This window comes from Arachis hypogaea, chromosome 12, assembly GCF_003086295.3.
Source record: "Arachis hypogaea cultivar Tifrunner chromosome 12, arahy.Tifrunner.gnm2.J5K5, whole genome shotgun sequence".
Classification (NCBI taxonomy): domain Eukaryota; kingdom Viridiplantae; phylum Streptophyta; class Magnoliopsida; order Fabales; family Fabaceae; genus Arachis; species Arachis hypogaea.
The window spans coordinates 107,338,649-107,398,527 of record NC_092047.1 but is presented as its reverse complement, the minus strand read 5'-3'; the positions used below and the strand labels follow the sequence as shown (position 1 = coordinate 107,398,527).

Here is a 59,879-nt window from a genome sequence, read left to right as displayed (position 1 = left end):
ATTTGTCAATAGGATATTCTCAAAATGAACATAGTAATAGAGTTCCTTTGATTTGCGACTATCATAGTAATTGACAATGTATTTATTATACTTTGATTCCGGACACCTAATACTCTAGGGTGCTAGTTGAATGGACATTGGGTATGATTTAAATACTTGTAGAATTAACGATTAGTCAATAAAAAATCCGTCAACTCTCGGTAAAGAGTTTGAGCTCTATGATTATAATGACTGAGATGAATAAAATCTTGGCCAAGGGGATTGAATGAATGAAGAAATGAGTTTCTTAAGTCATTCACAGTTCATTATAATAATGGTAACAAGTTAGAGTTTGACAATTAAACCATACTCTAAAGGTTAACCAAGAGTTAGAAAGATGAAAGGAATTATACTCTGTTCTTCTGTTTCAAATTGAGTTATGATATGATTCATAAATTTGAAAGATTCAGGTTTAAAATAATACTATATGATTTAAATTTAAATTGAGATTCAAATTTAAAATCAGTAACAAATCTCATACTACATATATATATATATATATATATATATATATATATATATATATATGCCAAGAGTAGAGAAATTATAGATGAGAATAAAACACAAGAGTTTTATTCCTTTACCTCTACACACATAAACGTATGTGAGCCTAATTCTTGAAGAAGAATTTTATGGCGTGCAAAGAGTTGCAAGAGGTTTTTCAATTTAGATCAGATGTCCATCGGTCAAAGAGTTGACAGCAAAGGTTGGTCTCGGTGTGGATACGCATAGCGCCTTCGTACCATCGAAGGAGAAAGTGATTTTTACTAGCATACACAAGTATTTAGATCTGATCTATATATTACATTATTGGAATAAAATTTAAGCACAAAATAGATCTTTAGAATTACTTTCTTTTCTTCCGCTGCGTGTTATGAATACATGGTAATCCTTCATCTAGTAATCTGAAGCAAGAGAGAGTGTATATTGGAATTGTTTCTCTAATAGTCTTTAGTAAAATATTTCTGCCTGCATTTGATATCAGATTCTTCTGCCATCCTTAAATTTTTTTCTGAACCTTTTTTTCTTAGTTAAGCTAAAAGTGACCTTTTTCGATTTATTAACTAAGAAAGAAAGGCCCAAGTACTTGTCTTGCACTTCGATGTGCCCAATATAGGTCGGTTGTCAGCTGGGTTCGGACATGATTTGAGGTGTTGTTACCGAAAAAAATTAAAAATTTATTGAGGTTTTTTTTTTTTTCATTAACCCTCTCATAGTCATCTAGAATGTTTAGGATATACTCACAAGAATCTTTTTGTAGCCTTGAAAATATAATTGAGTCATTAGCAAAAAAAAAGTAATTAATAGTAAGGTTTTTTTTTTGTTCACTTGGATCCCATAAATTCTAGTGTTTAATTTCGTCTTGTATAACAAGAAGAAAAATCTTTTTGCACAAAATAAAAAAAAAATAGAAAGATAGAAGATCACTTTAACGGATATTTCTGTTTGATTTGTTAACCAAAGAATTAGGGCAAAACACTAAAATAAGCCAAGGAGAAAAATTTTTTACGCAAATCCGCCAAACTAAAATCTGGTTCATGAATCAACCAATGCATATTTATATGTAGTTCGAATCAACTAGATTCGAATTTGATCTACACATAATTCGAATCATGTTGCTTCGAATTATACACAAAACTTACACACACTAATTCGAATCAACTTGATTCGAATTACACACATACAATAATTCGAATCAAGGTGATTCGAATTACACCCTGATTTATTAAAAAAATTAATAATTTATTAAAAATTTTATTAAAAAAATAATAATTTAAAATTAAAAAAATATATATTTTATTTCATGCATTAAAAAAAATCTAACAAAATATTTAATTACGAGACTTCTTTAAAATATTAATGAGCTATCAATTCGAATTCCATATAATACTCTTTTGTCCATTTTTAATAGCTCATGAATATTTTTTAATAAATTTTTTTAAATTATATGGTGAGATATTACATTATTCGAATTACGCACGGGAAGTTCAATCACTCTAATTCGAATTATATGGTGAGCAATTCAAATTCTATACAATACTCTTCTGTCCATTCTTGATAGCTCATGAATATTTTTTTAATAAACTTATTTTAATTATACCACAAAAAAATATTTTATTATATGCAAAATAATTTAAAAAAGGCTTAAAAGATGTTAGGAGTATTATAAAAATTTGTAATGACTTAGGACATTAAAAAAATACTCTACATAGCCAATAATAATTTATAAATTAAAGAAAATATATTTTTATCATGTATTTACCTAAATCACTAGAATATTACAAACTTTTATAGTACTCATAATATTTTTAAGCCATTTTTTAAAAATTATTTTGTATAGAATAAAATATATTTTTTAATTATTTTGAATGGAATAAAATATTTTCTTTAATTTTTAAATTATTATTAACTATATAGAGTATTTTATTTAAAATTTGTGTACATGCATGTATTTACCTAAGTCATTAGAACATTACAAATTTTTATACTACTCCTAACATTTTTTAATCAATTTTTTAAATTATTTTGTATAGAATAAAATATTTTTTGTGGTATAGTTAAAATAAATTTATTAAAAAATATTCATGAGCTATCAAGAATGGGCAGAAGGGTATTGTATAGAATTCGAATTACTCACCATATAATTGGAATCAGAGTGATTGAACTTCCCCATGCGTAATTCGAATCATGTAATATCTCACCATATAATTTAAAAAAAATTATTAAAAAATATTCATGAACTATTAAAAATGGACAAAAGAGTATTATATGGAATTCGAATTGATAGCTCATTAATATTTTAAAGAAGTCTCGTAATTAAATATTTTGTTAGCTTTTTTTTAATATATGAAATAAAATATATATTTTTTAATTTTAAATTATTATTTTTATTAATTTTTTAAATAAATCAGGGTGTAATTCGAATCAACCTGATTCGAATTATTGTATGTGTGTAATTCGAATCAGGTTAATTCGAATTAGTGGGTGTGTGAGTTTTGTGTATAATTTGAAGCAATATGATTCGAATTATGTGTAGATCGAGTTCGAATCTAGTTGATTCGAACTACATATAAATATGTATTGATTGATTAATGAACCAGATTATAGTTTGGCGGATTTACGTAAAAATTTCCTCCCCTTGGCTTACTTTATAGTTTTGCCCAAAGAATTATTCTTCCATAATGATAAAATAAAACACAGTAGTCACTAACTCACAAATCCAACTTATCCACCTCTCATTAAACCACATATATATAGACTATTATGTAAATTTCAGTAACACATAGTTTCTACTATACAGTTAAACCTGCTATATATATATATATATATATATATATATATATATATATATATATATATATATATATATATATATATAAGTGAAAAACAATGAAGAACAAAGTAAAAGTAGTCAAATTCACTAAATCAAATAGAATACAAGGGTTAGGGTAAGTTAATTATATATACTACAATAATGAAAAGTTGAGTAGTAGTTGAGCACTAGCTTATTAATTAGAAGGCCACTACTATGCTTGAAAATTTCCAACTCAATTCACTAAAAATATGTTCAATTTTTGTCATTATTATTGTTCCACCAACTATATATGAAAATGAAATTTGATACTGTGCATGCTATAGGGAACTAAAGATAACACTTTTGTATGGTATCTACAGTGATTTTACCATGTTTCCTAAATAGGATTTGTCAATCAATTGTATATAGTGAAAATTGGATTTGTTATCAATCAATTTATGAAAGCATTTTTGTCTTTCCCAAGGTGAATTTTCTTTTTGTCAATCAAAAACAAACAAAAAATCGCTTCCATTCTTTGAATTCAACAATTCAAATGATCCATACCACAATAGTGAGTCTATAGAACAATTAGCAAACAACTACGTGTTTGTAGCTTTCTCTTACTTTTCTTTATTGCATATATGATTCTTTTTCCATTTCTTATTCTTGTTGAGAAGGGATTGATGTGGATGGGGTAATTAAGGTCTTAAGTCTTTCTTTTTGAATTATTTACTCTCTCTCTCTCTCCCTCTCTCATTATTTATTTATTTATTTAATTTCTTACAAGACCCACTTCTGCCAAATTGTTGAATACCATGTCTCTTTCCATGTCCACTCTTCTTATGAAGACCATATAATTTTTTTTCTTTCAATTTTCATGCTTTACTACTAGTAACAAACTAACAATACATAAAAAGAATAGTGTAGAAAGGATCGGAAAAGGGAAATCTTTGTTTTTCTCATTTGTTGATCTCGTTTCTTAAGACAAAACTCTCTTAAGATGATTATGTTTATAATCTCATACATGATTTTAAATTGTGATATATGTAACGATAATTGTTGACCCAACCAATACATTAACATCATAGTAGTTATACATAAATTAAAATAAAGGTTAAATTATTTTGTTAATCTATATAATTTCATCAAATTTGTAATTGAGTTCTTATACTTTAAAAATTTTTAATTGATGAGTCCCTATACCACTTTTAAATTTATAATTATATCTTTATCATTTTAAAAATGGTTAACTTAACAAAATATGGATAAATATATATATTCGCTAGTAGTGTGAGATTATTATGAAATCACTTCTCTCAAATAAAATACAATGCAGAAAATAAAATACGAAAAATAAAAATATTTCTTTAAAAAATTTAAGTTGATAGAAAAAAACACATAAACAGTTATATATCTACCAGGGATGGATGAAAATATTTTTACAATATTTATTTTAAAAGATCTAATTATAAATTTAAAATTGATGTCGGGACTCAATTAGAAATTTTTAAAATAATATAAAAATTTAATTACAAATATAAAAAAAAAACTATATGGACTAATAGAGTAATTTAACCTAAAATAAATTATACAACGTGTAAATATAAAATAAATAAATTTAAAAATGCATATTTCGGTTATTTTATTATTATATGTATAAGATATAATCATTTATATTTTTTAATAATTTAAATTTAAATAATAAATAATTTATGATATAATATCAGAAATTTTATAACTTATAAATTTAGAATTTAATTTTTGTAGATCTAAATAAACTTACAAAGCAAGTAAAAAGAAAAAATTAATGTAAAATTTACCCAAATCTAAGATACTTATACATTCTAAGACGTTATTAAAAAAAAAGGGTAAAATATATTTTTTGTTTCTGAAGTTTGACAAAAGTTTTTAAAATATTCCTAAGTTTTATTTTGTTTCAATTTTGTCCTAAAAATTTTCGATTTGCATCAAATATACCCTCGGAGGCTAAATTTTCAAAAATTTAAGACCAATATAACAATAATGTATGAAAATTATGTTTGATTTGCTTGTGTTGAGGGGTTGTTCTTATGAAATTGTTGTTGAATCGATCTTAAATTTTTTAAAAAATTAGCCGTCAGGGATATATTTGATGCAAATCGAAAATTTTTGGGACAAAATTGAAACAAAATAAAATTTAGAGATATTTTTAAAACTTTTGTTAAACTTTAAGGATAAAAAATATACTTTACTAAAAAAAAAAAAAAAAGGGTCTCTAGCTCCTCCATTTCATTAACATTTAAGGCCAATCATTGTTGTTCAAAATTTAAACCCACATACCCTAAGTAGTAAGTAGAAACCTAAGTCCCCATAGCAAAGGTGATGAAGATGAACAGGGTCCTTAAAACAAAAATATAGCCATATATGGCCTCCAATCATACTTGGATATAGGTCACATATGCTATTAGGAACACTATATAGTAGGTATTCATATGCTACATTAGGAGGGTCAAAGGAGTTCTACTACTATACACATAAAAAAGCAGCCACAACAATGCACATAATTAGAGCATCAATAATGTAATCACAATGTTTTCTTTGTTTTTTTGGATTTATATGCTTGTCTTCAATTAAATTCAATAGGAAAAAACTTTTTATTTGATTTACAAAAAGTTAACAAGTACAATACATATACAACACATGTAGACGTTATTATAAGAATGAATAAGATAGATGGTGGCATTCTCTTTTGCCTGAGGAAAGGGTAATCAATCATTCAAATGATGCTAAAGGTTAAAGGCATTTTGGTGGGGCGTGTTTTAATTTTAGCCCATCAAGATCTTAGAGGATATGCTATGATATGTGATCATATGAATTAGTGGGAGCGTGAAAATTAATTCATTTGGGTCCTTCACACAAGTCTTAGTTCAGACATGTTTGAAACATTTGGCATATTAGAAAATGAAAGCCAACCAAAGAGAATGGACACACATCTTTACTGAAAATTACTTTAATTCTTCTATGAACTCGGTGCACCTAAGCTATAAAGGGGACAAATTAAAGTTGAATAAAGTTTGAAAACTTTGTTATATAAATATATCTTTCTATTATAAAGAAGATATTCAAAAAGTTTGGCACACAATTTTTTTGTTATTTCAAAAGTTTGAACTCAAAACATTTTAGTCAGAATATAGATTAGATATTTATCAATTTAACAATCTCATATTTGTTATTATTTATGTATTTTAATTTACAAAAAGATGAATTAATAGTCCTATTAATACACTAGTATTAAAATAAAAAAGAATGTGTCAGTAACAATTATTGTATTTATCATGTTTAGGGTTTTCTACCAATGCTTGATGTATAATGATTAAAACTTAAGATTGAAGGTGTATAGAATATTTTACGTCATAATATTTTTTTTTTTTAATTTTAGTTGATAAGAGAAGATACATTTTATATCTTTTAACACATCTCTTATGTAAAAGTCTCTTTTAGATTTGCTTAAAACTTATATAGGTTTTTCTTTTTTTTTTTTATTTGTCTTATACTCATTTTTTTTTTCTTTTTGGAATTCAATAAAGATATAATCATGATATTATATTTCTCCTAAAAGTTTAAACTAATAGGAAAAGGTACATAAATAATTTTATTTCTAATACGTCTCCTTGCACAAGAGTATTTTTTTGGATTTGTATAAATTTTTGTATAGACATTCTTTCTCTTTTTATTAACCTTACAATGAAATTCTTTCTTTTGGAGTTAATAAGGATCAAATTCTAAACTTTTAGATCATAGAATATCTAATAACATGTCATGATATCACTTCTCTCAAAAGTTTAAGCTAATGGGTGAGGCACATGAAAAATTATATCTCTAACACATCTCTTCATACAAAGCCTCTTTTAAGTTTGCATGAAGTTTGCATAGATTTTTTTTTTTTAATTTGTCTTATGCTAAATTTTTTTTCTTTTTTTTGGGGGGTTTAATATGAATTAAACTCTAAATTTTTCGGTTATAGAAATTCTGATACTAAATCATAATACCACTTTTGAAAAGTTTAAGCTAATAGAAAAAACTAAAAAAATAAATAAATGATTATATTTTTAACATTTTAAATATATAAAATAGATTGATAATTTAGTATTTTATTTTCTGCAATTAAAGGTTTCTACTTTGCAAGTTTTAGCAAATGCTCTTGTCAGGGCATTATGTATTTCTCTTATAAAACAAAATATATCTAAGAATTATTATCAAGGATCATATACTATATAAGACGCGACAGATTGCAGCGATTTAAAAAAAAAAGATTTTGCAGTGGTTTCAATTCGCTAAACAGTTTAGCAGCATTTAGTGGAATGTTGTCTTTGAGTACCGGAAAATGGTTTATTTTATTCCAACAATTGTTGAAAATCGCTACTAAATGAGTCTAATTATTTGTAGCAGTTTACAACCGTCGCTATTTTCTATTTAAAAAAATTAATTTGAAAAATTACTGAAAAATTAATTTGATGCAATTTAATTAAAGTATTATTATCACTATAACATAGTATTATTGGAAGTATAATTAACCTTATAGTTAATACTTAATAGTTTGATGTGGTCCAACAAATTAAGATGAGGTACATGCATACTTCTCTTATCCTTGGTGTCATGTGCTTAATGATATAATGTAATGTTGGATGCAGCATTGATCTGGCATTCCACTCTACCAAGGCCACTGAATACTGATAGTGATGTGAGTAGTACAAGACAATATTACCCAAATTTTTTATAGACGTAGTAGAAGAATGGGAATATGTGAAAATAAAGATACATTTTGGACACCTCTTTAGCTTTAATTAATTTATAATTATAATAACATAATATTATTACCTCAGACATGTCAATTTTGTAGGCTGCACTTGACATCACACTCTTAAATAGAAGGTTTATTTTTAATTAATTGTTATGCACTTAAATTGTAAAAGTGAACAGCTTTATATATTTTAATATTATCATCTAATTAATTAATTAAGCATTTGTCTTGTACAAATTTTAAATAATAAAATAATTGAATTAACAATACATACTTGTATATTTGTATAAATAAATTTAACACTAATAATGTCCACAGATAAAACCTAAAAGTAATATATAATTTAATAAACTAACAAATGAAAGTAGTGGTTTATGAGGTGTTGATCAAGAAGGGAGGAAGGAGTAGATCGACAAAGTGACAAACCAATGAAGTAGGTAAGGTGTCATTGGACACATTGCTTAATGGGAATAACACTCACAAGCACAATGTTTAATAGTGGAACAAAATAACAATAATAAAATCTAAGTTAGTTAATAACATTAAAAAATTGAAGTTAATATATGTAGTGGAGTATTAATTAATTAATTAATTTATTTAATTAAGCATTTTATGAGTGCTACACCTTCAGAAAAACAACATCATGTGCTTTCAGCATGCCTTTCAGGTAAGACAACACTGTTTAAGATTTAATTACTGGGTTTTGCCAGTGTTTTAATAATTAATATTATATTTATGATTATTATTAAATCTTAATAAGAGTCTTGTGAATTGCAACTTTGCAAGAGTGTGGCTTGCACATTTTATTGAAGTCCCATGAACTTTCATAATTTGATTAATTATTAATATATATATATATTTTTTTTTTGAATGAAAGAAATTGGTTTGGTACTTGAATTTGATTAGAACTTGACACCATGATATCGTCATGGAAGCGCAAGCAAATCATGAAATCTTGCAAATATCGCTCAAATCTGTGACTAGACACTGAGAATATGAAATTTTTATTATGCATATAGCTTTTAGGGTAGGGACAAGAGGCATTATATTTTCCGAGTGATGAAATGCATGAATGCTAATTTTGTCCAATCAAAAAGGAAGAGAAAGAAAATAAACATGATTTTAAGAATTTCCTTTTCTTCTTCTTATCGTGTCCCTAATGGGGATAATGGATACACAGTACACTCTAAAATTTTAATTGTATAGTTCATGATCTCATCATAATATATATAGGTAATTGAGTATCAACCTATAGTAATTCAAGAAGTATAATTATGAATTAAATTATAAAAAATAATTTTTAATTAGTCAATATTAATCTATTTTTTATTGTGAAGTTTTATAATCTGTATTTTTTAAAGGATTTAATATTTAAAATTAGAATTTAAAATTTAAAGTAAAAAATAATTTTATAAAACTAATATTAATTAGTTGAATTTTCTAATTGAACTCTTATTAATTTTACTATTCTTGATGAGATTAACTACTAATTATTGAGTTGTAATCGTCATGCACAGAAAATTGACACGTACGATATAAGGCAACATTAATGTGATTTAATTGAACATTTTCTTTGATTTGTTTTTGTGTTCATGAGTAAGACCAAATTTAGGGTACGGCAAGGAAACATATAATATGGCTATAGTTGACACGTTATATGATGAATAGGTTGAAAATTTGAAAATAAGTATCGCTTTCAAAAACATAGTGGACCGAAGTAAGCTCCTATGTCAATTCATGTTTTTTTTTGTAGGGCATCCATGCAAATTTATGTTGACTATTATAACAAAACATATAAAACCCATCATGGTAATACTACCCACTCTTTTTCGTCTAATAATAACTTTAATTTGGGACAAAACTACATTTCTTGAGAGGAATATAGAACAAACAAGAGAACCTTATTAGGTATATTCTTGGTTTGGGTATATGGGTGCGAGAGCTTTAAGAAGAGTAGTATTTATAATGTGAAAGACGTTTAAGTTAGTAGTAAAAATACAAAACGATTTTATTCAATAGCAACTACTTGAGGTTATCTTTGAGAGGACAGAGAAATTCAATCCGTTGCAATTTTCAAGTCGGATGGGAGTTGAGAGGACAGAGAAATTCAATCCGTTGATCAATGAATATTTAATTTCACCTAGTGTATTTATTATGAATTTGAAAAGAGTTTGTATCAGAGTCTTGTCAAATTGGGAAAGTATGAGTAACCAATGGAATATTTGTATAATGTGTATAATGGAGGTTAATGGAGTATTAGAGATATAATCATTAGTGTTATTTTTTTTCATCAGCTGAAGTTTTTGGGATGCGTGGTATCATGACATGGTATTAGAGCTCTAGATCTAAAAGGTCAAGAGTTCGATCCTAGGTGAATCCAAAAATCAGTTTAAGCTTTTGGGAAGATGTTTAAGCTTTTGGGATGATGTGTTTCGGTTGATAAAGTGTACTAGACTTCTTAATTCATTTGTTCGAGTAAATATTGAGAGTTTGAATCTCCTTATCTACGTAGCAATTTATTGACCAATAATAAATTTTTAAATAGAGTTAAATTTAAATTAATTTGGGTTGGTCGAGTGGTCAGCTCACTCGTCCGCTTAAACAAGTGTCGGGAGTTCGAATTCCGCCTTGTGCATGCAACAACCCATTGGCCAGCAGCAAACCCTTAAATGGAGCTCAGATTCGCGACGGATTAGTCCTTGACCTGTCGGGTTGAGAGATACCGTAAAAAAAAAAATAGAGTTAAATTCAGAATTGATTAGTACTTAATCAGTCGGATTAAAAAATACAATAAAAAATAAAAAAGGAATAGTTATCTATTTTGTGATTAGATCACACCCTATATTTATAGCCACGAATCGGGAAGAAATTCAAAGAAAGTCATCTAAATCTAGGATGAATTCCATGAAATAGGTGCACGGATTTTTTCCCCCTATCTTATTGTACCATTTTGTAATATATATCCAGAATTGAGTTTTTTGGGCTTTTTGGTCACTCCAAATGCCATATATTCTATCCACCTGGCGGAATTAAGAAAAAGTATTGTTGATTTATGCTTGCAAATATTTTTCTTAGTTTTCATAAATTTTGAAAATAAAATTTCTATAATGCATTTCGGATTACGATGATTTGAAAAGTAAGGACGTTTGGAAAGTTTTAAAAGTTACTTTTTTTTTAGTTTTTGTCTTATGAAAAATAGTAGTATTAATATTTGGTGTAATTTTTAAAATTAAATTGTAGCTTTTTAAAAAATTATTTAAGTGTTTATAAAGAAGTTAAAAAAATGACTTCTTTTGTAATAAATTTTTTTTTATCATATTTGTTTTAAAATAAGCACTTTTAGAATTAAAAACCAAACACAAAATAATTTATTTATAAATTACTTTTAATATAAATATTTATTGTTTAAGTTATTTTTTTAAAAAGAGTTTAATTAAGCTATTTATCCAAACTTTGCCTAAATGTAATTAGTGGTGAAACAATTTATGAGTATTTTGCACGTAACTGTTTATTGAGCTATGTAATTTGTTGACTAATGCTGAATCCACTCAAAATTATTCTTTTTACGAAGAAAAAATATTTAGTTGGCAAACTAGGTTACTTCTAACAATAGATAGATCAAGAGACATATATATTGTTACTTATTACGTAATAATGAAGCTTGAAATGTTTATAATCTATTTAGAATATCAATTTACTCTTGTGGAGCAATGGATGTTGTATCCATAAATAGAACAGTTAGATAACTAATTGGGTTTTTGTTAATAAACATCATACAAAATGATTAGGATTCTAAACTAAAATCTACAGTTCTAATCAATAAATTTACAGCTTATATGACAATTTTGCATTATACAAATTATGGTTTGATCTTTGAGCTTTATAATTATAGATTCAAAAATACCACCTCAAAATTGCTATAACTAACGGGTGTAGTAAAATTGCAATGTCTCTACAGTGTCATAATTACACTTACCAAAGCAAAAAGTTTTCAGGAATGTGATCATATTATCTTTTTTTCAACGTATGACAGGTCAAAGATTAATCCGTTGCAGATTTAATGAATTTTATTTAAAGGTTTGCTATTTGTTAATTAGTTGCTGCATACACAAGGTACAATTTAAATCCTGATACTTACTTAAATAGACTAATAAACTAACTATTAAACTAAGTCAAGTTAGTTATTGTGATCATATTACATTAGGTCAAGAAATTAAATAATGTGATATTTTTGTTAGCAAATCATGCTGGTCCATTTTCATTGGGCTAATCTTGGCTTGATTCTTGTTGTAATAAAAAAAACCTTAAGCCCCCATACCAGAAAAAAAAACTTAAGCCCCAAAAGAACAAAAATATGTGGCCACAGCCTTATTTCATTTAATTGATTTTAAATTATTTTTCAAGAGCAAATAATATACAGAGGAATAGGAATATGTGACCACAGCCTTATATGATACAACCTTATATATGTTACAAATAATTTCTCTTTTTTCTTAATTCATATTTCAAGTAATATTGAATCTTATCATCAACTTGTTAATTCTGTACATAAACAAACTGAGTACTAAATATTTTCATTTACACCAATCAATAAATTTTGGCATATGATCAAAAGGAGGGTCCACCACTCCACCGAATGCTTTTTACTTTTTTGAATAAAAGTTCAAACATATTCCCGCTTTTGCTTCAACAAGAACCGTTGCAAATTTTATATACATCACACTTTATTTTGCTTTTCCACGTTGAAATTCATGTTTCTCTCACTTCATCCACCCTTATTATTATTTCTTCTCTGAATTTTGTTGCAGCATTATTGTGGTATGTACTATGTAGAGCTTAAGGAAACTGGGTTGACACCAAATTGGTAAGTATGAGTCCCTCCACCAACCTCACTTGTATTGGATATTACCTTTTTTTTCTTTTGTTTATTTTTCAACATGTATATATATATATAGCTGCAATTTGTGTTTCTATGAACCATGTTTATTTGAAAGTTTGTTGCTTCCAATTTCTTCTTAGCAAATGTAGCTGCCTCTTGATGTAATTTTCGAAAGATGGTTAGCAGAGTTAGTAAGAAACAATATTGTATATTGTAGGTACGAGAATTTGAGTTTCATTGTTGATATGAGAATCATTTTAGGGGAGAAAGTCTTATAATCCAAGGAAAGTAGCAATCAAAGTATAAATACTTTATCCTCTCTGAACCTCAAACTTGCACAAGTAATGCTTCTTGGAATAGCATCCACTTTTTGAGGTTTCATTCAATCAGCTTTGAATCTTTTATGGACTTCTTCAATGCAGATAATCAGGTCATTATTATGACTCATGCTAGTGATTGGACAAAGCTTGCAAGAAACAACCTTGGATGAAACTCAAAACCCAAATGGTTTTCTTGAGGTTAATGATGAAAGGCTTCATCAAAAACTGAACAACAGAATGTTGAGAATTATTTCCAACATGTTCAAACCTCAGAGACTCATTTCACATTTTTTACAGGAAAATCTTATGAATCCTTTCAAGAATGCTATTTTTTCCAAGAAGAAGATTGATTGGTCATGTATTAGCACAACTTGCAAGCAATGGATCAAGAATCCTTTGAACATGGCACTTCTTCTATGGATAACTTGTGTCATCATCTCCGGCGCGATTCTCTTCCTAGTTATGACAGGAATGCTAAACAGAATCCTCACCAAGAAATCCCAAAGAGATGAATGGTTTGAAGCAAACAACCAAATCCTCAATGCTCTATTCACTCTCATGTGTCTATACCAACATCCGAAGAGATTCTACCATCTTGTTCTTCTTCTTAGGTGGAAACAAGAAGACATAACAATCCTCAGAAACTTGTATTGCAAGAATGGAAATCCCAAGCCTCATGAATTTTTCCACATGATGGTTGTTATTGTATTACTCCATGTTAATTGCTTTGCTCAATATGCATTATGCAGCCTTAATTTAGGGTTCGACCGGTCTAAAAGGCCGGCCGTTGGAGTTGGTATATGCATCTCGATCGCAATTGCTGCTCCAATTTTCGCAGGACTATACTGCTTTGTTAGCCCTCTAGGCAAGGAATATGAATCTGATGAAGTACATTGTTCAACCAGTTCAAGATTACCGTCCGAAATGAGCTTTTCTTTTGCATCAAGAAATGATCATGGCCTTGTTGTTATTGAGTATGCACCTGAATGGAGAGGAGGGCTATTTGATCTTAAGCAAAATCTTTCTGTTGCATACCAAACACTCTTCTGTGGTTTTTGCACTTTTGGAAGGAACATGAAAAGGCTTCACTTTGGTAACATTTATGTTCACATTTCAACTTTTTTTCTATTTTGTATGGCACCCTTTTGCATCTTTAATCTTGCTGCATTGCACATTGATGATGAGAATCTAAGAAGAATCATGGGGTTCATTGGTATATTGCTTTCAGTTTTTGGTTTACTCTATGGTGGATATTGGAGGATTCAAATGAGGAAAAGGTTCAATTTGCCACCAAATAATAATAGTAAACTTTGTTGTGGGAATCAAAATGTTAGAGATTGCATGCAATGGCTATTGTGTTGTTGGTGTTCTCTTGCACAAGAAGTTAGAACAGTGGAATTCTATGACATAGTTGAAGATAAATTCTCATGCAAAAATCAGAATCATGGAATGTTCAATTCTTCTTCACTTTGGAGCAGTCCTAGTTTGTCTAATAAGGTTTGCTCTGAAGAGTACTCCGATTATCATCATTATTATTCTGGAGAGAAACAGAAAAATCATGTTATGGAGGCTCCAATTGCACTGAGAATTAATGTGGAAGATAGTGTCATTAGAAGAACATGAGGAGGGAAAATTTTGTGTTATGTATACATGTCTAGTTTCAACATATCTTTGTATTTGTGTTCTGTCTTCATAACCAAATGTGATGAGGCTTTATAGCCATTATTATGACAGGTGTTTGTTTTGATTTATAATGAGATCGTTATTCAGATCATTTTGATTGACTACATTTGTAATTTTATACTAAAACAATTTATCGAAATATATAAAATCATATAAATTTCACTAAGCTAAATTATAAAGATCAACTAAAAATTTGAATAAACTTATGTAATGAACTATAAAATTTTGGGAGAACCATCACCACAAAAATTAGTTTATATGGTGGGAGATTTCAAAGTCTTAAATTTTTTTAAAATTTTTTTTAAGTATTGACTCTCGATATAGCTCTCTTTTTCAGGTATTGGTCCTTTTAAGAGTCAGCATTGTTAAGGTTTCATTAACTTACTACAATGGTCGAAAGCTCTCCACAGTGGTCCAACAAAAAAAATCAAAATCTTATATAACTCTTTTTCAAGTGTTTGTTTATTGATATAAATTTTTTTTTAAATATTAGTTTCACAAGACTTATAAAAAATTATAGTAACTTTAAGAATAGTTCAACCAAATATAAGCAATAACTTCTTAGTCAATTAGTAAAGGTAATTAGAAAAAGCAAATCCAAAAGATTAAAAATCTTACGTTTTATTTTTCAACTATGCTATATGTATATTAAAATTAACTATCAAAATTAGTCATTAGTATAAAATACATGTTAGAATATAAATATACATAAAAAATAAATTAAACTACATATATTTATATACAAATATATTAGTGACTGATTTTAATGATCAAATAGTATTTTTGTTCATTTTTAAAGGGGAAAGGGACACTCCTTGAGATCTCATAACCATTGATTTATTTTTTTTGGCTTTCCTATATTATATCAAAAGATTAAGAAAAAATAGTCCAATTATATTAAAATTCCTGCCAAAAAGAAGTCAAAAAGTTCTATTATGTTCAATTGGCCTAAATAATTGTGTCTTGCAGAAAAGTGTAGTTATGTCCTTAATTAATAGGAATTAGGAAGCTTGTTGAATCCAATGATTTCCCTTTTCAATAATTCAATTATTCGCCTTTCCTAAAGAAGCAACAAAAGTTCAGAATTATTGCTTGGTTGGCATTTTAACAAAATAATACTCTGAATATCACATACAAAAAGTAATTCACAAATTACAAAAAGACATTTTCTTTTTATTTTTATATATCCGCCAAAATTTAGGCACCATTTTCGAGACAAAATTGGCCAAATTAACTAATTTATTAAAAAATGTGGCCCCATTTTGTGACCCCTTTGGCTCATCATCAAAGTCAAATAAGGCTTCTGCATTTGCAATTTGCTTAGATTTTTTGTTCATTTCTATTACATTGATGTTACCGCCAAGTACCATTGTCATTCCAGAAGGAGGAAGAGGCAACGCAACAAATTAAATAAATTAAACAAAGCAATGACATGAAAAACACACATTTTGATTTTGGTTTAACTTAACTATTATTTTTATTAAAAAGTAATGTTATTTGTATTATTATGAGAAAAGACACAAAATTATACTTCTATTGTTTTTATTTTATAAGAAAATTGTTCAATTTTTTTTGTCCACTCAAACACTAGGAAACAATAAACATAGAGACATGAAAGTGATGTCTTATTTTTGTCTCAATATCTTTATGGTTATTTTGAATTACTTGCCAAATACAATATTAAAATTTAGTAATTTACTTTAATGTTTAATACCATTTGTTCTAAAAATTAACATTGTCCATAGTCCACAACCTAAATATATGCATGAAAATTCATTCTAGTTGGGCAAAACTACTACATTTATGTTTAACCCATGTAGACTATAGGGGCCACAATCATATGTCCTTAGATGACAAAATCAAGTACACACAAGTTGCACAACCATAACTTGTACCTAAAAAATTATGATACATTTTTCAATAATTGAGACTTCTTAGAACTATGGCTAGTTCAAAAGTTACATTTTTATAATTTTTTTTTCTCAAATTATAGTCTAAAAATTATAGACAAAAAATCTAAATACGTACTAAATGGCTAGAACCAGCCCCGGAAGTGACCTACGATACAAATCGCGAGGCTGGCTCTGCCAGAGAGTCAAGCTATTTTGCTTGATCTCCCACCTTGGAGGACTCAAATCCCTAACAACAAGCCATGTGTTGAAATACTCCCTAAATTGAGTAATCAAGCCATTCTTCAATGTCCAAACATGAACCCAATAGGCTTGTCCTTCCCACCCTTCAGTGATAACACAATCTCCTATGGATGTGAAGCTTCTAGGCTCAAACTTGAAGCCTTTGTTGAGTGCTGTTTCACCAGTGAGGACCTTCATCATGTGTTGGCATTCTGGGGGGCCATGGAACCACCATTCAAGATCACTTGCTAGCACCTTTGAAACCATTTCCATTTGGCCTTCTCCAAGAAGTGCCTTGTATAGAGACTCAACTATGGATTTGTTTTGAACACAAGAAGCTTCATCATACTTGTTTTTTGGTGCCATTTCTTGGTTTCCTATATGGAAATTAAGGGGCTAATAATATGTGCCTCTCTTTTTGGATATAGGAAGTGGCTCTAATTAGTTTCTTGTGTGCATGGAGAATATGGCTTTGGATTCATGTATATTTATAGGCCTGAGGAGGGAGATATATGTCCAATTCTTAGTACCTTAGCTTTTTGTGGAAGGAATTGAATAATAAATTATTGGGGGTATTAACTAATAAGACTGAATTTCAAATTTTAGAAGTTTTGTAACTCAATGTATTTATTTTTATACCTATATTATTTTGTATTTTTTTTCTTTAAATTATATTTAAGTCTAGACTTGACTGGTATAAAATTAGTCAAAGTGCTGGTAGAGTGCAGTACTCTCTAAAAATTAACTTATTATAAAAGGTTAAAAAATAAAATATAAAAAATAAAATATAATAAATTTTGAATTTTAAACTATAAATCATAAATCTAAAATTATTGATATAAAATATAATAAATAGAGAATTAAAATTTGTTTAATTAACAAAAATACAGTACTTTTCATTCACTACTAAGGTATATATAAAGATGAGACATAAAAGTAATAGGCCTATTAAATTATGAAAATGAAAAAAAAAATATTAAAAAACTTTAAAGTTTGATTCGTGATAGATTAATTAAATTTTTAGTAATAGAACATGAATGTTAATAATTGTATTAGAATAAAAAAATATTAATAAATAATTCACAAATAAAAAAACTTAGAAAATAAACTTGGCTATGAATTCAAGTTAATTCTGACAAAAAAAAAAAAAAAGAACTATTGTTTCAAAACTAAACTAATTTACATCTCCTGAAATATGAAATTCATATGGATAAATAAATAGATAGATTTAATTTTTTTTTCTCTTATTGAATTATATATAGTTATATACACACCGGAGATTGATGATTACTTTTATGATGTGACGATTGGACGAGGGTGTGGGATGATTAGGCCGTAGAACTAATTATTATAGCTGTGATTAATGCTGCACGTGTGAAGTGACAAATTAGAATCTGTCATCACACCCAAATTCACGTATAAACGCCAATCATATGCTATTGCAATTAAGCTCTCGAATAATGCTTTTGTATGACGTGTTGATCATAACGATGTGAAAAAAACCATGGTGTGGATATTTTCTAGAATGCCAACTCTACCCTTAGTTTGCCTCCTCATTTTTCTAAACAAAGAATATAATTCCATTTGAATCGACTGAGATTATTATTTTTGCCAAGAAATGAGGTTTAATTTTCTTTTTTTATTTTTAATGGAACTTCATATTTAAATTTAAGGAAAGCGATGTTGCAATTCCCAAATTTTTTTACATCACTTTTTTGTGTAATTCTTTCAAATTTTTGTTTTATTCTTATTATTTTAATTTTTATGATAATAAGATATATTTGATTGAGCGAGGGTGATTTGAAAATAATATATAATAAAATAGTGGTGTTATCATTTATAAAGTGATGCTATTCTATCTCTAAATTTACATTTTAAATTTTAATTTGTTACTTACACTAGCTAGCTCTTATTTTTATTTTCGTTTATGGCGAGAAAGTTAAGTTATTTTTGTGGCAGTGATAAAGGTTCCTTTTAATGGTGCCATGAAGAAGAGGAAGAGCATTGTTGAGGAGTTTGTGTAAAAATGATAATCTCACTATGAGAAGAGCTTTAATTAAACTCATTATAAATGTGATATGACATTTTCACAAAGCAAGTTATTTTCATTTGTACGTCTGGCACAACTTATGTACTAATTTTTATTAACCATTCCTTCAATTCTTTACAACAACTTAAATATTTTTATTAACCAATTTGGGTTGGTCGAGTGATCAGCTCACTTGTCCGCTTAAGTAGCGTTGGGGTTTCAAATTCTGCCTTGTGCATGCAGTAATTTATTGGCCAGCGACAAACCCTTAAATAGAGCTCTGATCCGCAACAGATTAGTCATTGACCTGTCGGGTTGGAAGATACCGTGGGTTAATGCTAGTACTCTTTAATAAACTTAGTTAATGCTAAGATATTTTTGTTGATTTTTTATAGTTGAGATAATTATATTATTAATATAATTTATATTAGTAATTCATAGATATTTATTTTAGTAGTAAAATCTAATATATCTAGTTAATAATTATCTTTTAAATGATATTTTATTACTAAATTTTGGATAAATTACCTTATAACTTTTTGGGTCTACAAGTTTTCAGCTACTCTCAGCCACATATTTTTTTTTAAAGAGTATTATTATTTGTGTTCTAATACATCTAATTTTAAGTATTATGTATTGTAATCAATCAACTGTTATGATAGGTGAAAATCACTATAAAGAAATCATATTATCAGAAAAAGAAGTATGCTTTTGAATACATTCCTATCTTTATTAGATAATATATTCACTTGAGTATTAAAATATCTTTCATAGATATTTCACTCAATGTGTTCTTTAAAGATCAAATATACTTGAAGAAGCTGAAAGAAGGAGACATTCCATTCCAAGCGAGTTATACCTAAGACTCTTCATACACAAAAATATTTATAAGTTTAAAATATATTTTATTATTTTCTATACTGAATCCATGATTTCTTATCAGAGTGTAAAACACTTATTATTGTAACTAATTTAATATTTATTATTTATATATATTGAATAAAAAATTAAATTAATAAATAAATTGTTGTCCATTAATATTGTTTATAAAATTACTTCATTCAAAAGTTTAAATTAATAAAAAAATAACATAAATGATTATATCTCTAATACTGTTTTTCAAATAAATTTTTTTTTGAATTATTTGAATTTTTATATAAATTTTTTTTATTTATCTTATGTTATTTTTTTATTCTTTTAGAGTTCATTAACAATCAAACTCTAGACTTTTTTTTTAAAAAAAAGGTCACCAAAAAACTCAATTAAACAATTCTAAATTTTTTAGACATAAAACTCTAATATCATAGAATAAAACCACTCCTCCAAAAATTTAAATTCATAAAAATAGATAATATGAATAATTATATCTCTAACAAATATATTTAACATATAATGCAAAACATTTATAGCAAAAAAATACCTTTGTGCCATCATAACATAACCGCGATCCCAAGAAATGTGGAAAGAATATCTTCCGTCATGAAATTGCAAAGTTCCAACAAGAAAAGAAGCATGGTTGGTGTTTATTAGTAGAACTTTCATTTCTTTTTTTTAACTTCACTTTTGTCCTTAATTTTTTGTAGTATCGTTCATCCAAATCCGGAAATCCCTGTCTTCTCTTGATAAAAATCGTCGTTTTCTATTGCAAATTTAGTTTTACCTAATATAAAAAAATCGAAAATAATTCATTGGCAATCACAAGACTCTATGACATTGATTCTTAGTGAAAAATGATAAAATATATGACATTTTTTTTAAGTGGCTGAAAACACGAAACGCCTGAACCAAGCTCTACGCGTATTCTACGTGTTTAGATTTTTCTTTATAGTAAATTATTATTATTATTATATTTTTACAATTTTCGCATTACTGAAAGAGAAAAATGAAAAAAAAAAAAAGTTAAATGTTAGACTCTCTATGTAACTAATGTTACATTCGAGTATTTAGCATGAAAATAAGAAATTTAACTAATTCACATATATTCGTTATAAAGGTTCGTTTGGAAAGTTTTAAAAATATTTTTTTTTATTTTGACTTATGAAAAGTAGTAGTATTAATGTATGGTACAATTTTCAAAACTAAATTGCGACTTTCTAAGAAGCTATTTAGGAAATTATAGAGAAGTTAAAAAAAAATAACTTCTCTCTTAATACTACTACTTTTTACCATATTTTTATAAAATAAGTATTTTTAAAATAAAAAATTTAAATACAAAAAAACTTATTTATAAACTACTTTTAATATAATTATTTATTGTTTAAACTATTTTTTCAAAAAGAAACTTAATTAAGTTGTTTATCCAAATTGGACATCTTAAATATTCAAATAGAATTAGCATTTAATGTAAGAATAGTTATCGTTTTTTAGTGACTAATGTAAGAATAGTTATCGTTTAGTTTTACTCAAATAAATTAAAGATTTTTTCACGATAAAATATTAAAATTTAATTACTTTTCATATCCGAAAAGAAAATCATACCTCAACACCTTGGAGGCCACCACGCGGTGATCCTCTCCTCGATCTTCCTCTATTTCAAAACTCTTTTTTTTGTGTGATAAATAAGAAGCAGAAGAAAAAAAGAAAAGAAAAAAATAAACATGGTAAATGATGAAGCATGTGATGTATATTGTAAAGCTAATTCTATTATGAGCTAATTAAAGAAAGAATTAGAAGTTAGCAAGTTAGTTAGAGAGAGTTAGCAAGTAAAATTATAACAGTTGTCACTAGCATTGTTATATATAGTACAACCAACTACTCTTGTAACTAACTTTGCAATTCACATATTCAATAACAAAGCTTCCTTCTTCTCATATTTGAAAGATTTAAGTATATATCAAAGGAAGGTTTTTATCCATGGAAAATCTTTCAAATAAAAAATGAGTTTAGATATAGGCTTAATTTCGGTAAACAACTTAATTAAATTCATTTTAAAAAAAAAAGTTCAAACAATAAATATTTATATTAAAAGTAATTTATAAATAAGTTATTTTGTATTTGATTTTTTTAATCCTAAAAATATTTATTTTACAAAAAGAGCGATAAAATTTTTATTATTAAAAAAATTATTTTTTTAACTTCTCCATAAACATTTAAATAACTTATTAAAAAGTTATAATTTAGTTTTAAAAATTACACGAAACATTAATATTGTTACTTTTCATAAATCAAAAATTTAAAAAAATAATTTTTGAAACTTCCCAAATAGACCTTTAGTTGAAGAGTAGGAAACAATATCATACAACACTTTAATATTTTCAGTGTAGATCTAAAAATTAAATTTAAGAGATTTAGATTTATCTTTGTTTTTATTTATTAAGATTTTTTATAATAAAAATGTATGCTTATCCTCATATTATAGTTAATATAGAGAACGTTTACTCTTCTTTAAAATAACATCTAATGTATTTCTGCAATTTGTAAATACTATTTAACTATTTATGATGAAACCTTACTTTTGTAAATTAAAAATAAAAAAATAAAAACGCTTTCCATAAAAGGAACTCTTTGCAATCACTAGAAAAAGTATAAAGCCCCCCTTTATTACTATTTTCAGGGGGTATATATCCGTATCTAAATTAGGGAGAAAATTAATGCAAAGCATGTGTAGGCAAAGGGGATACGATTCAATGACAAATTGGAGGCTATATTTATTGGGAAGGGGGGTATGGGCACTTTAATTTCTCACATGCATGGTGTAGGGGAACTTATCTCATGGCGACTAAATAAATAATGAAAGTAAAAATTCACACTTAATTTTTTATATAAAATTAATAATTAAAAATATTAACTAATTTAATATATTTGATAAAATTTATTATCTAATAAATTTAAGGGTTAAGTACGATTTTGGTTACTAAAGTATAGGTTGAAAATTTTTTTATTCCTAACCCTTTTTTGCTTACAAAATCGTACATAAGATTCAGCTAAATTTTAAAATCGTCCTTTAGACTAAAACACCATTTTTCTTCACCAAAATACTCAGTTTTTATTCTTCTTTTTCTTCTCAATCACAGTAGTATCTCCTTCTTTTTCTTCTTCTTCATCACAACATCAACAACAACAACAATAAAATAGAAATAATGTAATAAATATAAAAAATCAAAAATAGAAACATTTTTCGTCTCTATTCAGGATCAAATGAAACAGAAGAAACAGAAATATCAGAATAATAGAATCAGAATCAACAACAACGAAATAAGAATCAAAACCAATGTGATTAACAAAATCAACAAATCAACAATGCAAAAGAAACAGAAGCAGAAGAATCAAAAATGTAATTAACAAAATCAATAAATCAGAAGTAGAATCAGAACCCTAGGGAGGAGAAGCAACGAGCTAGTGACGAAGAGCAGTGGTGACTGGCGAGGAACAACGGTGAGCGACGAACAGCGAGAGCAACGGTTCCCCCTTCTTCCCTTCCCCGCGGTTCCCTTTCCTCGTCGCCACCTTCTTCTTCTTCCCCTCCTCCTTCTTCTTCTTATTCTTTCCTTCCCCGTGGTTCCCTTTCTTTGCCGCCCCCTTCTTCTTCTTCCCTTCCCTCTTCTTATTCTTCTCTTCTCCGTGGTTCCCTTTTTTCTTATTTTTTTTTATTTTATAATTTTTTTATTTTATAATTTTTTATTAGAGATAGTTTGGTCGAAAATTTTAAAATTTTAGTAAAAATAACAATTTTAAAATTTAGCTAAACTTTAAGGACGATTTTGTATGTAAAAAAAAAGTTGGAAACGAAAAATTTTTTTGGCCTATATCTTATGACCAAAATCGTACTTAACTCTAATTTTAACTACAAATTTTATATAAAATTAATTGGATGTGAATTGTCACGAATTTTATATATATGAGGATAAAATTAGGGTAATTTATGTTAATAAATTGATGATTGGATGATAAAATTATCCAAATGTCCTAAATAAAAATTGATTACACATCTACATAAATAAATCTATATAAATTGAATTAAAAAAAGTCGATTTAAACATATACACATAAATAGAATCAATCCAATTCAATTGATTCGATTTATGCACAAAATAAGACATTCATGTAAATCGAATTAACCTAATTCGATTGACTAAGACACGAGAGAATTTTTTCATTTTGAAAAATCTAAGTTTCTTTTTATGATAAATCGATACAAGTCAATTCGAATTATATATATAAAAAATACATCATAAATCAAAGGATAATTTACGCTACTAAAATAATATAAATGGGGATGAATATTACGCAGATGTCCTATATAAACTAAAAATTTTACAAGTTTTGTCCTGAACCACTATATATAAGTCAAATGACTTAAAAAATTTAAGCATTAAACTATAAATTCTGATTTCTAATTTAAATTTAAATTTTTAATTTATACACTAAATTCAATATCCAAATTTAGAGAATTAAAAAATAATTTTATAATTTATCAATTTTTTTTATTTATTTTATCAGTATTTTTATTTGTCAGTCTAATTCTTTTAGTCTAATAATCTAATAACATATTTTATATTCACACTTTTAATTTAAATATTACTAGCTAATTAATGACAAAAAATAATAAATTTTACTTACCTTCTAGTATTACTCAATGTATATGAACTATTAGTATTCAATTTAGTCGTGTGTTTTTTATTTAGGGTTGAACTTTCCTTCGTACTATTCATTTTAATAACAAAAAACATATTAATATATATTTATTTTATATTGTTTTATCGAATTTGGATTAATTTCGTAAAAAAAGAAATCGAAGCTTAAATAGACAACAAGAATAATTATGTCTCTAATAATTTTTAAATAATGTTTGATTTTTTTTCTTTTATTTGTTCTATGTTACTTTTTATTTTTAAAATTTACTAAGCATTAAAATTTAAACTTTTTGAATATAAAACTGAAATGATGTAAATAATTATATAATTATAATGATTATTGAAATATATTTTGATTAAACTGGCTGAAAATATATTTAAATCTTCAAAAATGAAATTATATCTAAACATCTGAAAAAAAAAATCATTTTCTATAATAGAATTCATTAGATGGGTCAATATATAATAGTGTGCATGTACTACTATATATGACAGGCTGGTACATAGTTGACAGAGTTTGACCATTGAATTCTATTTCGACGTAGACATGGCACCTACGCGCCATCGCTTTCACTTGGCCAGTCGTGGTCCTCACGCGTCATCTTATATGAATCTAACATAATATATAGTAGACAATTTCCGTTATTAATATGTAGGGTTTTATAAATCTATAAATTCATTAGTAAAATCTCAACTTGTTGATAAATGCCTTTGTGAATGTCAAAATTGTGTGTTGGAAAAACACTAATTAGGGGTGTCTGTGTATATAAAGCATTAGAGGAAAAGAAAGGAAAAGTCCTAGAAGTGTTTTAAGGTGTTTAGAATTTTTAATTTCTCATAAGAAAAATTCAAAAAAAAAAAAAACATAAAAAAAGAGGAGAGAACTAAAAGTCTTGTAACACATTAAATTTTTTATGGCTATATCCTTCAATAAAATAATTTATTATAATTATTATGATTTATATAATATTGTAGTTTATTAAAAGATATGAAATTAGAAAAAAATATTTTTAAAATTTTTAAAATGTTTCATCTCTTAGTTTTTTTCTAAAATAATTGAATAAGTAAAATGTTACGAGTCAATATACCTTTTATTAATATTAATTAATATTTTATTTTTATATTATTAAAATTTAAAATTTAAAATATAATTTAATATTTTTGTATAAAAACATATTTACTATCATATAACATTATTCTTTAAAGAAAATATGAAACGCTTGAGTTTCTATCTTATATAAACAATTGTTTTCATTTGGTTAAAGCATTGTTAATTGAATCCTGAATGTCACACGCTAAACTCGTGTACGGAATAATGATACTACCAAAATTTATTAGAGATAAAAATATAAACAAGATTAAAATGTAATTACCTCCCCCCCATTTGAGTGAACATAATTTATAAAATAAATTTTATGTGGAACTGTTTTGTCGATTTTTAACAAATCGATAGTGGTTTGATATCTAGTAGTCTAGGAGCGAAACATACTCCTCTGTGCGAGTACCAGTTTTTTAGAAGTGTATCAAAGCGTCTTCGATTAGACCAATATTAAAAATAAAAATAAAGTAAATCTGTAAATTAATAAATAAGACTTAAAAATTAAAGTTTTGAAAACTAAATAATAATAAAAAGAAAGGTTTGCAATGAAATTAAAGGAAAACAATAAAATGCCTTCGATTGGATCAAATGACTTCAACATAAAAGATTTAAATACAGAAGGATAAATTGAATAATGAAAGTAAAGAATACTAGGTAAATAAAATTAATTGAAATGTTAAGTTTACAAAAAAAAAAAAAAATTGAAAGAAAGAAGAAGATGGAAGGAACCCTACAGAAAATGTAACTCGATCGCAAACTTAGAAATTCGTTGGGATGTGAGAGTGCTAGAGTGTTTTTTCTGAGTAAAAGTTCCAACCCTTAATCCCTAACGCTTCCTAGTATTTATAAGCTGTCTTACATAACGGGTAATTAAGTTACAGTTAATTACAATTGAATGAAAAAATTACACAATCACTCTTGGTAACCGTTCCCGCTGCGTGATTGTAGATATTTCCCATGTTTTCCTCGTGTGATAGAGGCCACGAACCTTCCCGTTTCCACAACTATTCGACCAGCTTTTCGAAGGCTTCACTTAATTTCTCGAATCGAGTCTCCTATTTGATTTAACTTATTCGATCAACAAAACAATCGAAATCCAATCAGCGTTGAATACCTCCAGCTTCATACTCACGCGCGCGTCTTCTCGAGAAACTACACTTGACTCTTTTAGATTCAATTCATTTATATCGAAAATATTTTTTCGATCAACAAATTGCCCCTTGGATTAATGTGATTGTTTTCGATAATATTATCGACAAATAAAGCACTTAATCCAAAAGACGTCAGTTTTTTCAAATCAGTAATAATTGTCATTTAAACCCCATTACCATTGATTCACTCGACACGTCTCCCGAGACTTACGCTTCCTCTCTCTACCACTTTATCTTCCCCACGAAGTTACCTCTATTCGCATCCCCTTCTGCAGTAACGGCTACAGTGATACTTTAAATTGATCACTACTCTCTCCTTTATTCAAATTTCTTGAATCTTCATCATTCTCTGAGTTTCCTCTACACCGAAAAGCTCTTCACAAAATCTTTAACCTTTATTCCCTTTTTACTCTTCTTGATAATGGCTAGTTCTTCCTCACAAGCTGCCACCTAAGATAAGGGCAAAGGCCCCAGAACAACACCGCCATCTCCACCGGCCCTTCGCATTCTCAATCAAGTCAATGATGAAGTCATTGACGATCCCCATTTGCCAACTAATGACACCAGAATTCTAATACCATTCACCATTGGTGCGGATACACACTACTTCCTTGGACCGATTGAGTCTCTGGAGAGGGCAAATAAAAAACTCTCTTTCTTTCCAAGTGCTGAAGGGGAAGATTTACTGATAAACCAATCCTTTAACATCTCCCATTTTATCAACCAAAAATCCTTCAAGAACAATCCGAAGATTAATCCTCATGGATACGATTTTACAGCTTGGTACCGACGTCTTGAACCTACCAAAAGTGCTGACTGGAAAGCTTTAGGCATCCACGAACTACTAAGACTTTCCCACTTCTCACTTACCACATACCCTTGGATGATCGGGGCTGTGACCTATTTCTGGAATAGAACAACCAACAACTTCCACCTTTCATGTGGAATGATCGGAATGTCTCTTCTGGACGTGGCTGCTATTACAGGGTCCCCAATCAATTCTCTAGACTGTACTCCTGACATGCAGTCGAAGCGTCAGTACAATGTGGTTTTAACCAGTTCTTACAGTGACTTTATCGCCCATAACATGGGTGCAGAAGGTACGAAAATCACTGAAAATGAACATGTTGCCTTCCTATTTTATTGATTAAATGCCATCCTATTCTGTTCTCGAAGTGTCCAAATGTCGAAATTTTACCTTCCTTTAGCCGTTCTTCTCCACGAAGGAAAAACTCTCAATCTGGCCAAGCTTCTTCTAGGACATATTTTCGAAGAACTTGGTCAATTTGTTTGTGACCTTCGAGACAACAAGATCATCAGTACAGGGGCCCTCTATGGCTTCTTCAACTATGGCTTAATGCCGTTTTTGAAAATTTCATGACAAAGTCTGAAGGCGGTAGTACTGATAAGCAGTACATTGATGGTTTTCGATTGTCTGTATTCAAGCCCAATTTTCCAGACACCGAATCAGATGAAGATAGATTTTGGGCTGTTTTCTCTCTTTTCCATACTTGTAAAGATTTCGACAATGACTAACTCAATTTTACTCCTTTCTTGCGTCACAATCGTGGTCCTGCTTGGTTGGAATGTTTGCTCTTCCCTGATACAAATGAAGCAAATAAACTTGCAAATCGAAGTTGGGCGAACATGTTGGCTGTACAAGTAATACCAATAGGGCTACCTTTACATAAGAAAGAAAGGTTCAAAATTACCATGTATGCTCCACATTTGATAGCCAGACAATTGGGATTTTTTCAAGCCATCCCAACGCCACAACCTCGAAATGATGATCCTTTCTACCACATTACTTTGACTACTCAAGAGGAATTTAATTCTTGCCTCTTAAAGAATCAACAGCGCAGGGACCGTTTCAATTTCGTGGTGTACGATCGCAGCTTCTATATTACCAAATTCTGTTTTGAATGGTGGGCTACTTACTACTCTGGATACACCCGTACCTTGGAAAAAATTCAACAAACTGCAATTCAAACTACCCCTGTTGTTGAGAGTTCTCCAAAAAGAACTCACAAAAGGAAGGCTGAGACTGCTCGACCACCACCATCCAAAAGTAGAAGAACTCCTACCAAAACTTCTCGAAAGGTAATAATTTTACAACTTCCCTTTTTAACTTAGGATGTACCTCGATTCATATTTCCTTAACCATTCTCAATTCTGAATTTCCTATCAGTTGATACTACAATCATCAACTGAGAGTTCTGAAGAAAGTGAACCGACCAACAAGGACACTCTCGCTGCCTCCTCTCAATCGGAAGACGAAGCCGATTCCGACTCTGGTTCTCAGTCAATACGAACATCCAGACTCCCTCAGGTAATACAATTATTACTACACATACTTTACTTAATTTAAAATAAAGTTTACACTTATAACTGTGTACCTTCTGTTCTAGCCTGTCAATGTTACCCACTCGACTTCAACTGTTGGGATTCTTGATCAATCAATTCTGCCACAACAACATGGTCAAGAACAATCTACATCACATGACTCCATTCAATTCTCAGGACCCGTTCAACCAATTCCAGCCTCTTTTCCACCTATTTTTCATACAACACAGGTAATTAATTTAACAGCAAATCCCTTGCAACACTCTCCAGAAGAAACCCATAGACTTGAAACAACTTCACCAAACGGTCAAACTGTCCTAATTGAAGAGAACCAAGCGGTCCCAGACTCCGATTCTGCTTCTAAGGCTGCTAACACCACCAATTCAGATTCTTCTCGATCCAAGATTTTAGAGACCCTTCCAGAGTTGCAACATGATCCTTCACTCCAGACCCCTCCGGGACCAAAACCAGGGACATCGAATGTTCCTACCACTCCAACTAGTGCTACCTTGGATGACTTGCTTTTTGTTATGAATAAAGTTATCCAAGAAAACAAAGTGCCAGTACCTGTACCAGCAATCTCAAGGCCTGCTACATCAAGGCCTCCAATCGAATTAGAACCTGACACTCGGGAACAACTTCGATCATTCATCAAACTCTTGGATCATCCACCTACCACATGGGTTAATGACCCAATTCTCAACAAACTCTTGGAAGATTGTTTGAATTCCTCTTTTGAATTCCCAACCAACACACCATATTCTGCTTCAATCCAAGAATTTAGACAACTTCTTAATGATAGCGTTGCATCTCAGTTTCAACTCCAAGAAACTGAAAATGAAGAAGCCACAGCCAAATCTAAAATAGAAAATTGTCTTGCAACTGCTCAACCAATCCAGGCCTCTCGTGAGGAGTTTGATCTGAGGATTTCCCATGCTATTTCTGTTCAGGCTTTTCATGATCAAGAAGAAGCAAGACTCGAAGCAGAATTGGCTCAGATTCAGGAACAACTTGCTATCATACGCCAAAATCGAGCCACCATAGCCAAACCTCTGGCTGCAGCCCAACAAGAGCAACATCTCCTTATCCAGAAACTTGTCTCAATTGACATCGAGCGGAGAGAATATGAAAAACAACTTGAGAAAATCCAAGCTGACAAATTCAAGCAGATTGAAATGCTTTCAATTCTGAAAAATAAAAGGACAAAGTTGGGCTCCAATTTGGCAAAACTATTGATATCTTGAACTTCTTTTTATTTTTTATTTTATTCTTGTAATGATTTCTACCTTTTCTGAACTTATGCATGCTAAATTTCTATATTCGCCAGCAATAGAAATGTTTCAGATAGTTCCCATTAATCGAATTAATGATTTTCCCTGATTCGATATCTTTAACTTGATAGGCATTTTCAGAATATATCCCTATCACTTGAAAGGGACCTTCCTAACTATGGGACCACTTACCCAAGAATCTTGATTTCTTTTCCATCGGTAAAATGACTTTCAAAACTAACTCACCTATCTTGAAAGATTTCTCCTTAATTCGACGATTATAACTTCGAGCAACACTTTCTTTTTGTCGAATTACATTATCAAGTGCCAAGATTCGCTCTGAGTCTAACTCATTTAACTCATCAAATATTGCATTCCAATAATCATCGACTGTCAAATCATTCTGTTTTGATACTCTTAAAGTATTCAAATTAATTTCTAATGGTAACACTGCATCATGGTCATACACCAATTCATAAGGTGAAGTCCCTATCGAACCTCTTGGTGAATTTCGATAAGCCCATAATACTTGACTTAAAGTCTCATGCCATATTCGAGGTTTATTCTCGATATGCTTTTTAATCAAGCCAATCAATATCTTATTTGCTGCCTCTACTTGCCCATTAGCCTGTGCATAATAGGGAGTTGAAGTAACCATATTAATGTTCCTTGAAGCCGCAAAATTTTTAATTCGCTGGCCAGTAAACATAGTTCCTTGGTCAGTACTTAACGTCGGAGGAATTCCAAATTGATGGATAATATTTTTCCTCGACAAAGTCAGTTATCTCACTTTGACCAACTTCTACTAAGGAAACTGCTTCAACCTATTTTGTGAAATAATCAATAGCCACTAAAATAAATTTGTGCTTCTTCGATGAAGGAGGATGAATCAACCCAATTAGATCTAAAACCCAACCTCTAAATGGCCATGGCTTTATAATCGAATGCAATTCAACTGCTGGAATCTGTTGTATTGAACCATGTCTCTGACATTCTTGACATGCTTTTGCATAATCAATACAATCTTTTATCATAGATGACCAGTATACGTTATTGCGACATAACACCCATCTCATTTTCTTTCCTGCCTGATGAGCACCACATATTCCATTATGAACTTCACCCAAAGCAGTATTCTGATCTTCTCGACTTAAGCATCTTAACAAACTCCCATCGATCCCTTTTTTGTACAACTCATCGGCCATTAAGACGAAATTTATTGCCCATAATTTTTCTTTTCTGTCGACTGCAGTATTGGAATCTTTCAAGTATCGAGCAATGGGTTTCTCCAATCAAAATCCTCCCACTCATCCATACACAACACTTCTCTTTTATTTGCTGGTACTAAAATTTGATGGATACTAAATAATTTCTTAACAGTTTTCGGACCAACCCGATACCTCGAAGCAATTTGGGCTAACTCGTTAGCAATTTCATTATGAATTCTAGGGATATGTGATGTGTGGCAGAAGTTGACCAATTAAGGAATTAATAAACGAAATGCGTTGCAAGTACAGTCCTTAACCAGTTAAGATCTACCTCGTCAATTTAGAAAAGTTGTCACGAAATTTAGAAATAAAAATACTGGGAGTATGAGTTCTAGGTCGTCTCCCAACGAGTTGCAGGAAAGGGTGCTATTTTATTAACTAGAAATTTTCCGAAAGTTTGAGAATTGAATAATGATGAACAATTGAATAATTATAAATTAGAGCAATAAAAATAAACTAAGAATAATTATTGATATTCTAAATAAAAGGCCTTGACTGGAGAATTAATTAATTGGAAGTTCTATCCTTGTTGAGGTCTCTTAAGTGTAGTATTAAAAAGGTTATTTTTTTCACTTAGTTAACCCTTACTAAATAAAGGAAAGTCAAGTGATTAAGCTAACCCTTATTCGCAAATCCTAGTCCTCTCCCTTAGGAAGGTCTAGCGTTAGTAAATACAGAACTAGCCAACAGCGTTCAATTTAACCGATACTTAAGCTTTCCAACTCAAGTGTCTCCTCTTAATCAACCCCCATGTCAAGTAGAAAAACTACTCCATTGACATGGATATAATACTTATAAAAATATAAGAAGACATGATAAATTAAATAAAATAAAATAGAGAATTAATAATTAATTAAAAGTAAAGGTAACTCTATATATTAATAAATTCAAAATGCAACATACTTATCTGAATAGGGTCAATGATCAACTGAAAAGAGCAAAGGAATAGGGAAACAAACTAAAGTAATGTCTTCAACGGAGGTAATGATTCTTCAACATCCAAAATCCAAAGCAAAAGCATAAACTATCAATGTAAAGCTAATCTAGATTCAGATCTAAAACTAAAAGTAATCCTAATATCAATGTATCTGAATGTGTGTGGATGCGTGTTGAGTCTCTGCATGTTCCCTAGCTTTAGTCTGTGTTTCTGGGCCGAAAACTGGGTCAAAATGCGGCCCAAAATCGCCCCCAGCGTATTCTGTTATTTCTGCAGATCGCGCAGGTCACGCGTACGCGTCGTCCATACGTTCGCGTCATTTAGCTATTTTCCTTGTCACGTGATCGCGTCGTCCACGCGTTCGTGTCATTTGTGCAGACTCCAATCCACGCGTTTGTGTCAGGCACACGTTCGCATCGCTGCGATTTCTTCATTTCGCGCGCTCGCGTCAGTGTTCGCTGGTCATCTCCTTAGTTTCTTGTGTTCCTTCCATTTTTGCAAGCTTCCTCTCCATTCTCTGAGCCATTCCTGCCATATGAAGCCTGAAACACTTAACACACGGATCACGGCATCGAATGGTATAAAGGAGAGTTAAAATGTACTAATTAAAGGTTTCTAGAAAGCAAGTTTTCAACCATAAACAATACTAGGAAGGAATTATAAAATCATGCAATTCATATGAATAAGTAGGTAATAGGTTGATAAAAATCACTCAATTAAACACAATATAGATCATAAAATAGTGGTTTATCAACCTCCCCACACTTAAACATTAGCATGTCATCATGCTTAGCTTAAGGAGATAAAATAAATGAGTAGGGAAATGTAAGACTCATGCAATGCAATGCAACCTATATATATATATATATATATATATATATATATATATATATATATATATATATATATATATATATATGCAACTATATGATTCTTGTCTACTTGGTTAAAAGTAAATAAGTTCTTCAAGACAAACATAAATCAAATTCCACTAATTCAAATTATATAGTAAAAACAGGTAATATTGTAAGAAGACAGCTCATGAAAGTAGGGAACATAGAGTTAAGCATTGAACCCTCACTGATGGTGTATATGCACTCTAGTCACTCAAGTGTATAGGGTAATCACTCTACTATTCTCTAATCATGCTTTCTAAATTTTGTTCTTCACCTAACCAATCAACAATATTTAATGTACTAATGCAAACATCATGAGGTCTTTTAAAGGTTGTAATGGGGCCAAAGTAGGGGTAAGGGTATACATATGGCTAAGTGAGCTATAAATTGAATCTTTGACTAACCTAAGCTCTCACCTAACATACATACACTCTATATAACTCTAGAATCATGCCTAGCTACCCATAATTTTCCCATTTTTGCATATTTCACATACTCATGTATCAACTTTTCTTTCAACTTGTATCACATATGCATTGATTTTTCATTAGACTTAACATTGAGGTAATTTTATCCCCTTATTTTAATTACTTAATTACTTGAATATTTTTGGATTTTTTTTCTTTCTTTTCAGCATAGAAATAAACATATCATTATCAATGCACATAGATTTTTAATTTCTCTAGTTTCACATGAATAGGTATCCAAATTCCCATTATTTTATCATGACACATTCCCTTATTAACCCATGTTCCCACAATCTTCCCATACTCAATTAACACACAAATTCTATCTTAAACTAACCAAAGATTCAATTGGAATATTTAATTATTTTTTTGCTTAAGGCTAGTAATGTGATAAAATATAGAACAAATGGGATTGAAAAGGCTCAAAGTGACTAACAAAGGTGATTGAAATGGTAGGCTTATTTGGGATAAGTGAGCCAAACAAGTAATGGCCTCAATCATATGCATGTATATAACACATTAAACATTGGACATATAGGATGGAACAAAATAAAGATTACAATCATAGAGAAGTATACATACAAGAATAATCTTTATGGTTAAATAATGTAACCATGTTATTAAGCTCAAGTCTTACGGGTTGTGTGTTCTTAGCTTTTTAACTATGTTCCAAATACAACTTCTAACAATTTTAACACAGAAAATTTTGATTTAAATTAGTGAAATTTTTAAAAAATAGGGTCTTAAAAGAAACTTATTATTTTTCAATCAAGTAGAACATACATACAATTAACCTATTACTATGCAATTTATCTTATCCTAAACAAAAGAGAAATTAACTAAATATCCTATTTTATTAGTGTTTTAAGGAAAAGAAATTACGTCCGGAAGTCAGGTACTGACCGACCTCCCCACACTTAAAGCTTTGCACCGTCCTCGGTGCCATTTGTCAGGAACAAAGGGGGCTGGTAGCAGCATCTCCACCATCGGGACCGTCATGGCTCCCTGTGCTGGTAAATGAAGTGGAGTCTGGGGTGTCTGGGTCTTCTTTAGGTGGGTGGTTACCAACAAGTAGCTCCTTGAGGTATGTAAATATGCGCTTGTTACGTCGCTCTCTTTGCTTTCCTTTCTGTTCAATCCGGTCTAGCCTCTCAAGTATCTGATGGAGCAGTTGGTTTGTTGAAAGTGATTGTGATGTGGAAGGAGAAGGGTTATCTTCTGCTGGTTCTGTGCTTCGGTTGATAGTAGCTGCTGGAGGTCTGATATACTTTCCGTTAGGGACGTATTGATCATCTCGTAGAATCATGGCCTTGGTGTCCCCAGCTCTATAGGAGACTCCGGCTGCTGAGACTAGATCTGAAACCAAGGCAGGAAAGAGTAGGTTGCCCGCAATTTGTACGTGTCCCATAGCATGCCGAATGTGTCTTGGTAAATTGAGGTGCTGGTCTGTAAGGATACACCAGAGTAGAACAGCCATGTTTGCAGTGAAGGAGGACTCATGAGTGCTCGAAAAGACGTAATGGGACATGATCTGTGCCCATACTCGAGCCTCCAAGGTGAGTGCTGAAACCAAGATTCGCTTAGGTCGAAAACGATAGTATCCATAGATCCATATGCTGTCAGGTTGTGCGATAACTCTGAAAACGGTGTCCCAGTCGAATTGGTATATTTGGCGCTTGAGTGAGGCTTCTTGAAATACGTCCAATCCTTCTGGAGCAAGAGAAAGATCTAAATCTCGCTGAATAGCTTCTTCTGTTATAGGGACTTGCTTCTGACGGACGTAGACAGACTACATGGTTGGCATGTGAAAATTGGAGTAGAATTCGACTACCCATGAAAGATTAACCTGCCATGGCTGTCTCCGTAGGAATCCCATTGTCTTCGCTCAATGCGGGGCTCAACAAATTCAGCAATGTTGGTCGGGAGGATAAGAAGCTACTCATTGTTATAATTACTCTCTGCCAGGATGGGGAACATCTGCTCACAGTAGCGGTTAGTGAACCGCGCAGTGTCCTTTGCTGGAAAAGCTTTTTCTTTTTCATCGACCTTGATGATCCTCTTGATTCGTTTTGTTGAGGATTTCACCGCTGTTGAAGATGGTTCCACCACTAATGCTCTTTTTGTTCCTCTCCTTGCTGGTGGTTTGGGAGTAGCTATCTCTTTACCTTCGTGGTGGCCATCCTGAAAAAGGAAAAAGAAAGTAATATGTGAAGCTAAGGGTTCGAGCAAGGGAGCGAATATTATGGGTGATAATCAATGCACGGTAAAGAAGGATGTCGTTAACACATGGTCTAAACTACATGTGAAAAGTTCAACAAAGGTAATATAGCAAGTGCATGTGATGGCAATTAAATGTAAGGTGTTTATTGGCATGCCGGCAAAGACATAAGTAGCATAGATTAAGCATTCAATGTCCAAGTTAGATTACCAACACTTTCAAACTAACAACCTGTTTGTATTGACAATTATATTTAATTAATAAAATATAAAAGGGGTTTTGTGAAAAACAGGCATGAAAGTAGTAGAATAGAATAATTAAAAATAATGTGCAATGCTATACGGGCTTTTTCACAAACACATAGCATGCATGGTAAATATGTTATTGAAAGTAGTAAATTGAACATGCAAGCAACCCTTTAAGAAGTAATATTAATTGTCAAACAATTTTACAATAGTTCACAAGCAAAATATAGAAGAAAATAATCACCTAATTAAATTCCTAACACCAATTAAAGGAATAAAAAGACATAGAAAAGATAGGAAAAGCATATATAGATAATGAAAGTGAAAAGAAAAAGGAAAAGAAAACATAAACATAAATAAAAGTAATAATGGAAAAATAAAAAGAAAGAAGGAAAAGAACCTTGAGAATGGATGTGAAAAATAAGAAGTAGAAAGTAAAAAGTGAAAAAGAGTAAGGAGGGAAGAAGAGACAAGAAAGAAATAAGAAGGGAAGAGAAAAGATTTAAATTTGGGGAAGAAAAGATATGATATTTGGCTGATCTGGATAATCTGTGCGCCACATGTGACGTGTGCGATGTTATTTGGCTGATATGGTTGACGCGGTCGCGTGGTGTGCGATGTTTTTTCAAGTGACGCAGACGCGTGAGTCACGCGGTCGCGTGACTTGATTCGTGCTAGTGGCGGGAGAGCACCCTCGCGTTCGCGTGACTCTGTTTCAAACTCATTTTACTAAAAATTAGGGTGACGCATTTGCGTGGGTGACGCGATCACGTGAATGGCCTTATTTTGGAAACGACGCGGACGCGTGGGGCACGTGGTCGCGTGGTAGGGCTGGTGCTTACAGCATCATTCCAGCCCCACTCCATCGTAACTTTCTGCCATACACTTCTTTTACGTCGATTTTTAGGGGCACGCGTTCGCGTGGGTGACGCGGACGCGTGGGAGGCTAATTTTTCAGAATGACGCGGACGCGTGGGTCACGCGTTCGCGTGGGAATGTTTGTGCCTAAGGCACGCCTCCAGCCACGCTTTCGCGTGACTTTCTATTTAATTCTCTTTTCTTCCTAATGCAAATATGACGCGGACGCGTCAGCGACGCTTACGCGTCGCGTGCGTTTTTTTTTATGCAGAATGCAACTGCGAATGCAGGCTATATGCAGAGATTATGAGAAGAGTCATTAACAAAAACAAAAATAAAGTAAGGTAAACTAAAACTAAGACTGACATGGAACGACCATACCATGGTGGGTTGTCTCCCACCTAGCACTTTGCTTTTACGTCCTTAAGTTGGACGCTCTTCAGACTCATTCTGCTTCTGTTGGTGGGTCTTCCAAGAGGAAGACCTCTAGTTCCTTGTGATCCTTCGTCTTCTCACCATGATAGAGCTTCAGGCGATGTCCATTGACCTTTAGAAATTTGGAGCTAGAAGGATGACGCAGGTGAAAAACTCCGTATGGTTCTGCCTTTTCTACTCTGTAGGGGCCTTCCCATCTTGATCTCAGTTTACCTGGCATAAGCCTCAGTATGGAGTTATAAAGAAGAACTAACTCCCCTGGTCTGAATTCTCTCCTTTTTATATGCTTGTCATGGACAGCCTTCATCTTTTCTTTGTATCTCTTGGAGTTGTCATATGCTTCTAGGCGAAGGTCCTTCAATTCTGCTAGTTGCAGCTTTCTTTCAGTACTAGCTTCCTCAAAATTCATGTTGCACTCCTTCACAGCCCAGAAAGCCTTGTGTTCCACCTCCACTGGAAGGTGGCAAGCCTTTCCGTATACTAAGCGGAAGGGGCTCATCCCAATGGGTGTTTTGTACGCTATTCTATATGCCTAGAGTGCATCTTGTAGCCTGGCACTCCAGTCCTTCCTGTGAGGTTTTACTATCTTCTCCAAAATGCACTTAATCTCTCTGTTAGAGACTTCTGCTTGTCTATTGGTCTGGGGATGGTAAGCTGTTGCTACTTTGTGAACTATCCCATGCTTCTTCAGTAATCCTGTTAGTCTCCTATTACAAAAGTGGGTGCCTTGATCGCTCATGATTGCTCGTGGTGATCCAAAGCGGCAAATAATATGATTTCTAACAAAGGAAACAACAGTGTTAGCATCATCAGTACGGGTGGGAATTGCTTCCACCCATTTAGCAACATAATCTACGGCTAAAAGTATATAAAAGTAACCATTAGAATTTGGAAATGGACCCATGAAGTCATTGCCCCAAACATAAAAAATTTCACAGAAAAGCATAATCTGTTGAGGCATCTCATCCCTCTTGGATATATTACCAAATCTTTGGCAAGAGGAACAAGATTTACAAAATTCAGCAGCGTCTTTAAAAAGAGTAGGCCACTAGAATCCACAGTCTAGAATTTTTCTAGCTGTTCTTTGAGGGCCAAAATGTCCTCCACTCTCATATGAGTGGCAGGCCTCTAAAATGGACTGGAATTCTGATTGAGGCACACACCGTCTAATTACCTGGTCAACACCACACCTTCATAAATATGGATCATCCCATATATAATATTTGGACTCACTTTTCAGCTTGTCTCTTTGATGCTTAGTAAAATTTGGAGAAAAGGTGTGGCTAACTAGATAATTAGCTACAGGTGCATACCAAGGAACTACTTCAGATACTGCATGTAAGCTATCAAATGGGAAATTATCATTTATAGGAGTGGAGTCATCCTTAATGTGCTCAAGGTGACTCAAGTGGTCTGCCACTAAATTCTGGTTACCACTCCTATCCTTAATTTCTAAATCAAATTCTTACAGCAGCAGTATCCAACGTATTAGCCTTGGTTTGGACTCCTTTTTAGCTAGTAAATATTTTAGAGCTGCATGATCTGAGTACACTACTACCTTAGTACCAAGTAAATAGGCTCGGAATTTATCTAGAGCAAAAACAATAGCAAGAAGCTCTTTTTCAATAGTAGTATAGTAAGATTGAGCAACATCTAAAGTCTTAGATGCATAAGCAATTACAAAAGGATCCTTACCTTCGTGCTGAGCCAGCGCTGCTCCTACTGCATGGTTGGAAGTATCACACATAATTTCAAATGGCTGGCTCCAGTCTGGTCCTTTCACAATTTGAGCTTGAGTCAAGGCGATCTTCAGCTTGTCAAACGCTTGCATACAATCCACACTGAACTCGAACTCAATATCTTTCTGCAGCAATCTGGATAAAGGCAATGCTACCTTACTGAAGTCCTTAATGAATCTCCTGTAAAAACTTACATGGCCAAGGAACGAATGGACTTCCCTCACGGAGGAGGGGTAAGGTAAACTAGAAATAACATCCACCTTTGCTGGATCTACAGAAATGCCAGTATTAGACACAACATGTCCTAGTACAATTTCTTGTTTTACCATAAAGTGATATTTCTCAAAATTCAATACAAGGTTTGTACTAACACACTTGTCTAATACTCTAGATAAACTATCCAAGCAAAAGCTAAATGAATCACCATATACGTTAAAATTATCCATAAAAACCTACATACAGTTCTCAATGAGATCAGAGAAAAGACTCATCATGCACCTTTGGAAAGTAGCTGGTGCATTACATAAGCCAAATGGCATTCTCTTATAAGCATACGTTCCAAAAGGACATGTAAAAGTAGTCTTTTCCTGATCTTCAGGAGCTATATGAATTTGAAAGTATCCTGTATAACCATCTAAAAAGCAGTAATGGGATTTACCTGACAGGCGATCAAGCATCTGATCAATGAATGGCAAGGGGTAATGATCCTTGCGAGTGGCTTGGTTGAGACGCCTATAGTCAATGCAAACTCTCCATGAATTCTGCACTCTAGTTGTCAGGAGCTCTCCATGCTAATTTCTTATTGTTGTGACTCCAGACTTCTTGGGCACCACTTGTACTGGACTGACCCATTCACTGTCTGAGATGGGGTAAATGATATCTGCTTCAAGTAGTCTGGTTACTTCTTTCTTGACAACTTCTAAGATGGTGGAATTCAATCTTCTTTGAGGCTGACGAACAGGCCTTGCTCCCTCTTCTAAGAATATTCTGTGTTCACAAACTTGAGGGCTGATGCCTACTATATCCGCTAAGCTCCATTCAATTGCTTTCTTATGTTTTCTCAGCACATTAAGCAGTTGTTCTTCTTGTTGGAAAGTGAGTTCCCTTGCAATGATAACTGGAAACTTCTGCTTATCCTCAAGGTAAGCATACTTGAGGTGTGGAGGGAGGGGCTTTAATTCCAATTTCTTTTCATGGCTAGGTTCTGGATCATCCGGGGCTGGTGATAATGGCAAAGGGTCTTCATCATGTTCAGAGGGTGTCCCCACACTTTGACCTTGCTCTATGTGCTTCTCTTCCATTTCTTTTTGGTGAACTTCAGCTATAGTTTCATCAATGATGTCGCACTGGAAGATAGAATGATCTTTCGGAGGGTGCTTCATAGCTTCATTTAAAGTGAAACTCACTGTTCTGCCATCTATCTCAAAGGAGTAAGTTCCTGAGAATGTATCCAGCTTGAACTTTGAAGTCTTCAGGAATGGTCTTCCAAGCAGGATTGATGATTGTCTCCCTGAGTCATTAGGGGGAATTTCCAGGATATAGAAGTCAATAGGAAATGTGAGCCCCTTAATGCTCACTACTGTAATAATGCTTTTATCTGCTAACACAAAATGAGCTGCCGACCTTTTTAAGGGAGGGAGCCTCAAAGTATCATATATAGACAATGGCATTATACTAACACACGCTCCTAAATCACACATGCAGTCAGAAAATATTACACCTCCAATGGTACAGTTAACCATACATGGACCTGGATCACTATATTTTTCAAGTATACCTCCCATTAAAGCAGATATAGAACTACCTAAAGGAATAGTTTCTAATTCAATATTTTATCTTTATGTATGCACAAATCTTTTAGAAACTTTGAATATTTAGGTACCTGCTGAATGACATCAAAAAGGGGAACAGTTACCTCGACCTTTTTGAGTATTTCTACCATTTTGGGATCAAGTTCCATCTGCTTCCTGGATTTCTTTGCAAGGTGTGGGAATGGGATAGGAAGGGCGTTACTTGCAGCTTCTGCATCCTTTAGTGTTTCACTCTGTGGTTGAGCTGCTTCCTCTTCAACTATGTTTTGTACGTCCTCTTCCTCTTCAGCATCTTTCACTAATTCACTTCCACTACATCCTTAGCTGGGACGTGTTCTGGTGAGCTTGGCTCCTCCTGGTTCCTCCCCTGCAATGTGGTTTCGGACCTTAAAGTGATGGCATTGATGCCACCTTTGGGATTAGGTAGGGGTTGAGAAGGAATTTCACTGGAGCTTGAAGGTTGATTGATGGAATTAGGTGATGAATCTAACCGGGAGATGAAAGCTTGTAAAGTGGCTGTCAGACCATTTAAAATAGAGTTCAGCTGCGTCTGCATGTCTTGTTGTCCTTGTGCAAGAGAGCGGAACATCTCGTCATTTGATGAGGAATTGGGATAAGTGATTTCAGGAACCTGTTGTTGGTTGTGTTGGAATCGTCTTAGGTGAGGTGCTCTGTAAGACTGGTTCTGATTCTGCTGTCTGTTGTTGTTATTCCACCTCTGATTTCCATTGTTATCTCTGCCTCCTCTGTTATAGTTGTCCCTCCAACTATGGTTAGAATTATCTCTCCAACCTTGGTTGGAGTTATCCTGCCATCCTTGGTTATGGTTTCCACCTTGGTTGTAGTTGCCACCTTGTTGATTGTATCCTTGATTCAGGCGGTCATAGAAGTTATGAGTAGCTACCACAGTGTTATCTTCTTGTTGGAGCTACGGACATTCATCAGCATAATGACTATAATCAGCACAGATTCTGCATACTCTTTAGGGAACTAACTGTTGGCTCTGTTGTGGTGGGTGAGGCTGAGCTTGTTGTTGTTGGTTCAACTGCATTTGCTTTAGTAGGTTGGTCATTTCACATATACTCTGTGTAAGAGTAGTAGTTTCAATGCTAGAGGAAACCTCTGCAACAGCTTTTGAGTGGCCGCTCCTCTGCCTGTGATTCCTAGTGGACTCAGTTAAGTCGCTGATCAGTTGCCATGCTTCATCTGCGGTCCTGTACCTTTTCATAGAACCATTACTAGCACCATCCAGTGTAGTCTTATCCTGGGGGTTCATGCCTTGAGTGAAGTAGATGATCAACACTAGTCTGTCAATCATGTGATGGGGGCATGCGTCTAGAAGGTTCTTAAAACGCTCTCAGTATTCATAGAGAGTCTTCGAGTCTCCTTGAACAATGCAAGAGATCTCTTTCCTCAGTCTATCTGTGACTTCAGCTGGAAAGTATTTTTCCAAAAATTCTCTCCTGAGTGTATCCCAGTTGGTAATAGTCGCTTCAGGTTGGGAGTAGTACCACTCCCTTGCCTTTCCCTCAAGAGAAAATGGGAAGGCAGTTAACAGAATAGAAGTTTCATCTGCACCATTACGCCTAACAGTAGAATAGGATGTCTGGAAATCCCTAAGGTGCTTAATAGGCTCTTGAGCAGGTAAGCCATGAAACTCGGGCATCAAGTTGATTAGTGCAGTCTTCAGTTCAAAATCTGCAGCCAGATTTGGATGATGCACTTGATAAGGTTGTGGTGTAAAATCTGGTGCTCCAGCTTCCTGGAGAGTAATTCTCCTAGGTTCTGCCATGTTACCTGCACGTGAATCAACTGGATCAGTAGTAAAGGAGCTTGTCTCGCTCTCAGATGGCGGTTCAGATTCGCCCTCAGATGAGACTGGTGAATCGATAACAATCACTTCACCACCCTCAGAGGCTAACCGACGTCGAGCTCGCCTAATACGTGAAAGAGTTCTTTCAATTTCAAGATCAAAAGTGGCTAAGCTCGGATCAGGCAATGAATGCATCATTCAATGAGAAAGACATATAGCTCATGGTAACAAAATAAGAATAAAATATGCAAATAAATAAAAATATGTACACTAATTAATAATCTAGCACACTATTGCAACTCTCCGACAACGGCGCCAAAAATTGATGCGTAGCAGAAGTTGACCAATTAAGGAATTAATAAACGAAATGCATTGCAAGTACAGTCCTTAACCAACTAAGATCTGCCTCGTCAATTTAGAAAAGTTGTCACGAAATTTAGAAATAAAAATACTGGGAGTGTGAGTCCCAGGTCGTCTCCCAACGAGTTGCAGGAAAGGGTGCTATTTTATTAACTAGAAATTTTCCGAAAGTTTGAGAATTGAATAATGATGAACAATTGAATAATTATAAATTAGATCAACAAAAATAAACTAAGAACAATTATTGATATTCTAAATAAAAGGCCTTGACTGTGGAATTGATTAATTGGAAGTTCTATCCTTGTTGGGGTCTCTTAAGTGTAGTATTAAAAAGGTTATTATTTTCACTTAGTTAACCCTTACTAAATAAAGGAAAGTCAAGTGATTAAGCTAACCCTTATTCGCAAATCCTAGTCCTCTCCCTTAGGAAGGTCTAGCGTTAGTAAATACAGAACTAGCCAACAGCCTTCCAACTCAAGTGTCTCCTCTTAATCAACCCCCATGTCAAGTAGAAAAACTACTCCATTGACATGGATATAATACTCATAAAAATATAAGAAGACATGATAAATTAAATAAAATAAAATAGGGAATTAATAATTAATTAAAAGTAAAGGTAACTATATATATTAATAAATTTAAAATGCAACATACTAATCTGAATAGGGTCAATGATCAACTGAAAAGAGTAAAGGAATAGGGAAACAAACTAAAGTAATGTCTTCAACGGAGGTAATGATTCTTCAACATCCAAAATCCAAAGCAAAAGCGTAAACTATCAATGTAAAGCTAATCTAGATTCAGATCTAAAACTAAAAGTAATCCTAATATCAATGTATCTGAATGTGTGTGGATGCGTGTTGAGTCTCTGCATGTTCCCTAGCTTTAGTCTGTGTTTCTGGGCCAAAAACTGGGTCAAAACGCGGCTCGAAATCGCCCCCAGCGTATTCTGTTATTTCTGCAGATCGTGCAAGTCACGCGTATGCATCGTCTACGCGTTCGCGTCATTTAGCTATTTTCCTTGTCACGCGATCGTGTTGTCTACGCGTTTGCATCATTTGTGCAGACTCCTATCCACGCGTTCGCGTCAGGCACGCGTTCGCGTCGCTGCGATTTCTTCATTTCGCACGCTCGCGTGAGCCATGCGCTCGCGTCAGTGTTCGCTGGTCATCTCCTTAGTTTCTTGTGTTCGTTCCATTTTTGCAAGCTTCCTCTCCATTCTCTGACCCATTCCTGCCCTATGAAGCCTGAAACACTTAACACACAGATCACGGCATCGAATGGTATAAAGGAGAGTTAAGATGTACTAATTAAAGGTTTCTAGGAAGCAAGTTTTCAACCATAAACAATACTAGGAAGGAATTATAAAATCATGCAATTCATATGAATAAGTAGGTAATGGCTTGATAAAAACCACTCAATTAAACACAATATAAATCATAAAATAGTGGTTTATCAATATGCACCAAAGAAACTTTTTGAAAAGATGTTAATAATTCCCAAGCAGTTACTAAATATTTTTGTAATGTCTCATTATTACACTTAAACTCCTTCGACAACTGCTTTAAAACTAAATGTGAATCCCCTAGAATTTGAACTTCTAAAGCTCCTTTGCCGATTAAAATTTCAAGACCCAAAATCAGAGCCTCATATTCGGCTACATTATTAGAACAATGATACTTTAATTTGAACAAGAATTCTGATGGAATACCCTCTGGTGAGGTAATGAGGATTCCAACCGTCGCACCATCTGTATGCTTGGATCCATCGAAATACAATTTCCAATAGTTGACTTCTACATCAACTATATTTGCCCCCTGGTCATGCAGATCTTTCGAATTGTCTACAAAAAAATCCGCAATGACCTGTCCTTTAACAGCCTTTGCTGGGACGTACTGTAAATCAAATTCTGTTAACGCTAGCATCCACTTCCCCAAAAGTCCTCTTAACATAGGGAAACTTAACATATATTTAATAAGATCGGTTTGGGCTATAACTTTCACCGATTTAGCCACCATATAACACTTTAAATTCATACAAGCATGATATAATGACAAGCATAATTTTTCGATCGGGGAATACCTTGTCTCAATATCAGTTAAAACTCGACTAAGGTAACAAACTACCCGTTCATGTCCGTTTTCATCGTTTTGGGCTAACATACACCCTATAGTATTTTCAGCTGCTGCAATGTATAATTTTAAAGGTTCAAATGGACGAACATTCGCCATAATCGGGGCATTAGACAAATATGTTTTAATCGAATCGAACGCCAACTGATGTTCTGTGGTCCATTCAAATTTTGAACCATTTTTCAACTTCACTAAGGGTGCAAATACCCTAGTTCGATCCGAAAGATTCGAAATGAATCTTCAAAGATAATTTATTTTACCCAAAAACGATTGTACTTCTTTCTTAGATTTGGGTGCAGAGAGAGCTAATATTGCATCTGCTTTATTTTTATCGATAGCTATCCCCTTCTTATGAACAACAAAACCTAAGAAGTTTCCAGTCGATACCCCAAAAGCACATTTTAAAGGATTCATTTTTAATCATTTCTTCCTCATAGTAAGGAATGCTTTTCTTAAATGGTCTATATGCTGACTCACAGAAATCGATTTGACCATCACATCATCGATATATACCTCCATAAGTTTTCCAATAAACTCATGGAAAATGGCATTCATTGCTCGCTGATATGTCGCTCCAACATTTTTTAAACCAAAAGGCATAACCACCCACTCATATGTACCTAATGCCCCAGGACACTGTAAGGCAGTTTTAGCAACGTCATCTTCCGCAATGAAAATTTGGTTATATCCAGAATAACCGTCCATGAAACTAAGAATTTCATTTCCTGCTGCAGAATCAATTAACATATCCACAATTGGCATAAAATATTCATCCTTTGGGGTGGCATTACTCAAATCTCGAAAATCAATGTATACCCTTAACTTCCCATTTTTCTTCATCACAGGGACAATATTCGATACCCACTCCACATAACGTGCAGTTCGAATAAATTTTGCTTTGATCAAGCGTTCTATTTCTTCTTTAATTTTCACATTGATTTCAAGAGCAAAACATCTTGGGGTTTGCTTTACAGGTCGAGTATTGGGTTTTAATGCTAATCGATGTTCTATTAATGAACGATTGAAACCAGACATTTCATGGTAATCCCATGCAAAGCAATCTTTAAACTCGTGTAACAAATTGAAAAGGTCAGTTCGAAAAGGATCAACAAGATCTTTACAAATATATGTAATTCGAACATCATCATGAGTCCCCAAATTAATTTCTTCTAAAGGATCCTGAGATTCGAACCCTTTATAGTGATCATCCTCTTGAATTGAATATTTTTCAAATTCCAAAGGCTCCAAATCATAAATACAATCGAAAGTAAAATCAATAGAATCATGAGAAATAGAAGAAACTTGACTTTCGATTAAATATTGCTACCTTTATTTTCTACACAATGAGCCTCTGCTATTAAATCGGCAGTCTGGCTCACATCATTAGTTCCATTACAAATAATAGGGAAATCATAACTACATTCGACTGGAAGCGTCGAATCGAACATATTACAATTAGTAATTTTACTAATCCTATCTGATCCAACTTTATCAGAAGAATCATCTTTATTTTCTAAAACTTGAAATTTATTTAAATAATTATGCAAAGTTACCAGGTAGTTGGAAACTTCCTTAACCTGGTCCATAGTTCAGCCTTCGAGGTCTTCAAGAAAGACAGTCCCAACCAGTCGGCTCGAAGCCCAAGTCTGGATAGCGTAACTTCACCGAAAGCCCCTCCGAAGTTAAATAACACCCTTCACAATTGTAAGGATTTAGAGATCGATCAACATTTAAAGGCTTTAATTTACGATTATATATCCTAAAATCGACATGCATTTGTTCGACATATAAACTCAAATTTGCTTTGACAATTTCAGGTTTGCCTTCCTTAGTCCATAAAAGCACGCTCTGATGCACTATAGAGGGTACAACACCTACACCATGGATCTAATCTCTCCTCAGTAAGGCATTATAACTAGCCTTCGATGGCACTATCAAAAACACATAATGTCTCTCTGAAGACCCTACTTTTACAGTCAAAGTAACCAGCCCTCTCGCTGATGTGGAGTTCCCACTAAAATCAGTCACAACAATGTTTGTCGGGACCAGTTCTTCAAAATGCTTCCCTACTTTTCCCAACATCCTCTCAGACAGAAGACTAATTACTGCTCCACTGTCAATCAATACCTTGTTTATTTTGAACCCATTCAAAACAACAATAATATGAAGGAGACGCAAATGAGACATTTGCCTTTTTGTAGGACGGGAAAAGAAGCCTGGCTCATCTTCTATGCGAATGAAAGAGAAAGCCCCTTCGTCTTCCTGATCATAATCCTCATCTGGATTACTTTTGCATTCCCCATGGTACTCAGTGGGAATTATCGAGATCGTTCCTACCATGTCATCATATCCTTCATCAAAGTATTCCTCGTCAACATCAACATCTTTGTGTTTGTCAATCCCAGAGGACTGAGCAATTGCCTTGCCTTTTTCCATCTTTGCTGGTGATGGAATTTCCTTGGGATAAGTCTCTCCATCAGAAAGAAAGACAATCCGAGAATGCACAGAAGGCGTTGCTGCTCACCTCTTTTCCTGTCTCAATTTGAAGTTTCTTATTTTGATTGACATTCCTTCTTCTACCTCTTCCTCTTGGGTAACCCCTGGCTCGTCCTCGGTAGAAGGCATATTGATTTTGAGAAGGTGCTCGATGCCCCCACTGAAGATTGCGTCGATACAGCTGATCACGCCTTTGGAATTCTTGACAGATTCTAATCCACTGAACACCTATAGCCTGAGATCGACTTAAAGGTGCAGTCACATCATGCTGAGGGATTTTCGAACTAGAACTCTCCACACGTCGAATTGGTTGCCTCTGGCGTGCTTGTTCCTCCCTATGAGCCAATTTTTTCTTCATTCTCTCTTTTTCAAAGATTGCTGCCGCTTCAACATCAAAGACAGCATTACACCGCGAACACAGAGATACGTCCCGGTGTTTTATCTTTTGCTGAACCAAGAAGTCCAGCAAGCCATCCCCTGTTTTGGGGTATACAGATCTTACCTGTGACTCAAAATCATCAAGAGCCACTTCGAAATCATAAGACATGCCAACCATATTCACCCCTAAGTAGGGCTCGACACAACTGGCATCAACCTCGAAGGGATCTACATCAACCTTCATCTCCTTCTTGCCATCATCAAATTTCAAACGTCCTTCCATGATTGCCTCTTGAATCAAATCTCTGAAATGTACACAGCTGTTATTCTAATGACTAGTTACTTGATGAAATTTACAATAAGGCTTTCCTTTCAAATCTTTTATGGAAAGTAAAGTTCTACCCTCAGGCAAAACTAATTGTTTATCTTTAAGCAACACATCGAAAATCATATCAGATTTTGAGATATCAAAACTATACTTCTTTCCACTTTTAAGTTTTGAATCATTCGATTTTTCACTACTAGGAAGCTTTTTCAGTAAAGAGAAAATATATGGAGGGCCTTTCTTAAGTTCAGCCAAATCGACTTCTGTTTCGAAATCGATTTCCTCCTCTGAGGATTCCATGGTTACGTAGGCAACCTTTTCTTTACAAGTAAACGGTTTACTCTTCGACCTCTGCTCACTCCTATATTTTTCCTTCTCCTTTTTCATGAGCTCGGTCTGCTGAACCTTTTTGACCAAATGAGCCAGATCAGGAATATGCACATTAAGCAATTTTCTACGCATATAAATTCCCAACTCCATAGTCGCTATTTTCACTATCTCACTTTCAGGAAATGTCACATAGCATCTACTTCTAGCATTTTTGAAACGTATTAAATAATCATCGATGGTCTCACCATCTTCACGTTTCAAAGCCACTAGATCAGTAACTGCTACATTCATTTCCCCTCGATAAAACTGAGCGTGAAAAGCAGTTTCTAACTGATTCCATGTTGTGATCGAATTCGGTCTAAGATTCGAAAACCAAGTAAATGCATTCTTCGTCAATGACGAAGGGAAAAATTTCATTTTCAAATTTTCATCATTAGCTAGATTTTCGATCTCGATCAAATAACGAGCAACATGGTCAGTAGTTGATTCTCCAACTTCTCCAGCAAATTTTGTGGTTATTTTCGGATTTTTCACCCCTCTTGGTACTTCAGCCATTTGAACTACTTGGGGAAAAGCAGACACAAAATGTGGTTGATTCATAAAACCAACATTCAGCCCAATCCGATTTAAAACCTCTTCTATAATTCTAGTGACCTGATAGCGATCACCATGCAATCTAGCTATAACATCATCAGCATTTTGACCTCGAAGAACCACGCGAGGATTTTCTCGATTTGGAATATCATTCTCATTTTGAAAAATATTTTCCATCCCCTCGTTATTTCCTCGGGCATTGTGCCTCTCACCTTCATCATAGTCGACGATTCGAGCAATCCTCTTGACTTGTCTAGCAAGACGCTCGAATCTCGATTCATGATCAGCCATCATGGGATTCAGAATTGTAGTTATTTGCTGAATCAATAAATTGACCAAGTCATGGTGACTTTCCTCCATTTGTTGTCGATATACTACTATCGAATTCGCAGCATTCGAAGTGGAGCCCACATGATAATCACGAGAATACTCAGAGTGTTGTGGGTTTTGAACATTATTCGCTCCATTTACATTCCCACAACGGACAGTCGGCATAAAACCACCCACCGGTGGGGTATAACCAGGAGGAAGACCATAAGGGGGCCAACCAGCGGTTAATGGAGGTTGATATGGTGGCACAGGACCACGTGGACGGGTATTACATCCAACATTTCCAGTTTGAATAGTTGTAATGGCTATATTTTTAATTTTGATTGCGCCTTCCGAACGTGAAGACATATCGGCATGTTGCATGGATACTGGTATGCTATCATTGGTGAATGAACCACCATTCACATTTGACAATTCATCAGCCATGTGAATGATCTTCCCACTTCGTAATCGCATACACTAGACAATTACTGGAAAAACAATTATTTTGACACACTTTGATTTAAAAATTGTCCCACCGGGCGTGCCAATTTATTTTGTCGATTTTTAGCAAATCGATAGTGGTTCGATATCTAGTGGTCTGGGAGCAAAACCTACTCCTCTGTGCGAGTACCAGTTTTCTAGAAGTGCATCAAAGCGTCTTCGATTAAACCAATATTAAAAATAAAAATAAAGTAAATCTGTAAATTAATAAATAAGACTTAGAAATTAAAGTTTTGAAAACTAAATAAATAATAAATAGAAAAGTTTGCAATGAAATTAAAGGAAAACAATAAAATGCCTTCGATTGGATTAAAGGACTTCAACATAAAAGATTTAAACACAGAAGGATAAATTGAACAATGAAAGTAAAGAACACTTGGTAAATAAAATTAATTGAAATGTTAAGTTTACAAAAAAAAATAAATTGAAAGAAAGAAGAAGATGGAAGGAACCCTACAAAAAATATAACTCGATCGTAAACTCAGGAATTCGCTGGGATGTGAAAGTGCTAGAGTGTTTTTTCTGAGTAAAAGTTCCAACCCTTAATCCCTAACACTTCCTAGTATTTATAAGCTGTCTTATATAACGGGTAATTAAGTTACAATTAATTACAATTGAATGAAAAAATTACAAATTTGAAATACAATCACTCTTGGTAACCGTTCCCGCTGCGTGATTGTAGATATTCCCCATGTTTTCCTCGTGTGATAGAGGCCATGCTCGTTTCCACAACTATTCGACCAGCTTTTTGAAGGCTTCACTCAATTTCTCGAATCGAGTCTCCTATTCGATTTAACTTATTCGATCAACAAAACAATCGAAATCCAATCAGCGCTGAATACCTCCAGCTTCATACTCACGCGCGCATCTTCTCGAGAAACTACACTTGACTCTTTTCGATTCAACTCATTTATATCGAAAATATTTTTTCGATCAACAAGAACAAATTCTTTCCAATGCTAACTATTTATTAAATCCATTACATGAAAGCAATCCAAATTAAAAATTGGAAATTACTCACGTAAAATTATTTTTATGTAAAAATAATAATTAAAAATTATTATAAAGTTTCACTTATATAAAGATAATTTTCCAGGAATTTTCAGCTTAGAAATCACAAGTTTAAAAAAATAAAAAAATTATGCATCCAAATTTTTTACTTAATCAAATCCAACCAGATAGAAATAATACATTTTAAGATTTATTTTCTACTTTTTTTTCAGTTGAAACAAAAATACAAATAACTAAATTTTACATACATAACTGGTGTCTTTTTTTCTTCTTTCTTTTTTTTTATATTTTTTCTTTTAACTTTCTCTTTTTCTATATCATCAATATCATCTTCTTCTTTTTTATTCTGTTTTTGTTTTTTATTTCTCTCTAAAAAAGAACATGAACAAAAAGAAGAAAAAAAAAAATATAACAAAAAAGAAGAAGTAAGACAATAAAAAAAAAGAAAAAAAAACAGCCAAATAAGTTCTTGTTAAAAAACTGTTGTATCAAGTCTAAAACTTTGAGAAATTTCGATTAAAAAATTCCTATATCACAGTTAAGAAATTTCAGTGCCAAAATTAAGAAATTTTTGTGTTGCGATTAAACAATTTTAGTGCTATATTTTTTATTTTTTATTTCAAACAACTCCTCCTCCTCTTCTTTTTTGTTTTTTATAGTTCTTCTTATTTCACACATATAATTCTTCTTGTGTCATCATCCATATTAAGAAGAATAAAAATAAAAAAAAATAAAATGAAAGAATTATGTAACTTTTTATTTTTTTTGTTTTATTCTTTTTTATAATAAACACAAAAATTTTTGAAGAAAAAATATGTAACTTTTCATGTAAAACCCAAAAATTTTATACGAAGAAAAAGAAGAAAAAAAATTTACAGCATGAAGTACAAAACCTTGAGAAAATTTGATGTTAAAATTAAAAAATTTTTATATTAAGGTTAAGAAATTTTGGTTTTGTTTTTTACATAAAAAATAAGAAGTATGATTCATGCATATACGTTTGAGTAATTTTTGTTAGGTTTTGAACATTAATTAAACTTATTTGATAAAAATGCTCAGATTTGTGACAAGACTGTTAAAAAATACGAAAGGATCTAATTGTTTTCTTGGTGGTATTCACGTCCTTGGTTAAATCTTTAGTAACCTCCCTCATTATCAAAGTTTTACTAACCATTGTAATTTGTAAGTAAATGCATGCAGCACCTCGTTTCTAGCCTATAGGATAGGAATATGCACGTCCGATAATATGGAAGATCATGTGATATCCACATGTGTTCCTAAAGTTATACTTAATCACAACTCAAAATGGATATATATTAGAGACGAAATTGATGAGTCTGATCAAAGTAGTATGTACGTACTTTAACTTTTTAATCAATTATTATTTGTCTTAGATTTGAGCGAGTAATAATCATGAAAAAAAGAATCTTGTTAAAAGACATAATAAGACTCTTCTTGATTATAATAATATCCAATAAATAGATCATTGATGGATTTAATCGTTCTATATATATATATATATAAACTGTCTTTTCATATTAAAGCTTTCTTTAAATTTGTGTTAAACGTGAATTTTACGTTGATATTTTTTTTTCCTTTTTATGTAACTTTTTTAATCAAATTTTTTTTTAAACAACAATAATTAAACTCTAAATTTTTTGTCATAAAAATTATAATAATAACATGTCACGAATTTATTTATCCTAAATATTTAAGTTATTAAATAAAAGAACATGTATTAAAGATATAATAATTCATATATATTTTTTATCAATTTAAATTTTTAGAATAAGTAATTTTACAATATTAAATATATAATCATTATTCATGTATTTCTACTTATTAATTTAAGTTTTCGAGAAGAATAATTTTTTGATATAATACAAAAATTTTGATAACAAAAAAAAGTTGAAATTACTCCGAAGAGAATGAAATTCAACATAAATAAAAAACTAAAAAGAAAGAAAAAAAAATTATGCATCACATACTTCAAATATAAAAAAGACTCTTGTGTTATTGATGGGATGTATTAGAGATATTATTATTTATATATCTCTTCTTATTGACTGAAATGAACTTTTGAGATAAATAATTTTATGACAATATGAATTTATTATATAACACACTAATTAATTTGGATTGGTCGAGTGGTTAGCTTATTCATTTGCTTTTTAAGTAAGTGTTGGAATTTGAATCCTATTTTCCGTGAATGCAGCAACTTATTGTCCAGTAATAAATTTTTAAATGAAGTTTTAATCCGCAACGAATTAGTCCTTAAACAAATTAGAAGATATAATAGACAATAAGAAAAAAATTATCTAACACACCAAAATATACATGGCATCAACCTATTGGAGATGAACACACATTGCTTCACATACATGGTCCAACAAGTAAATCTCTCTTAAATTTGTTATGATTGGAGTGGAGCCCTTTCCCTTGAGGCTCCAAATCTTTTGTTCCACACGTACACCTAACAATGTGATCCATATTATTTCATTTTGGGTTAAATTTTAAAATAGATAAAAGGACAATGATTCTTTGTATATAGGCATCATTGCAATTAAGAGTCACAGTTGGATCCAACCATGTATAGAAACTTCTCTATAGAGTACATGGGTTTTGGACATTCTTCTCTTCCTATATGTTCAATCAATGATTCAGCATAGCCCACAAGAAATTATGAAAATTAATTGATATATAGAACAAAGTCTCTGAAAAAAGTTTATGGATGAGAATTGAGAAATTAAACCATCACCTTTATTGTCCTTTATGTAGAGCTACTCTCTTGAATTCATATACATAACTAACATCTATTATTTTAGATACATTTTTTAAATTTAATTTATTAATATATCTATCATTCTTGCATTTTACTTTCAATTATGATATATACAATATACAATATTTACATTATAAATTAGTTATAAAATAATAAGTAGAATTATATATATATAATAAGATAAGATAACACATGTTTGGAGCATAAGTACTGAATTTTTTCAGTCATATAAAAATACTATATATGTATATTAGTAAGATTTAAACATGGAAATAAAATCCATTATGTTTGACATGCATTAATGGTTTCTCATATGGCCCTTAGCCTCATAGCTCCAAATTATTGGTCTATTAGTAAGTTAGATGATTGAGAGGACTGTGGGTAGGAGAAGGATCACTTTCAATCCAAAGGAACTTGATTGTGCAATTTTTTTGTATATGTATGTAGACCCTATCTAATTGGTAGGGCATTGTATTATTATATTTATATATTTTTATCCTTGAGTTTTCAAATATTTTCACCTTATTGAATTATTATTGGAAATAGGTATTTCTTATGAAATATTTCATTATAGAATATTAAGTATGTGTAGGAACTAATATTTAAAAATTAGTTAATATTAATAATTTTTTTTTATTATAAACTTTTTTAACTCTCATTTTTTGAAGACGTAGGGATTAGAATTAGGATTTAAGGTTTAAAATTTAATATTTAGAATTTAGAGAAAAATAAATTTAAAAAATTAATTGATTTTAACTAAAAGAAATTAATTTTCTGATTCAACTCTTCAATAAAATATATCTTTTGTCTTTATCATTTGTAACAAAATTTAAAAATATTTTTAACGTTTAATTTGTACAAATTTTACTTTTTAACGTATAAAATATGTAATACCCTACCACCCAGAACTTTACGCTTAAGTCGTAAAATAGAGGTGGCAAGGTATTACGACTTCTAAAAATTAAAATAAATTCTTATAATAGTAGAAAGAATATAATAGACTAGGAGCCTTGAAAAATGGGTAAAACAAAATCGCAAAATGAAAAGTGCCACGCTCCGGAAACGGAACAACTTGCGTGTGAGGCAAACTATAACTATAAAACGTAAGACAATAAAAGTAGGAATCGAAAGCGATAGGTACCAAATAACAAGCTCCTAACTCAGTCTGCGAAGTCAAGGCTGGCCGGAGAATATTTACATATATATACATATCCAAAACCCAAGATGTACATAAACAAAATCCTGCCTCTCCATAAACCTCTAAGAGGATCAAAAAGAATAAGTTATGTGGAGAGAAAGCTAAGTACGTGTATATACATCACTGCACAACAAAATAACACAGTAACCACTTCGCTTCAGGTAACCAGACGCCTAATGAGATACCTTTCGACCTGCATCTGAAAAACAACAACATAGTATGGAATGAGAACCGGAGGTTCTCAGTATGATAAAGGTGCCCACATAGTTAATATAAAAGGTCTCGGGAAAGCTAGAGGCATTCCTAGAACTTCGACACTCAGATTTCAGATTAAGAATTCAACTAAACCGGAAGTTAAGTAAATTGTCTAAGGTATTCTAGTTCTGAATCTAACTTTAACCCAACATTCTACTCTCTGTCACTTCTAATCCTCTGAATCATTGGTGGAACAACTCTCGTCATTCCTTCACCAGACAAGGGGCCTCTTAATTACATAGACAAACATTACAGACAAGGAAAACACAAATAGAGAAGCATTTACAGCAAGTAGAACAAGTAGCAGATAAGCAGAATTTAACAGTTAAGCAAACTAAAACAGTGCACACCCAAACAAAGCAAACAAATGCATATGATATATGCCTGTCCTATGGCTGATGAGTCTCATCTGTCGGTTATACAGCCAACCCGACATGTCCTGGTAGTTAACCATTGGACAGTCCCTCTGTGTGCGCATCCCCAAGCTCAATAATATTCCATGGAGTTAAACTCCAAGCTCAAATATAATATTCCATGGAGTCACACTCCAAGCTCAATAATATAGTATTCCATGGAGTTAAACTCCAAGCTCAATAATATACAATATTCATATCTATATGCATGCCCATGGGGGAATCCGGAGAGTTAGAGTGTCCGGTCACATCTTACGACAAAGGGTCAACAAATAGTCTCAAATACACAAGCTACATGATAATCTCTTTCCTTTTTAGAATAACACCTCAAATCAAAACTCCAATCCTTATAGAAACTTTGGCAGTATCTCCTTTAAAACTCGAATTTATGCTACCATTCAAGGGTCCCAACTATCAAATCAAACACCTCTCAGTCCTTCAAATCGTTTTCAATAACAAATTATTTCAAAATCAAACAAATACCAATATTAAATCTTTTTCCAAAACTGACCAACTTCAACAGCAAATTATTGACAATAGCTAAACCTCATATTTTATACCATATACACAATCCATCAATTATTCATTCATTTCATTCCTATCTTAAGGTCTTCTAGCCTAAGTTTTCACGTGACATTAAACATTAACTACAAGAAACCAAAACCATACCTTTGTACGGAATCAAAATATTCAAAGCTCTGGAGAAACTTTCTGACTGAGCTATCGAAGAAGAAAATGTCCAGAATCGTCTATGCCTCCTAAAACTTCCGTTGGCCAAACCCAAAGGAAAGAGGAGCTACGTCACTGTCAACTTCCACTAATCAAAAATGGTGCCAACGTATAGAGGAGGAGGTAACGAATACTCTTACCGAATTAGATTTTTGATTGGAGTTACAGATTGCAAGAAATCGAAGATGGAAGTTTGGTGGGATTTACGGTCTGTTACGTTCTTCTCTCTCCCATTCTTTTTCTCTCCCGCATATGCTAATCATATACATATATATGCATGATTAATTAGTAAGCTGTTAAGCCGCCTTTGGCTTTCTTTTTTATTATATAAGCCTTATGATATATATATACACACAAACCAATACATAATGATAATAATAATATATACGTAACTTAATGCAAAATATAAACCGTCTTTTAATTTCATGCTTATTAATAATAATAATAATAATAATAATAATAATAATAAATGTATAATAGTAATAATAATAGTAACGTAGTAATTATAATAACAACAGTAAATTTATAATACTAGGGAGTAAAATCATATAAACTTATAATACATATAATACTCATACAAATTATATCCAATGTTTATAATAATAATAATAATAATAATAATATAGATTTGATTAAATTCAAATTATTATAAAATTAGTTCAATTACTAATAATAAAAATAATTTTCTAAAAATAAAGAATTCTAATTTTATAAAATAAATTATAACTTATTTGTATTTATATTTTTAAAACTGAGGGTTGCTACATTCTACCCACTTTATAAAAATTTTCGCCCTCGAAAATTGATATAAAATGGAAAAGATTCATACTAACGTAACTTCCCTTCTTAAACATGTCAAAGAAAAACAGAAAGGTTTGACATGCTTAGTTTATAAATCCAGGATATTCTTATGGCTTAAAAGTCTACTTAAAGCAGAAGATACAAGATAGGTTCGATGCAGAAAGATTACAAGGTAGGCTGGTATTAGAACGACGGGTTTATCATCCCTAATACTCGTTTCATCTAGCTCCTAAGTTCTGCCGATTCTAATGGTGTCACCTTTCGTAATACAATCGAAACTGGTTCAGTCTCTGACACTAAATCTATCACAACTTAGTTTTTCTCTCGACACCTAGCTGGTTATCAAAGAGATATTTTTATCGGCCTAAATTCCTAGTCCGTATCCAAGTCCAAAACTACGTCCAGTCTTTCCAGTCCTAAATTTTCATATCCGATTACGTAACCTAAACGAAAGCGGAGTCCTAGCTCTACACAGAATAAATCTGTCTTATGCATTATGTATCATACTTACCTCGATCCTGTCGTGGCCAACTCGTATCTGTGGCTCTCCCACGCGAACAATCTCTAGACATGTGTTCCGGTGCTCCACATCGAAAGCACATTCCCAGCCCGTACCTACGCGGCTCCTTTGGAGTAGTCTCACCAAAGCCTTCCTGTAGCAGTGTCCACTTCATGGAGTAATCCTCTGCGAGTTGGCTCTTCTTAACCAACTCAGTGAAATTTGTTAGCTTTTGTGGATACACGTAATTAAAGATATCTCTCCTTAGTCCTTTCTCATACTGAGCACACTTCCATTCCTCATAATCGGCTGGATTTCCTTGACAAGTTTTTGAGAAACGGCACAGGTTGTCGAATTCACGGGTATAGTCAGCAACGGACATATCCTTTTGCTTCAGCTGCATTAACTCCAATTCTTTTGCAATGCGAAAAGCATGCAAGAAATATCTCCCATAAAATTCTGTCTTGAATCTATGCCAAGGGACATCCGTTAATTCCACCTGTAAGGTATGACACAATTCTCGCCACCAATTCTGAGCATCTCCCTCCAACATATAAGTCACTATCTCCACTGATTGTTCTTCAGGAACATGCTGAGTGTACAAAAACCTCTCCACTTCTCGAAACCACTGATCAGCCTCCAGGGCATTAGCGTTTCCGTTAAATCGAGGTGGACCACTCTTGAGGAAGTCAGTAAGGGTCATAGACCTATAGTATCGACTTACGTTACTTGTACTAGTACTAGGGTTTCCACCTCGACGTCCGTGCATTGGTTCAACCACGGAATTTCCTCTCTAAATACCTCGTTCGGATCCACGAGACGACATTTGGTCCCTGTTCACACCAAACAAGTGATATTAAGTTGATCAGTCTCAATATCGCAAGTTTAATGCTTCAAGTTCCAGATGCATGCTCATGAATATTTATGCCACATATATCAATCAGATATCCTAATAGCACATACACACACCCAGAGTATGCCCAGAAGCATAATCAGTCCATCCCTCAGGCTCTATAGGAACGAACTGCTCTGATACCATAATGTAACACCCTACCACCCAGAACTTTATGCTTAAGTCGTAAAATAGAGGTGGCAAGGTATTACGACTTCTAAAAATTAAAATAAATTCTTATAATAGTAGAAAGAATATAATAGACTAGGAGCATTGAAAAATGGGTAAAACAAAATCGCAAAATGAAAAGTGCCACGCTCCGGAAACGGAACAACTTGCGTGTGAGGCAAACTATAACTATAAAACGTAAGACAATAAAAGTAGGAATCGAAAGCGATAGGTACCAAATAACAAGCTCCTAACTCAGTCTGCGAAGTCAAGGCTGGCCGGAGAATATTTACATATATATACATATCCAAAATCCAAGATGTACATAAACAAAATCCTGCCTCTCCATAAACCTCTAAGAGGATCAAAAAGAATAAGTTATGTGGAGAGAAAGCTAAGTACGTGTATATACATCACTGCAC

General features: G+C 32.2%; 3 protein-coding genes and 1 non-coding gene across 6 annotated transcripts; 2 read left to right on the top strand and 2 right to left on the bottom strand.

Annotated features, from left to right (window-relative positions):
• Positions 1-12,770: 12,770 nt before the first annotated feature.
• On the top strand, positions 12,771-15,087 carry LOC112728116 (uncharacterized). Of its 3 annotated transcripts, none has more exons than XM_072209659.1 (3): positions 12,810-12,978; positions 13,416-13,511; positions 13,611-15,087. In XM_072209659.1, exons 2-3 carry the CDS (start codon positions 13,440-13,442, stop codon positions 14,934-14,936), a joined length of 1,398 nt encoding a protein of 465 aa, XP_072065760.1. In that variant the 5' UTR covers positions 12,810-12,978; positions 13,416-13,439; the 3' UTR covers positions 14,937-15,087. The 3 variants fall into 3 exon arrangements, with proteins under 3 accessions (XP_025633908.1, XP_072065760.1, XP_025633909.1); XM_025778124.3 differs by having other exon boundaries at positions 12,811-12,978; positions 13,416-14,406; positions 14,542-15,087; XM_025778123.3 differs by having other exon boundaries at positions 12,771-12,978; positions 13,416-15,087.
• A 1,936-nt stretch (positions 15,088-17,023) lies between these two features.
• LOC112728115 (senescence associated gene 20-like) lies at positions 17,024-17,494 on the bottom strand. The gene has a single exon (XM_025778122.3). The coding sequence runs from the start codon at positions 17,492-17,494 to the stop codon at positions 17,024-17,026; it is 471 nt and encodes a 156-aa protein (XP_025633907.1).
• A 13,272-nt stretch (positions 17,495-30,766) lies between these two features.
• LOC112730477 (uncharacterized) lies at positions 30,767-31,252 on the bottom strand. The gene has a single exon (XM_025780559.1). It carries the CDS (start codon positions 31,250-31,252, stop codon positions 30,767-30,769), a length of 486 nt encoding a protein of 161 aa, XP_025636344.1.
• An 11,528-nt stretch (positions 31,253-42,780) lies between these two features.
• LOC112731350 (small nucleolar RNA R71) lies at positions 42,781-42,888 on the top strand. The gene has a single exon (XR_003167132.1). It is a non-coding gene; the product is annotated as a small nucleolar RNA R71 (small nucleolar RNA).
• The last annotated feature ends 16,991 nt before the right edge of the window (positions 42,889-59,879 follow it).

Excerpts from the sequence above, each read along its gene's own strand:
- LOC112728116 (XM_025778123.3), top strand. The coding sequence starts at position 13,440 with ATGCTAGTGATTGGACAAAGCTTGCAAGAAACAACCTTGGATGAAACT.
- LOC112728115 (XM_025778122.3), bottom strand. The coding sequence starts at position 17,494 with ATGGCACCAAAAAACAAGTATGATGAAGCTTCTTGTGTTCAAAACAAA.
- LOC112730477 (XM_025780559.1), bottom strand. The coding sequence starts at position 31,252 with ATGGTTACTTCAACTCCCTATTATGCACAGGCTAATGGGCAAGTAGAG.